Source organism: Amblyomma americanum, chromosome 1 (assembly GCF_052857255.1).
Source record: "Amblyomma americanum isolate KBUSLIRL-KWMA chromosome 1, ASM5285725v1, whole genome shotgun sequence".
NCBI classification, from domain to species: Eukaryota; Metazoa; Arthropoda; class Arachnida; order Ixodida; family Ixodidae; genus Amblyomma; species Amblyomma americanum.
In genome coordinates this window covers 33,897,657-33,968,019 of record NC_135497.1, presented here as the reverse complement: position 1 = coordinate 33,968,019, position 70,363 = coordinate 33,897,657, and the positions used below count along the sequence as shown (strand labels likewise).

Here is a 70,363-nt window from a genome sequence, read left to right as displayed (position 1 = left end):
AGAAGGCATTGACACGACACGAGCGCTGTGCCTCCTTCTGCGTCCTAGTTTTTTCGCGATCCGTTTCGGAAAATGCATATGCTCCAACTCACCCAGCTTAGCATACTTGTGTATAACACTAACACGTGACGTGACCTTCAGCTTAACCTTAAATAAAAAAGCTTTTTGAAATGTAACAATGACGATGGTTGAACGTACGATGTCATATACGGTATAACGCAATGAAAGTCGCTTGACTTAGCATGACGTCATTTGGCGAGATGAAAATTCGCGTGCCGAGCCTCCTCTAGCCACGGTCGGCGGCGACATGGGCGGAAATAAGGACGCAGTCGCTTCGCCGAGCTCCGGTATTGGTGGTTGTCCGACGCGCATTCAACATTGCAGACGCCAAGCCGCGTCTAGTTCCCTGATAAACCAGAGCTTTCGCTCTATAACTAGGTTCAACAGTATAGTTAAAGCACAGCTAACTTTTAATTCCGCTTATTTATTCAATTAGCTAAAATTATGCAAATCTTTTATTATTCACTTCAGGGTCACGGGCGTTCCTTTAAGCTGTAGAAGGGGTTCACTAAGAGCCGATCCAGTTTTTCTGTAGCAACGTGCCTCCTACGCGGTCCTTTTTGCCGGCAATTAAAGAAATCTCGCAAAATATGGGAAAAAAAAACACGTGACTGCACTCGTGCGCTACCGTATTCCGGTGCTCCCAACAGTGTTCTGAAGAAGGAAACGACAGTGCCCAAGTGAGCGGCTGCTTCATGATTGGACGGAAAGCAAAACGAAAATAATAAAAACAACAGAGTCTACCTTGAAATACGCGGCTTCACTGATTTCCCTTCCTTTTTTTCTTCCGTCTCTGCGATGTCTGTCGATGGCCTGCTTATCACTTATCGCAGATCACGGCGCGCGCTTTCCACATTCGGGGAGAATGGGTGGATGCAGTTTCACGACAACGCCGAGAGCGGCCACCCACTTCGAAATGGTGAGCGCGCGATCCTCGTTTACTCAGTACGCGCTCGGCAGCACTAAAATACGGTAGCGCAAATGCGCGACCACGTTTATTTTTTCTTTTCATATTTCCCGGGCTTTCCCTAAATGCTAGACAGAACGAACACGTAACTAAACTACTGAATCGGGTCTTTCGTAACCCTCTCAACGACTTAACGAAACACGTGTGAACATAAAATAAATATTACAAATTTTGCATAATTGATATACACGACGCGAAACAATGTCGTTGGTTTTGCCCAGCTCCGGTGCGCCACTTTTTGTCAATCCATGGTGCAAGTTACATGAAACACCCTGTATACTTTATTCTTCACTCTACTGTCATAATTGAATTTAATTTCAGTGTCCCTGTAAACGTCGTTTCTTCTTCCGCCACACTCTGCCACGAGCGCTGATGGCGAGCCAGGCTTCTTTTGATGACGGCGAACATGATGCGCATTTTTCGTCGGGAGCAAAGGGTGCTTCGGTGAGACTCCACTGCCGCGCCGCGTGGTATGCACCGCTTCTGCCCCCGGAAGCTCAACAGTAGTGTATGGTGCACAGTGCAGCTTTCGGTGGAGCACAGCTGACGAAGTGAGATGCCAGCGAGCTAAGACAACGAGAGCGCTAATTCACCGCTTCAGGCTGAGGGACATAGCTTAGCAGAGCAGTAATATTTTCTGCTGACATCGCATACGCTTCCCGGCGTTGCTGCTGTCAGGGAGCCGTATGGGTTACTCCGCCAGTGCGCGTGGAAGCTGCCTCCACTGCAGCGCCGAGCAGTTTTTATGAAGTCTATTCCACATGCGTAGTGTTGCCGTAATGACACGTGGTGGCTGATGTCCCCGGTGGCTTTCTTCAAATGCATGCCGCTCCATGTTCACTCCTGCATGGAACCACCACGCCGAAGCACAGCCGGAGTCGAAGCAGCGCACACTAGTGTCGCAGTCGGCCGCTAGGAGAGCGCCGCCTCTGCCCACGCCAGGTGCGGCTCAAGCCCATGGAAGCGCTGCGCACCTCCGCCGCAGGGCTCGGCTGCCACGCCCGCCAGCTGCCAGCGGTCTCCGTGCCAGCACATGAGTTGGCGGCCGGCCAGGGATTCGTGCTGCAAAGTGTGCAAAGACGTCTTGCAATGAATTTCTGCCGTTTGCCGCTGCGTCCCAGCATCGGACTATCTGAGTGGCCAGATGCGAGAACTTGATTTTTTTTGCACACAACAAATATTTTTACTATATGAATATATATATATATATATATATATATATATATATATATATATATATATATATATATATATATATATATATATATATATCAGACAAGGTACAGGAAATGAGGGACTCGTTTTGACAAACTTATGAAGGGAGCCAACAGTCACCGAAAGCAAGGTGCATAGGGGAATGTTTTTCTTTTAATTTTTTTAATGTGTAGTGCTAATAAGTGGGATAATAATACTTACATTAATCTATCGCCTAAAGAAGATTACTTATAAAGCAGCAGAAAAAACAACCATGCCGCCGGTGGGAACCAAACCCACGACCTCCGAATGTCGCGTCCGGTGCTCTTACCAACTGAGCTATGGCGACGGCTGTCCAATCTGCTGCTATCGTGGGTATTTATGTTTATTGGGTGTAAACAAACCTTGGGAGTGTTCACCAGCGCCACCCCCGTCCATAGCGGCGGACGAAGCACATCCTGTACTACCGCGAGTGTGACGTGGAACGGCATCTACCGGCGAGGGCGGAAACTGTGCGAGAGCCCTCTTATGCTACCTATGGCATCAAGACTGCCAGAACCGAGACCCTCGTTAAGCAATTAGCAGACAAGGTAAAGGAAATGAGGGACTCGTTTCGATAAACTTATGAAGGGAGCCAACAGGCGCCGAAACCAAGGTGCATAGGGGAATGTTTTTTCTTTTAATTTTTTTAACGTGCAGTGCTAATCAGTGGGATAATAATACATTAATCTATCGCCTAAAGAAGATTATATTTAAAGCATCAGAAATATATATATATATATATATATATATATATATATATATATATATATATATATATATATATATATATATATATATATATATATATAGTGGGGACCTGCCCTGCAGCCCAATGAGTGCTTTCCCGCGAGGCACCGTGCAGCGGCAGAGTCACCTCGAGGCTGAGCGCATTCTCTTCTCAGTTACATTAACTGGCAAGAGAGGGCGCCAGCATCGCTGCGCGAGAGACTGCCAAAGCCTGCGCGTGGGAGAAGGGGCTTCGGCTGGGATCGTCGGCGCGGGCGGACGTGTCGCTCGCGGCTCCGCTCTTCGCCGGCGGGGCGAGGAAGCGACGGGGAGACAGGCTCCCGTACTCGTCCCGTCCGGCCTTCGGAGTATATATCCCTTGCCCTAGCGCGGGCGAACATTCGCTAGGAACCTTGCTGGTGAGTCGGACGACCTTGATTCATTAGCATACCTTGTTGCTAGCTGGCGTTATTGTTTCTGTAACTATAAATGCCTGTTTGTGTCAGCCAATGTGTCGTTCCTTTGTTCCCCCAGAGCAAGGCCCGCCGTGGTCGGCGACAGCTCGGTAGCGTACGCGACCATGGGGTGGGGTCCGGGCGGCTTTGAACCCTGTCAGCCGCGATTGAGTGGGGAGAACGTACTTATCTCCCCATTCAACCCCACAATATATATATATATATATATATATATATATATATATATATATATATATATATATATATATATATATATATATATATATATATATATATATATATATATATATTAGCGGACAAGGCAAATGAAGTGAGGGGCTCGTTTGACAAACATATTAAGGAAGCCAACAGTCACCGAAATAAAGGTGCATAGGGGAATGTTTCTATTTTTTTAATATCTAGTGCCAATAAATTAGTTTTTTTTAAAGAAAATTACTTATAAAGCAGCAGAAAAACAACCATGCCGCCAGTGGGATCCGAACCCGCGACCTCCGAATATCGCGTCCGGTGCTCTTAGCAACTGAGCTACGGCGACGGCTGTGCAATCTGCTGCTTTCGTGGGTATTTATGTTTTGCGTGTAAGCGAACCTTGAGAGTGTTGTTTTTTTCTGCTGCTTTATAAGTAATTTTCTTTAAAAAAACTAATTGATTGGCACTAGATATTAAAAAAATAGAAACATTCCCCTAATCACCTTGATTTCGGTGACTGTTGGCTTCCTTAATATGTTTGTCAAACGAGCCCCTCACTTCATTTGCCTTGTCTGCTAATAGCTTAACGGGGGTCTCGGTTCTGGCAGTCTTGATGCCATAGGTAGCATAAGAGGGCTCTCGCACAGTTTCCGCCCTCGCCGATAGATGACGTTCTACGTAACACTCGCGATATTACAGGACGTGCTACGTCCACCGCTATGGACGAGGGTGGCGCTGTTGAACACTCTCAAGGTTCGCTTTCACGCAAAACATAAATAGCCACGAAAGCAGCAGATTGCACAGCCGTCGCCGTAGCTCAGTTGGTAAGAGCACCGGACGCGATATTCGGAGGTCGTGGGTTCGGATCCCACCGGCGGCATGGTTGTTTTTTCTGCTGCTTTGTAAGTAATTTTCTCTAAAGAAAACTAATTGATTGGCACTAGATAATTAAAAAAAATAGAAACATTCCCCTATGCACCTTGATTTCGGTGACTGTTGGCTTCCTTAATATATATATATATATATATATATATATATATATATATATATATATATTATAGTAGACAACGCAAGTTTAACGAGGATCTCGGTTCTGGCAGTCTTGATGCCATATAGGTAGCATAAGAGGGTTCTCGCAGAGTTTCCCCCCTTGCCGTTAGATGACGTTGCACGTCACAGCCGCGGTAATACACTTTAAAGGTTCGCTTGCACGCAAAACATATATATTCACGAAAGCAGCAGATTGGACAGCCGTCGCCGTAGCTCAGTTGGTAAGAGCACCGGACGCGATATTCGGAGCTCGTTGGTTCGGATCCTACCGGCGGCATGGTTGTTTTTTCTGCTGCTTGATAAGTAATTTTCTTTAGGCGACAGATTAAGTGACGTATTATTCTCCCATTGATTGGCACTACAAATTAAAACAAAAATATAAACATTCCTTCTGCACCTTGGTTTCGGTGATTGTTGGCTTCCTTCACACCCGCACGCGCACACGCGCGCGCGCGCACACACACACGCACACACCCGCACGCACGCGCGCGCGCGCACACACACACACACACACACACACACACACACACACACACACACACACACACACACACACACACACACACACACACACACACACACACACACACACACACACACACACACACACACACACACACACACACACACACACACAGTAACGGGCACTACTTTCTAGGTAGCTACCTTTCTCGACAACACGTGACTCGCGTACGTCCTGTTTTTGTTTTCTGCTTACGTATGCCTGCGTACTGTACTGTTTTGGGTTTTAGTTTCGCGCATTCTAATAAAACTTAACGCAGTGCTTGCCCTGTCAGAACATTGGCTACGCGAATATCGTGTACATACGTTTCTTTGGCACGTTATAAAAAAAGGCTAACCCTGAAGAACACTTATGTGGGTCTCGTTATTAAGCATCACATTTGAGCGCATCTTCTACGACAAATTCATGTGCCGCAGGATTCCATTTCGTCAAGGCGGCCATGATCCACTCTGGACTCACCACACAGGAAGCTTGCCGACCACAAAAGACAGCCGGGCCGCACTCGGACGCTTCCAGGTTCACTTGCTCCAACCGGTCTCCTGCGCAAAGGGACGTCCATCATAACTCGTGAAATTACTCCACTCGGCTGCTTATAGCTTGACACATCGACCGCACTTAGTGACCTCCATTCTTGTTCACCAGTAAGCCATTTTAGTGCCGCAGCATTGAAGAGCTGCAAAGTCGCGATATTATATGTTCTTCACCAATCGCCCACGTGCAACCCACCTCGCAAAACGTACTACGGAGCAGCGACTTCCTCGCATCAACGACAGGCTCTCATTGCCCTTCCGCCGCACCGCATCTGCTCACTCACCCTTGACACCGTAGGCGAGCGTGGCGCAGCGGCCCGCTTGTGGGGACGGCGTCCGGGGGAGGCAGGCCGGCCGCACGGCACGGCTCTGGGGCACGGCCGCGTCGAGCCGCAGTAGCGCCAGGGCACCATCGGCCGAGCGCAGCACCGCCGCGATGGCCGCCCTGACGTCGAAGGGCGACGCGGACTCTTTGCGCACGGAGCCCAGTCGGGCCTGCCACTCGCCGCCGGGGTCACGCCTGCGAGCAATGTCCCGTATCTGTTGAGCCGAATAAAACGAGCCTTCTCTAGCATGAAGCAGAGACTGCGGATTAGCAGCGCCACTTCCACGTGACAAAAAAGTTGAGGGAAGGCGCCCCCGCTAGGCGCGTGCAGTTTTCTTGGCCCTCAGTGTTTTCTGGCTGAGAAAGACATCCCCGGAGCCAACCGCAGGCAAATGTTTCTACGCAGAATAGACGTACGCACGTATGCACGTTGGTTGCGAAATGCGCACCGCGCAATGGAGCCAAACATTCCTGGCGACTATGCGGTACTCTTTACTACACAGAACGCTTATAAGTACACCAATATTCTAAAGAAATTGAACATTTTTTGCTCTACTTCGTGTACGCTTGAGCGAAAGTTGCAAGAAATATATCTGTATCTCACATGCTTCTTTTATCTTCAAATTAATATTTGCATATAATTGACTTTTATCGGAAAAGAGCCAACATTGCAAGGAGAGATTACAGCATTCCATTCCTACGTTGCAATTCAGAAGGCAGCCGCTGGTTACTAAATAATAATAATAATAATAATAATAATAATAATAATAATAATAATAATAATAATAATAATAATAATAATAATAATAATAATAATAATAATAATAATAATAATAATCAATCTTTATTTTTCGGTGCCCAAGAACAACCCAAAGGTCTTGGTGCTGGTACACCATTCACACGCACAAAAATGTAAATTTATTTCACCACAAAGGAAGACACTCAGGGGAGGTAATGCAGCAGACAAGGCGATAGAAAAAAGACATATAAACTTGGTGTGACAGCAAGCATGAAGCAACAAAGCGAAAACAAGAAAACAGTGAGAGCAGCGGTAAATGAAAACAGCTAGAACAGGCAACAGACATATAAATAACTAATGAAACAATAAACAAAGAGAATGAACATAAGAACGACCGATAACAGCCAAGTACAGCATATAGCAAAATACGAACAAGAAGAAAGCCAATACTAATATGAACGAATAAGAAACCTCTGAAATACAAGCTAGAAATACAATCATACACAATAAGATGTAAATAGTGAACGCGTTACAGACAATCAGGCGTGAGTACACAGTATTGAAGAAAGAATATTAATGAAAACAAGTAGACGTGATGAACAATTAAGGAGAAAAAAAACAATATGATACCGGTGCAAATGCACAAGTGTAGTAAAGACAAAATGCATGAAAGGGGAAGGTATGTAATAATAATAATAATAATAATAATAATATTAATAATAATAACAAAATTAATAATAATAATAATAATAATAATAATAATAATAATAATAATAATAATAATAATAATAATAATAATAATAATAATAATAATAATAATAATAATAAATCTTTTATTGCACATATCGTGTACAGGGCAATGAAACGGACCTGTCAAAGCCTCTAGTGGCTTGAGGGACTTGGCCCGGCAAAGTCGGCAGACGGACGTCCAATATAAACATAAAATATGAACATAATATCAACACAATACTAAAACAAATGAATAGTGACCAAGGTGCTAAAGGTTAGGAAAAATAACATGAACAAGTAATGAAAATAAACTGCAAGGAACCTAAGTTAAGACAACAGTAGTTTAACAATTCGTGACTGATCATGAACATTTTTCAGACATATAGAAATCGTGTTACAATGAGTGAACCATGATTTTTAGCACTTTTTTTGATGTTGCGGAAAACACTTCCTCTGGAAAGTCATTAAAAATTTGGGGAACATAAACACAACGCCTGGCTCCCCATACATTGTTGAGGAGCGCGGCACCTTAAAACGAATGGAACTACGCAGGCGTCGGGAAGCTGTATTTCGTGTTTTGAAATTGCTGTCCCAGAAATGTCCTACCACTACAGTCTGTAGAAAGAGTGTTCGAAAGCATGGAACACCAAGGGCTGTGAAAATATTATCAGACATAGAGAAGGGGGCGTTATAGGCTATGTTTTTTAGTATGTTTCTTAATAAAGTGTGAACTCTGTTTTGCCATCTGGCGGAAAAAGCGAAAACAGTAATGCCATATCGGAGAATGCTGTACACCAGAGCATGCGCAATATTTTTTTTTATGTGAAAATGAACAATGGATGTTATATGGAAAAACAACCAGGCCGCGCTCCGAAGCTTATCACAGACATGTGATAGCTGGCTGTGCCAAGACATATCACTGTCGAAGAAGACTCCCAAGTATTTTACTGAATTCACATAGGCGACCGGCACGCATCGACAGGGAAAACAGCCATGAACATGTAGAAAAACCGGCGCATCCATAGCTGTTAGTTTTAATGGGGATCTGAAGCAAACGAGTTTTGTTCTAGTCGGGTTAACCTCCAAGCAGTTATTAGTGAACCAAGTCATTGTTTTTTGTATATTATTCTGGAGATTTGTAATGGCCATGTTGTAAGAAAAGTGCTTGGAAAGCAAAACAGTGTCGTCGGCGTATTGAAATATTAGACCTTTGGAAATAACCTGAGATATGTCATTAACGAACAAATTGAACAGAAGAGGTGATAATATGGAGCCCTGTGGAACTCCGGCCTTCAATGGAAGTTGACTACTTACATTTGTCATCCCGTCTAAAACAACAACTTGTGAACGACCGGAAAGGTAATTCTTGAGCACATCGTAAAATGGACCTCTGAAGCCTATGGAGTATAGTTTATCGAAAAAAATGCCGTGATGAACTGTTTCAAAAGCTTTAGAAATGTCTAAAAATAAAGCAACACAAAACATATTTTGGTCGAAAGCTGAAAAAAGTTCATCGGAGAACTCTTCCAGAAGACCTACAGTATCACGACAGGGAACAAAACCAAACTGGCGGGTTGACAAAATGGAAACTTTTTCAACAAAGGATGATATGGATCTCAAAAGAAATTTCTCGATTATGTGGGAAAGTATAGGCAAGATCGAGATGGGTCGATAGTTTTTCATGTCGTCTTTTTGTCCTCCTTTAAATAGCGGTTTAACTAAAGCAGTTTTAAGGTCATCCGGGAAAAATGCAGTGCGCAGAAAACCATTCAGCATGAAAATGAGAACATCAGACAATGCCTCGAAATTTCTTTGGAGAAAATTTGCTGACAAGCCGTCAATACCAGGAGGTTTATTTCGCTTGAAGCTAAAGATTATATCACGAAGTTCTTGTTTTGTAATTCTAGCTAGAAAAGCGGACGCAGAGTTTGATTCTTTTAACGTGTATTGGTATGTCTGACTGGAAGATGCTTTCTCTGAGGCCAGTGCGAAAAAACGATTAAAACTATCGGCGACTTCGATGCAATCTCCCGGAAAGAAGGAAAGCGGGGACGTACGTGCAGAATTTTTGCGCCGAAGGTGGTTTATCAGTGACCACGTTTTAGTGGCATTACTTGACGACTGGCGAATTTTTTGAGAAAAGTACTGGCGCTTCGTGGATCTTAGCACAGCGACCACCCTATTTCTTGCGGCTTTATGCTCCAGCCGAAAGGCTTGAAAGGGTGCTGAGTTAGCGAATGCTTTCAACAACTACTTTATTTCTTTAACTGACTCATCAGATAGTGACCCAGATTTGTCCTATATCATTGACCAAAACTGTGAAGCAATATTTTCAGAACCGGTTACAATAAATGAAGTAGTTACAACATTCTTATCTCTGAATAAGAGTTAGGCTACAGACGCGTCAGGTTTGCAGATATATCCCATAAAGTTTGTCGATTTTCTTGCGCCTTGCCTTGCCCAGATCTTTAATCTGTGTTTGCTGTCTGGCATTTTTACGCGTCTTATGCCGACAGGGAAAGTTATAGCAGCGTTTAAAAAAGGAAACAGAAATGAATTGGGAAACTATCGTCCTATATCTATCTTGCCTGTTATTTCTAAACGCTTGGAAAAAGTTACTCTAAAACGGCTGTTGTCTTTCGCTGATATATATAACATTGTTACTACTGCTCAGTATGGCTTTTGCAAAAAGAAATCGAAATAATTAGCTCTTCTTGCTAAGAAATATTTCATACTGCAAAACTTTGAGTAAAAAAATCTGGTACTCGGATTATTTTTAGATTTCTGCAAAGCGTTTGATTGAGTTAATCATTCTATTTTGCTTGAAAAATTGGATCATTATGGCATTAGAGGCAAGGCCCACTTGTTAATTTTTTCGTATTTGCGACATAGGCCTCAGTTCGTTTTTATAGGAGGTGATTGTTCCCAGCTGAAACCGGTAGTTTCTGGCGTTCCACAAGAGAGTATTTTGGGCCCCTTTCTTTTAGTTCTCTATGTTAATGACATTGTGCACGTCGATAGAACTGCCAAGTACATAATTTATGCTGACGACACTAGTCTGTTTTTTTTCTGGTACTTCAACTGCTGACCTTGGCAACCGAGCAAACAAAACCTTGGGAGCAATAAATGCTTGGGCACTTAACAATCAGTTGCAAATTAATGTTAATAAAACTAAAGCGGTCATGTTTCACCCGCGGCGTAAAGACTTCGCGTTTCCTCTGATTGAATTAAACAATACCAGGATAGATTTCGTATAGTCTGTAAAAACATTGTGCGCTTACTTTGCAGACGATATGTCCTGGACTGACTACATTAGCTACATAGTTAACAAGCTTTCCAAAACAGTCGGTATCATGCGCCGTCATTGCTTTAATTTTCCTACAGCGGTTAATATGTTACTATACAACTCTTTATTCTCTACTCTACTTAACTACGGATGCCTCATGTGGGCAACAACAACAGCAGAAAATCTTAATAAAGAAATAAAACGTACGCATTCCAGGTAAAGTGCCATATTTTTTTCACGCCTAAAATCTTTTCCAAAAACACAACATTATACCAATAAAATGCATATATGACTATAGGCTGTGTCATAAATATACACTCGCAATAATGAAAAACGATGACGCGATGATTAATCTGACCGGTTTAGAGAAAAACTAAACGGTGTATGATATGCGCTGCATAGAGCCTTGGAATGTTGACATACCGTACCAATGATGGTCATCTGATGTTGGAATACACCTTACCTAATTTGTTAAACCAGCTGCACTGCCGTGATAATCTTGACTTGCCCGTCGTTTCTCTAAAGGAATTGCGACAAATATTCATGTAGGTTTATGTTGCTATTGTCGTGAGCACCACTCTTCCTCCCCCCCCCCCCTCCTGTAGCCTTTTGTTTTGTGCGTGCTGCATTCTGATATTTATTTTTTATTTAGGAGTACATATGTATTATATGATGCATATTCTTTCATGATGTTTCCATTTTTCCCTTTATCTGTTCTTTATTCTCGAGCTTCTGCCACCGTCAATGCTGCTGTGTAAAGGGGAAGTCAGGATCCCTCATGCTGCTTATACAGCTTTTTCCCTGGCCTTCCTCGCAACACTTTGTTCCAAAATAAACTTCAACTTCAAATTGAACCTCTCCCCCTATCCTCTCTTCCTGTCCCCTCACCTCTATCAGTTCATTTCTCCATTCTGCCTGCTATCCTTTATTTCCGCTGCCCCAGCTCAGGTGCTTCCGTATCGATGGCAGATGCCGGGGATAGAAAAAATCTTTTCCTTCCTTTTTATTATTATTTTAAAAAAAGCTACTTACTGCTACTACTACTACTACTGACTTTTTCTGCCCTTAACTATAGAGCAAATCTCGCCCTTTAGGACTCCTATTATTCCTGCAAAAATTGTGTGAGAATATTTAACCTTTCACTCCGCCCATTCCAACTCAACTGCGGCAGAGCATTTCCATGGAGGCGAAATCCAAAAACTGCTGGAGGTTTAGCTCTGGTTAACCCTGGTCGAAAGCGAAAAGCTGCATCTCCCCGGCTACGTTTGTGGTCGAGCGACGGGCAGTCTCCACGGCTGGCGTCCTCCTCTCCGCAGCGCGGTGACGGAGCGCACATCTGCCGCTCTCCACGGCAGGCGTCGTGTCGATCACACCTAGCGTTCCGCTGAACACATCAAAGGGCACCGGCGTTTTATTCAGAACCCACTTTCATCACCGGCGCATGCGATGCCGGCAGACGCTTTCCCGCTTGACCGAAGGTCAAGGTCAAAGGTGATAGTCGAGATAGTTGGTGTAACAGCCGCTGGTGTTGCTGCTGTAGCTGACATCCTGTGTCGAACCTGACACCCGCCAGTTATTGGTTTGACCTCTAGCTATATTCAAGGTCAAACATGCGGCCCCGATGACCTCTAGGTACATTCAAGATCAAGCTTGTGGCCCCGCTGACGGCTCCAAAAGCTGGCGTAGTGAAACTTTTCGCTTCAAAAGGGGTACGCTCGATGGCGGTTGAAGTAAGCGGTCGCGCGTCGCATGGGTACCGCAAATTTCGACCAATGTCGACACCAGCCAACTTTTTCTCGCCACCGGATTTTATTCGGAACGGAAGGATCGCAAGTGCTGGATCCCCTGATACCATATTTCACGCGGTGGGACCATTTTTCGGCTTTCTGCCGGACTTGAAATTTGGAAAGCTGGCACCGGCCCGCTAACGCTGACAGGGCGCCCAGCTCGACATCAGGAGAGCATGGGTCGCTAGGCCTATCGACGACGCCGACACCTAGCATCGACGCCGCTGCGAAGACGGATCATATGGCAGGGCCCAGCCAAGGAAGCGTCGCTCCAACCACCGAACGTTCTTCTCAACGAATTCCAAGAGATGGAAGAAGACGACTTAGGAGACGCCGACTCCGAAAGTGAAGACGGGATCCTGTCCGACTGCTCGTCGGAGCGAGCCGGGTACAACAATGATGCCAGCTGGGAGATTGCACAATGCAAGCTCCAGAGAAAACTTCAAAGGCGAGGACAATGGAAAGGCACGGGAACCGGCCCGGCCGACCAACCTCGCGATGGAAAATTACCAGGTGTTGCGACCGGCTGCAACAAGGCTCGACTAACACTGTAAAAAAATTCCGTACCTATAACGTAGACTATGTACGTTTTAAATACAGAACCACTTCTGCTTTCAATGAAACGTAGGGAATGACCGTATATTCAGTCCAGTATTGAAGGAAACGTCCGTGTTCCTCTGTAGTCGTTGCAGGGAAAAATACTAAACATTCAATTTAAGGGATCAAAACTTAACACGACAGGACGGTTGACCCCATCGACTATGTGTTGCACCAAATGCACTAATAACTTGCTTAAAGGCAGCAAAAACAGAAGATGCTTATGATGTGACGCCACTTTTACACGATGAACTGCTGGCCCGCGGACTATAGGCATCACATGACATCCGATTTTTTATTTGTCTGGTTTACTCTTAGCCAACAATGTCCGCAAACTAGCATGGCGAACGACCGTGAGCATGTCTAATGTGATTAACACAATGAAGAGCCGAGGAAGGGTGATAACGCATTACGTTGCTTCAAGGTTGAGTGATTTGTACAAATTGTGAGCAACGTTAAATAACAAAGGCCTTAATTTGCTATAATGTTAAAAGCTGACTTGATGAAAATATTTTTCGCTACATTGCTAGCCACATGATAGAGTAACATTTATTAAAAATGTTACTGCAACATTTGCTTCCTGTGAGAAATGCTGCGTAATGAGGTCAACTGTTAGAAAACATTTAGACACAGACAGTGGTTGGACAACTTCTCCAAAGTGAAACTGAACACCAGCTGAAAGTACATTGCAAACATGATGAAAGTGCACAATTTGAAAGCCGAATTTCCATCTGCCATTTGGTAAGGAAATAAACAACTGAGTAAACCAAAAGCATGGGCAAACAAATCTGTGAATGCAGTGCAATGTAGCAGTTACATCTTTGCTACACAACCATTAATCAAAAACACCAACTCCTTCATGGATAACAAAAGCACCGACACAACAACATATTGCTCAATGCAATGTTTAATTTAGTAGGTACCTATTGCCACCCATTCATGCCTGCTCTTCCTGCAGATAAATGAAATGCCACCAAAAAGCAGCGAGCAGCCATAATTGCTGCAGTGACAAGGAGGATGTGCACCATCGATGCTGTTCCCCCCTCCTGAGTAAGAAATAATAGCAGTTTTTTCTGGAAATACTCTGAAAGCCCGAATTTTCTATCCATCGTTTACTTAGCTTGCACTGACACGACCCATTGTGTACTCGGTACCTTTGACAAACAAGGGGCCAACCGATAGGCACACAAGACTGTAGAACCTTGCTGACTTGCAAAAAATCAATGCACAAAAAGAAAAAGCTGACAAAAAAAATGAGGAATTCCTTATTTGCACTTTTTATACAATACTAAGAATGTGGCTAAGATATGGCATGAACATTGTTTTTTTCTGTTCACTTAGAAACTTTCCAGCCTGTGCTAGCATATTACTGTGATGTAAATAATGAAGCATGCCAGCACTGTACAATATGCTGTAACACTTATGAAATACTCCCCTTCAAGGCTACCGCATGCCTCTTACATGCGGTAAAGTTTAAATCTGCCAAACTAGCTAGTCTGCAAGATGAGACGCCAAGCCTCTGACATCTGGCGATGTGTACCTCCCATGTAATTAGAGTGATTGGAGATGCTCCTTTTTGATGGCATTTCAGTTGCTGGGTGTGGAAGGACCAGATATGAAGGGCAACAACTAGACACCAACTTTTTAAGCAACATCACAATAAGCAATGTGCCTTAGCTTTCCTTCTGTCCAAAAAGGAGTTTCATTTTCTATGTTCTGTGTACACACAACTGCTTGCATGTGCACATTTTGGCTTGCTGGGAGGTGCTTTCCTCTGTTAAACTACAGTTTTAACTCTGGCCTCAGTCTTCTGCGCCTTCTTAATTTTTTGCTAGCGTTCACCTTAAGTCGCGTACAAACTCACGCAGATCTCCACTTTTCTACGTTTCCAGCTGTCACATCTTCTCTGCCTTCGTCATGTCCACAACTGCATCCAATGCCTTCAAGTCTGCTGTGTATAATCATTTTAATTAATCTGCCTAGACATGTATTTATGTTAGTTGCTCTCCTCTCTTCGATGCCAATTGGCCCTGAGAGTAAATAAGTGAAATGGTAGTCTAATCTAGGTCTGAGCAATCACGCATTATGTTGAGTTTATTTTACCACGTTGGCCAGTAGAGAGTGGAAGGAAAAAAAGCTGCTAAGTGGAGCTCGACATGCCTCTCGACCCCTACACTGGAAAGCAGCAGACACAAAGGCATACGTAATCACTAACGACAACAGAACATGACAAGTGTGAAGTAATTCAGTAACGTTCGTCGCATTTACCACTGTGCATACTCGCTGCTCAGTAATTTATTACCTCATTAGACATTCTTCAAAGAGAGTGTACAATTATGTGTTTTGTTTGAACATGGCACCACAGTACAATGACAACCTTGTGCCAACACAACATAAAATAAACTTCTGCCCAGTAAATGCATTGCTTACAGTGCCACCACGGCACCTGTTTAGAAAATAAGCTCAAAATATTAGTGACATTAAATTTGAGCAGACGGTAATTCCCCTACCCCCTCCCTAAAAAAATGAGAAAGGGTGCTCTTCCGACGGTACGTTTGTACGCTGTAATATCTGCGAGTCCAACTACGTGCGAAATTCAGATATAGATAATTAACGCCAAAGCATTCGGTTGAATGCGAGGCGCCAGGGCGCGGGCAAACAGTAATCGTCTTCAGGTATCCACTGGTGCCACGCCCTGAGGGCCACTGCTCGGCGAATACCATTCATGGCCACGTTCACATCCAACAAGCTTGTCACAAACATCACACAGGTGATGATGCAGCAGCAGTTCATCATTGCTGTTGGCCAGTGCTGAATTTTTTGGTGTGGTAAACGGAATCATCCACCGAAACGCGCGTGAACTGTAACTCGCCAGATTCTTGCAGTCCCACGAGGGAGAGCAGCTTTTCCGTCGGCTTCAAGTCTCCTCTTTCGTGCAGGGCCACTGGCATTGTAACGCACATTCTGCATTATCGTTTTACTACGCACCGATGCCGCACGGGACAGCGAGCTGTTGTATGTACACTCCAATGCAGCGTTCCGGCCACACACATACACACACAAACACATACTAAAGACACGCAACGCGCAGGACGCACGCAGCGAACACGGAAGAACAAAAACCCATTCCATAGCGCCTGTTCATTCAACTCCACACTGCGCTAACTGCGCACGTTTCCGACTGCGGGCTCGGCTAGCGCTTCGACTTCGCCATGGCTAGCCATGGCCAAGCTGCGCTGCCGCTGGTGGTAATAACGTTCATGCAACGAAAAGAAAAAACAATATATCAAACGATTCAGGTTGTCAGCTAAAAAAGCTACCGTAAAATTAAATACATGCGACATCAGCGACGTGAGCTTGAGCGCGAATACGCGAATGGCGCTATGAATTTCCCGTGTTGCTCCGTAAATTGCAAATGGCGCGGCTGCGCCGCTAACTTTTAGACATGCTTGCAGAGGTAGTCGGTGCGAACAGTTGGAAGTTCAGTCGACTGGAATTGCTCAAGGAAAGTCAGCGGCACTGCATTTTTATTGTTTCTGTGCATTGCGAGTGACTTTGGCGGCAGCCACTCGGCAACGTCTCCGGTTTGGCGAACTTGTGAGAAGGTGAGCCTTTTGTTCTCAAATTTTGAAAGCGGTTTTTTGTTTGTATTGTAACCCTGCGTCTCGTCGCATGTTATGTTCACGATAACATCAGTACAACGTGCATGCGCTTTCTGTCTCTATTTAGAGTAATATTGGTCGATCAGCGTAAACTTTTGGATTCAATTAAGCACGAACTGTCCATGTTGGTACTGCGTGTCGAATGTGTTTTGAGATGATTCTGAGCGGGAGATGGTGTTCTGATAATTTGTGTACTACCAGATATAGACTAGACATTTGAAACCATTTATCACACTGAAACAAAGTTGGAAAACTGTTTTGTGTTCATGCATCTGCTGTCCTTAAACTTGACTTTTCGGCAATCATTCGCATGGCTCCTTTGGATCTGGAAAATTGACTACTGTTGCCAGGGGTGCCTGGTAGCAGAGCTCCTGGGGACGCCCAGTGGGTCATTTGTTTGTCCAAGTGCCCAGTACCAAAGGTGCCATTCCTGACATTTTTTCCCAGTCCGTTAACCTCATATTCCTTGCAAAGATTACAGTATGTAATCAGGTAGTAAAAAAATTGGTAACTTCTGCATATTTCAGAACAGTTCAGAGAAATGCACATGCAGCATCAGTATTCTCTCGGTAGAATTTCTGAGACCTGGATTCATTTCTTCTAGGACTGTGGCAAGCAGTAGGTCAACTGTACATAAATTTATTTTCCTCTGGTGCAAAGTAAAGAGTGCAAACGTCATAAGATAAGTCTCTAGTCTGTTTCATTCTCACTGCATTTGGCCAAAGCATAATATGAAATGCTGTATGTTTTATGCCCTAGTTTCCTTTACATTGAGCAGTAGATATTGACAGTGAATAGCAAGGCAACTCCACTCGCTGACGGTATTGCCTTCGGCAGCAAAACAGGGAATACCTTACCCCATGTGTTATCTCGGCAGACTGAAAACTGCGATGGACAGCTGCGTCCACAGCTGCTATCACCTCCCAAGTGCATGCGCTCGTAAGACACATAATAACTCTGGATTGCCATTACCATAGCCTTGCTCATTGCAGTTGCCGATAAGCACCTCATAAGTGGTACTATTATGCACTCTTTTCTTTGGCACTATGTATGAGCTTCTGTTTTCGCGCTTTCTAGAAATAATGCATGCAGTTTTGAACTGCGAAAAGAGAATTTACGTTTAACTAAATTGTCATGTCAGTATGTTACAGCCAAATTGTACATTGATGTCAGTGCTGGTGGTTTCTTTTCATTATTTTAGGAGAATGTTATAATTTTACCTATAGCAAATAATAGCCCTCACTAATTAGCTGATTTTCTCATGTCCAGTATTCTGATATGCTAAGCCACCAAAGCATGATTCAGAATGTTGTCAGAACTAAGGGCACTGAGTCTTTCGTGTCAGTAAAAAATGTGCTTTATACCCCTGTCACATGGCATTCCTCGAAGGCCTTTCCAGCAAAGGCACCATTTTTCACCAAAGGAGCGAAAGCTTAAAAGAGCAGCGATGCAGCTACACGGTGCAGCCCAAAGGTGAAAGTCGTTCAGGCTTAGCACCCGCTGCTATACTCGAGGTGGCTGAAGTGAGTGTTCTAAAATTAAAGTGGTGTATTCTGTTCATTCGTTGAGCTTTGACAATTTTTTATTCTGATTGCTTCCTTAAAAGTACTGCAACAGCTACTCTCATCAGCAGGAGCAGGTTTTGTACGTGTATTGCCTTGGCCTCCATGGGCGCTCGGTGTTGCCGCAAGACTTTCACTGTCTTGAAATTTGAACATAAAACATAAACACCCGTACAAAAACCAAAGCCAGACACACCTTTTGTATTTGAAAAAAATGTTTTCAAACATTATTAGCTTATGTATTTTTTTTATTGCTTTTACTTTTTGACTTTGGATGGTACTGCGATCACAGCTTCTCAAATGCCGCGTCTTCGGGCTCCGAAGGTCTCGGTTGAGCGCCTTCGCCTCCAAGGCCCTTAGCGACAAAGGCGCAACATTTGTACCGGGTAGCTGCACTCCTTACGCCTTTGGATATGATTCTCAAAGGCCTTTGCGGTGCCCGTGTGACAGGGGTATTAGTGTGGTATGGCTGCTTGAACACCTGTCCCTGGTATCTCACAAACTGAATAAGGAAGGGAAAAGCCTCAGGGTGCTTGCCGACGTTTCGACAGGAGGACTTGTCTTTGTCTGGCAAAGTGTTCATCATTGGTGGGGTTTAAATAAGGTTTTCACTTCGAGGCGAAAGGCCTGTTGTGTGGGACGAGGGTGCGATATGGGAAGGGCGTTACGATGGGGAGCATGAACCTTGACCAGGCATGATAGCTGCTAAAGAAGATTAACCGGTTGACCTGCAAAACTGTGAAAACAAAAAAGCCCAATTCAGTAGAAACGAATCTCGGGGTATGGAGTGTGGATAGTGGGCTTGAATGGCTTTATGTCCAGCCACAACAGGTGGCTTGGTATGGCTGGCTGCCTTTTCCTGAAAAACTAGGATAAAGGAATTAAGGAGCATGGCAGAATAAAATACCAGGGGGGGGTGGGGGGGCAAAATAATTTGAAGTAAGAAGAGAAAATGAGGGCAGGTTCGGAGAAAAGGCAAAAAGAAGGGGGAGGGGGAGGAGTATGGCAGCCAAGGTTCCGAGAAGTGATGTCAGGAGGTGCAGGGCGTAAGGTTAAAGTATAATGATAAATTAAAGAAAGCAGGAAAGGAGGGGGAAAATGTGGGTTGAGAAACCTCTGACCATGTGCAAGGCCTTTTCAAATAATTATGCCAATTCCGGAATGTACAGAGCTGGCCACATTTAGTGCAAACATGTGAGCGCATGGCCGCACTCTTTAGAGGTCCACTGTGTGCGGCGCAGCCACTCATCGCTGCAAAATGGCGCAAGAGGAGATGCACCTGGATGTGGTGCTTCGTGTCATGTTACACTTCGATGTGTGGCAATGTCAGACACAGTGGCCCAAAGAGCACAGCCATGTGCTCGCGTGTTCGCACTAAGAGTGGACAACCCTGTACTTGATTCTAAGTTTCCTCTGTATATGTTGACCCCAGACGAAAACAAGTTGTCTTGTCGAAACGGCACGCACCCTGAGATTTTTCCTTCCCTTGTTCACTTTTTGAGTGTCAAGAAACCATCTGCCTACTCTCTCTGTACCATGCACTCCACATCTTGTACGGTTATCTTTGTATGTATACACCAGTGATAAATCATGAAGGAAATCAAGGGATTTGTATTTGTATTGCTTAACACTTACTTTAAAGCTATATCATGTGGGTATAGTTGAAAATGTGCTACGGGGGCTTGGTTGTGTGTCGTGACTGGTTTCTCTTTATCAGGGCTACTTGACAGCCACCATGAAACGCAGGCTTTTGAAAAGTCGTTCCTCATATAAAAGAGCGTTTCCACTGTTACAATGGAAATGTTATTTGCTAAAAACTTCAATCATTGCAGTTCAGGGATTGATATTTTTCAAATAACTAACCTGAAGTTCAAAACCTGCAGAAGGAACTATGTAACTTTTTTCCTGCCTTAAAAACCCAGTACTTATTTGCCAGTTTCAGCAAGCAGAGGTCTGTTTCATGGCACATACTTTCCACTACCTTGCATGAAAATTGTGCAGTACAGGCCCACCATAAAACTAGGGGCATAGTTACTGCTTGTATGCAACTACTTTGGCGTTAGACCATGCATAGCATGGTCTTAAAGTTATTCTTTTTATTTGCAACTGGTTCATAAAAGGCCTATTCTGGCAAAAGGCATTTAGCAAAATTATCTTCCTCTGAATGCTTCTAAGGATAACTTTAGTTCATTCAGGAAAATATATATTGACAATATCTCTTAAAGGCATGATTGTCCATGTTAGCTCTTGTTACCTCACAGTATTTAGTTTTGTGCCTCCAGCATCACTGACTTGCATCATATGTTAAATAGAGTAGTAAAAAGCTCGCTGTTAGTTTAAACCACAACTCATGATGGGGCTGTGCACTTTTTGTTGTGTTACATGAAATATACTTATGTACGAAACAATTTCTTTCAGCTGCACCTCACATGATTCAAATTCCATCAGAAGAAAGGCTGCAACACAACATTGCTCACCCTCTGTTGCTTTCCCAGCACATAACATGCCATAACAGCACATAGCAGGTAAGATGTGAACAAAAACAGTGCATGTATATGTTCCACACATACATTTTGTGTACTACCAACACTATGATATGATTAACTATGTCATGTAAGAGAGAGCACACAAATCATTTTTTGTATATATTGCAGCATGGTTATTTCAAGTTTTAAACTGGCCATTGAAACGACCCATTGTATCACCGCTGGTTACCCGATGGCACTGGGGATCGAACTCCGCACCTCCTGCTTGCGAGGCAGATGCTCGGACCACTAGGCCACTCCTGCAGTCCCCCCACTGATGTTGCTTACACCAGGTGCTGTTCAAGCCCCGGTATGTATGTTAAATGCATTTTAGAAAACCATTCACTTCCAAAGTACCATTTCATCTTTATAGCAAAACCACAGTTCGCCTAGCTAGACAAACCTGCTGCATACAAGCCAGCAGAAGGGTTGCACATACATGCTTCGTTAGGAAAACATAAAAATCAAGCAGAGCCTGCCCTTCATGGTGCATTATACCCTGATTTTGAGCAATGATCAAGATAGGCAGATGGTCATTTCATTGAACACTTGCATGATACATTCGTAGAATCGAAAAGACGTACTATTGCAAAATCTTCAAACAGTGTTTATTCTCAGAGAAAACATATCATGAAAAAAGTGTTGGATTAGTTATGGTGCACCTTGTATGGGGAAAGGGGCTCCCACTTTGTGAAAGGCTTAATTTTGGAATAACGACAGCGTTTAAACTAGTTGGGTTACCATGTTTAGATAGTGGATGTGCTCAAAAAGACACTGGAAGTAAGCGCACTGTGTGGAAATCTCTTTCTGTATCCTTGTCTTTTCGAGCGCTTTCACGATCTAAACTTAATTTTGCAAGAGAGCAAGGAAAACAAATATTTAAATTCTGATAATTAAGGATAAAAGATCATGTTTCATTGTGTTGCTTAAAGCGTACATTGTATCACTATTGCTGTATTGCAGCACTTCTGTCGTGGCCTTGCATTGCAGCCTCTTGACTTTTGTTTATATAATAGGCAGTCCTTTTTTTCATTCGATTGCAACACTTTAGGAGTTACTACAGAGTTGCGTGGTAGCGAACTCTCAGATTAACGGTTTGCATTTTACGCCCGCATAACTTGCTAAGTGTTTCACTGCAGTCTTGTTACTAGAACAGCCTCTTGAAAGTATTCAGCCTGGTGGTCATTGAGGGTTACTGTTCACATATCAAAATGCCGGATCAGCTGTATACTCTTTACAGCTACCAGAACTATGGTACATTTCATGACATGATGGCTGAAGAGTGCTGGAGCACCAGACTGGGGATTTGGATGAAACAATTTTCAAATGTGTGCTCGGTATCACGCTGTTTTGTTCCAGTTGTGGAGAGGTTTTCTTTTCATATTTGTTCTGTCAAACATTTAAATTTTGGGCAATATGTTGTTGCCTTTATCTTGTGTTCTCTTTGTTGTTGAGGTTTAGTATTTTTGGCACAAGCACTCCACTCTATTACTTTTCAGTATAATTGAAAATTTGTAGGGCACGTCATGAAGAATAATACTTCTACTTGAATAATCTGCATGTGTTTATGTTCTCATTGTTGATATAAAAACTTAGTTGAGACAGCTTGTATTTTAGCTGTGGCTAGAATTTTTAGGAGAGCCTCAGTAACATAATCACATGACCAACACAAACTTGGTATTATTGTTTGTGCAATGAAAAACAGTTTTAAAATAGTTATTAACAGCTGTCAGTGTAGGACTGGCCTAAAATGTTTTGTGCTCTATGTAGCTCTTCTCTGAGGCAGGATTAATTCATCTGCACCTGCAGCCTGATACCGCCAAGATACCAATTCTTGGGTGAACTTATGATTTTTTTTCACTGAGAAAACTTGCATCATCTTGAAGCATGGAACTTGAGCTGATTCTTAACAGCTCTAGTGTAGCGAATTTCATTATCCTCATTGCTTAGTTTACATTCACCTCAGGACAATGGCCTTTTCCAGTTTAATTATCTGTGTCTTGCACCAGCTACATGCCACACTATCAGAAATCACCTAATCTTATCTAGTGAGCTTATAATAAGCTATCTCCTGCTATATTTTCCTTAGGGTGAAATTCATTTTGTTGCGATACAATGCACAAGCTGTTTCCTGGCGTGGTGCTCAGCTTATCTGAAATGAAATGCTTGGGAAATGGGTCTCTGATTTCACCTTGAGTAGACGAAATTAACTTGTGCTAAGGCACTCTTTGGCCACAGATGCCCTTGTGCCATTAAAATCCATCAAATTCATTATGTTGCCCTAAGATACCATTGGTGATTCATTCTCTGCATTGTATGCCCTGGCCAGATCCATTTTCTTCTTTTAATTTCTGCCAGAATATTAACAACTTCCTTGTTCATCCCTGTTATGGTTTCACTCGGTCAGTTGTTCTATTAATAATTATAATCACTTTATTGAAAACATATTTTGGGCTAAATGGCATCAAGTTTGCCACTCTGCATAATGATATATATGTTTGGTCTTGTATGTCTTTACTTGTGTGGTAATTTTTATTTTGTGCTCACTGTCTAAACAACCTTATTTGCCTATGATATCCTAAGCCCTTCTATACCTATTTTCCTTCCCCCTGGCTCTTTTTCTTTTCAGTCATTCCTCCTCTTTCCTTTACACCGGCCATTGGTCACAAGGCTGCTGTGGGAACGACAGTCAGCACTGGGCCCTTTTTTTCCATGGAACCTGCACTGCTACTATTAGCACATAGTACATTATCAGTATTTTTGTGATACTGCATTTATTGTTATTTATGAAGTAGTTGGCTAAGGCAATGGTAGCAGTGTTGGATATTGCAATATATTAAGCATATATCTCACTTGCAATATATCAGTGTGTTCACTATTACACTACCCTCTATTTCTTTCAGTTCAGTTATTTGGCTATAGATATATTGTGCTGCTTTCCTAGTTTAGTCCACTCAAACTAAAACTTTGCTCTTTGTGTCACAGGTAGAATCTACAATGATTGCTGCTCTGTGTCTTGTAAGCAGGAGGCAGTGTTCAATGGAGCCATGAACTTTCCTTGGAATTGAAAAGCCTTTGCCATATTATGCGCTGAACCACGAGTGTGAAGAGGAAAATGTCATGCCTTGGATTTCTGCAGAGGTGAGCCATTGCGGTGAATCCACCAGCGCGAAAGACAGGGATGCGAAAGGAGACAAGACAGGTGCTGACTCGCGACTATAGTTTATTGGCGTGAACAGGGAATATATAAAAAGCCAAGCAATACCATAAACCATGTAGTTACAGATAAGCATACAGGACAACATGAGTCAAAAATCGCCCTCAACATTTCCCTGATCGAGGTAGTCCAACTCATTGTGTGTTAACACGATAGTCAAAACACACATTCTTCACAAAGTCATAAGATGTGTCTAGCCTCGATAATCTCCCATTTAATCTTTGAATTTACTGCCAAAATGCGTGTTGCCAAAAGGAAAGGGTAGCAGACTTCACATCCCGTGCAGTGTACAGCAGAGTTACCCCAACCACCTAGCCAAGCCCCTACCCTCTTGTGTTTCTGTAGTCTTACATTCATACACCTTCCAGTTGCACCTACGTAAACCAGACTACAAGATAATAATATTTGATACCACATTCATTTTACAAGGTACATATACATTTCACTCTACACGTGTACTTTTCTCGAGCCACATTCACAGAATTATTCTTAAAATTTTACATGCTTTAGACAATGTATTAGGGGCCGAGAAAGCCACTTTTACATCATACCTTCTGGCCACATTTTTCAAATTTTGCGACAATTTATGTAGATACGGTATCACAACTGGTCTTTTGGCATCTCGCTGGCTGGCCCCAGCCAGATTGTGCCGGTCGCCGCAAAACTGTCTCAGCTTCTTTAACAATTTATCATATGCTCTTGCAGTAACAAGGTTTGGAAATCCTGCGTTCGTTAACCTTAAAATCTGCTCTTGGAAACTAGTCGTCATGCTGTGAAAGCATAATTTCATCAATTCTGAGCCCGCGCTAGAAAGTGCAATGCTATCTTTCACTAGCTTGGAATGGTCGACATGTAGCCAGGTAGCAGCTTAACACTCGCCAGCACACATGAAGTGTGCTGAACATCAAGGTAAGGTCCAGAAACCACAGCTCTTTTTCTTGGGACATTTGCTCCAAGGTAAACCTGAGATAAAGGCCTTGCTCCTTAAACAACTTGAGAAGATGTACAGGTCCCGAACTATCACAACCTTTATAAAAGACCAGAAAATCATCGACATAGCAAAAGATTTTTCCCCCAGCCCATGCACATTCTAGACAATTATTCTATCCACCCTACTCAAGAAAATATTGCTTAGCACAAGGTCAACCTTTGAACCACTACATATTCGAGACTTTAGAACACATACCGCACTGCACTGCTCTACAAACATGCTCTTCAAATAAATGCTATTCAATAACATGCTCTTCAGATAAATTTCAGAAAAGGATTCATGCAAAATTATCTCTGGTTATTTCCAAAAGCATCTGTCTACTTCGCATCTTGAAGATCCATTTCTTGTACTCAATTCGCAGTGTGGTTGAGTATCTTAAGAATGACAATCCAGCGGATTGTCTTGTGATTAGTGTCGATGTAGAACTATTTTATTCTATTCCGTATGAAGATCTTGTGAAAAGCTTATGAATGTGTATATCGGAGCACAACGATGAGCTCGTGTTTAGGAATGGGTGTGTAACATAAGTCTTTTTTGGCACTTCCTCCTTTTATTTGAAGTGAAGAGCATGTTTGTGGAATATGGCAGTGCGGCATATGTTCAAAAGTCTGCTAAATGTATCGATTCGAAGGTTGCCCCTGTGCTAAGCAATATTCTCTTAAGCAGGGTGGAAGGAATGATTGCCAAGAAATTGCATGGGCTGGGGGGAATCTTTCGCTACGTCTATGATTTTCTGGTCTTTTACAAAGGTTGTGATAGTGTGGGACCTGTACATATTGTGAACTTGTTTAAGGAGCAAGGCCTTTGTCTTAAGTTTACCTTGGAGAAAATGTCCCAACAAAAAGAGCTGCGGTTTCTGAACCTTACCTTGATGTCCTGCACACGCCATGTGTGCTAGCGATATTCACCCAGGAGTGTTAAGCAGCTACTTGACTGTTGGTCGAACGATTCTAAGCTAGTGAAAGATAGCATTGCGTTGTCAAGTCTAGGCTCGGTATTGGTGAAGCCATGCTTTTACAGCGTGACAACTGGTTTCCAAGAGAAGATTTTAAGGCTAATGAAAGCATGATTTCCCAACCATGCTATTGCAGAAGCGTGCGATAAATTGGTAAAGCTGAGCATATAAGATTGGGCAAGTTGGTCTAACATGCTAAAGGTAAGAATGGCGCAGCATCAAGTAACGAGGACAACAGGAGAGCACACCCACGCACAAGTGCCATCCTTGGAGCGGATGCAAAATCTAAGAGCGTGTACTTGACATTCAGCGTTGGCAGCCAAGGATCGGGCTCGTTCAACCTTTAGCGTTCAAATCCGTGTTTCCTCGTTTCCTTGACTGTCAACGCTGAATGTCAAGCACGCGCTCTTGGATTTTGTATCTGCTCCAGGGTTGGCACTTGTGTGTGGGTGTGCTGTCCTGCTTTCCTCGTTACTTGATGCTGTGCCATTCTTCCCTTTAGCATGTTAAAAGCTGAAACCCCTTCGCAGGGACTGGCATGATCAGGCTGGGGCCAGCCAGTGAGATGCCAAAAGACTGACTGTGTTGTTGCAGATTGTTGCAAAATTTGAAAACTGTGGCCAGAAGGTATGACGTAAAAATGGTGTGTTCGGCCCCTAATAAGTTGTCTACAATCTGTAAAATTGTTAATAATTTTGTGAGTTTCGTTAGGGAAAAGCACATGTGTCGAGTGAAACGTGGCAACATATATGTGCCTTGCAACCATTGCATGCATTGCATACCATTATCATGTGGTTGGGTTTATGTTGGTGAAACTGGAATGTGTATCAATGTAAGACTACAGGAGCATGAGAGGTATTTGGATATTGGTAGGGGTTGTAACTTATCTGCATATTACAAGGGATGTGAAGGCTGCTAGCCATTCCTTTCGGCAACACGCATTTTGGCACTACGTTCACAGCAGATTAACCAGAAAATTATCGAGGCTAGACACATCTTATGACTCGGTGACGAATGTGTGAGTGTGCTGCCCATAGCGTTAACATGCAGCGGGTTGGACTGTCTAGATGAGAGGAATGTTAAGGGCAATCTTTTACTTATGTTGTGATGTAGCTTATGTGTAATTGTGTAGTTTGTGGCATGTGGCTTTTCTGTATATACTCTGTTCACTTCAATAAACTTCAGTTGCGAGTCAGTGCCTGTTTTGTTTCTTTTCTCGTCCCTGTCTCGTGCTGATAGATTCAAGTACTTGTAGAGTAGATTCACTGAATTGTGTACTTGCAGAGGCTTGTGAGAAAACGAGAGGAATTTTCTTTCCTTTATGCGGAATGGAAGGTTGAAATTTTTCTACTTAAATGTTTGCAGCATTAAATTCTATTCGGAAAGGTAAAACCGACTTTATTGTACATTTTGTGTGCAATGGTGCCGGTGGCTGCATGCAACTGAAAACATTCGTCCAGGTTATCTAGCTAGCGTCCTTCTTCCTTGTGCCACATTTTCTGAGATAATATTTTGTCAGATTTATTTCAATCAGGATTTCTAAGAACATATTGGTGATCACATATGACATAATTCAAAGCGTGATCATTGGTATTTTTTAGTCTGGGGCAGTACAATGAGAAGTACATAGTATATAGTAAAATTAAATATGACCAGTCTAACATAAACAAAACTACTTTTTTTTAAAGGAACATTTTGCTACTGAAGTGCTGGAGTGACATGGCATTATGAAGACGTGGACAGTGTGCTGTATTCATGATGGCACGAGAACTTGCGTACAGTGCTTCAGGTAACTGGTGAGTACCTTGGTGCTGTGCTTCTGCTAATGTAGCCAAATTATGTTTTTAATCTAAGAGCGTATCTGAAAACTTAAGCAAAAATTGAGTAGTATTTAGATATTCTTGCACCAGATACCACTGTGAGAATTAGTTATTAATGATGTGTCTCACATGTACCCTTGTCTGCTGAATATAGTAAGCATGGCTTTCGAGCTGAGTGCCTCCGACGTATGAAAAAAAAAATGGCCACTGGGCTGCTCCACAATGCGTGGAGCAGCCCAGTGTAGCACATTCAGGCTTCATGGAGTGGAGAATGAAGGCAGTAAATAATTTAAGAGTAGAAAACACAGCACAAACCACAGGACCAGGAAACTGACAGGACACACCGATCCTGATGACACTCTTTGCATGAAGGGTGTTATAAAGTTGCCTGTCATGTAGAGCAAGATGGAGGTCGCACAGGACGGGTGTTAAATATGAGTTGATGCAGACACCTGTCATTACGTAGTACTCACTGTAGAACTCGAGCAAGAAGCAAAGGTAACAGCTGAGCATGGCCACTCTTGTGCTTTCCTCCGCAAGCAATCTAGAATTGCACTTAGAAATCTTTTATGCTTTCTCTTGACATATACATCATTGCTGCATGTGGCGAGGAAAAGTACATACCCTTGATGTCAAGTGACAGTGAACTCACAGGGCTGGTAACAGCTCACTGAGGTGTTGTGGTATATCTACAGGGCCCCTCATGAGAACAAAGAGCCCTTGAAGGAATTCTCTCAAAATTTGTTGCCACATGGACCTCTTCGTAATCAATGACTCTAAAAGGCAAGCCTTCCTTTAGTGTCACAAAAAAAGGCCTAGGACATGGGTCTTTTTGCTTCTCCATTAGTGCCAAAATGTTTGCTAGCGAGATCTTTCGCAGATATATAATTATTTCACAAAATGTCAAGAAGGAGACTGAAGCTGCACCAAGCAGTACCAGTAAAAAACTTATCACAGCTGTTCAAAAAGCAGAAAGACTCATGCCTTCATCCATATTTTGCATCAGACACATGAGGACACTTCGTCTTTCTGGGTCATCATTTTGAAAAGGTTCACATGGCAACGGCCTTTGGTTAAATTTCTGCCAAGAGCCCTTTTTTTGAAACTTGAGCATCCGTTCCTTGTGAGGCGCACTGCAGAGATATTGGAATGCCATAATAAAAAGCGTCATAATCTGCCGCAACGGGCATGCCCGGGGACTTTCACTTCGTCTTGTCTTGCCTATAACAAATTGGATGGACGATAAATTCGGCAAGCGTCTCCCACCTTTTTCAGATGTTACCAATGTTCCTTGCTCGCTAAGTTGTGCATTTAGTACTATGTACAGAAAGGCACCTGCATTGAATTGCATCTGGCCCCCATCCTGAGCTACTTTGTATTTGCACAAAATGATAAGCAACTGTAAAGACTTTCATGCACACAGTGCCGCCCGGGAAAGCGCATTTTGTCTGCTTCTTTCTGGACCTGTGGTTTTTACTGTTTACTGTTATGAGAAATGAATTTTGGGCACTAAATTATAACGGGTTGGTTCTTGGTGAATGGCTTTTGAAAGCTTCTACGAAAGCCGATTGTTCAATAGCGGATGGTTGAAATGTATTTGTGAAATTTATATTTGGTGTTGTGTGACCACTAAATGAGGATTTTTTTATGCTTTTCAGATGGATCCGACAGCAATGTGCAGATGTACAATGTGTGTAGTTTGCCATGAAAATAAAACGTATGTACTTGTACTCACCCAAACACTTACCACTCTTTCACTCTAAGCTGCATTCTTTGTACGTATGCACTACATAATATGCATAAAGGAAAGCCTTGTACATAATACTTATTTCTTCGGCACCTGGACGGCTATATCTGCAGTGAACATTGCGGGCAGAAGCTATACGAAGACGCATGTTCATGTACTACAGAAAGTACATAATTACAATACAGATAATTTCCGCTCTAGATGAAATGACTTCCGAGTAAACGGAGGACGTATGCATACACATTGCGGAAACTTCAATAAGAACAAAACATAAGCATTCGTTGTGAAAAAACGATTTCGGTCTCGTGCATAGCATGGCGTAACTTTTCGTTACCAAGAATGTGACAGTCGTCATACGGAGTCTTTGTTTCTGACATTTAGTCCGTACCTCATGTTGCGGAAAACCCTCCGGCAACGCATTACCAGCGGGTTTCTCTGTACTGCGGAGCATTTTTTTTACAATGAAGGGAGCAGAGTAGGCCTAGGCGAAGAATGCCGCCGCTCCCCAGAGGCGACTTCAAAATCATTATTCGAGCTAAGAAAGGACTCATGGTCAAATCACTCACCACCCACCAAGTAGCGCGCGTCATTGTCATGGCGTGCAACCAACAATGCAAGGACGAGGACCAATTTGTTAATCTTCGCACCGGATCCAACATTATTATCGTTAGCACACCGCACGAGCAAACGGCTCAGCTAGTGCGGCACATTACCAGTCTCAAGTTCGCCAGGCAGGTTTACGGTGTAAACGCTTACGTGGCAGCTCCGGAAGACGTCGTCGGCGGCGTAATCCACGGTGTAGACCCAGGTACGTCGTCTCCCGAAGAGCTCAAAGCACACCTACGAGTCAGAACTGAAGGAGTGACCATACTCCAGGCAAGGATGCTCGGAAAATACAAGACGGCAGGGATCACGTTCGACGCCCCCATCTTGCCGAAATTCGCCGTAGACTACGGAGGTGAAGTGCCATGCTACCAGTACCGCCCCACGAGGCAAGTGTGCTACGTCTGCTTCCAGCAAGGACACCGCTCCGACGTGTGCCCCACACCCAACGCTACTGCGTGAGGACTATGCGGAGGGAAAAACCCACGCGACGAACACGTGTGCGAGCCGAATTGCGTAATATGCGGTGAGGCACACCGCACCGGATCTGGAAATGGTAGTAACAGAAACCACATAAGCAACACAGGTAATCGCGTCATGGAACCGAAAGACGCGAATAGGGATGCGTTCAGACGTGAGATAGAATTCGCTGGAATCAGACAAAACGAGCTCGGAAGCAAAGTTGAGGAACTCTCAAAAACATTTCAGGAACAACAGTGGGAACTCGAAGCAACTAGAACCCTTCCAAAAAGACAACCACAGGCATCCAACGAGGGAGACCTTGAAACACGAATGCAACAGGTGATGCAGAAAATGATGCAGAGTATGATGCAGCAAATCCAATCGCAAATGAAACAGATGCAAGCACAGTTCCAAGGGCAGATCTCAGAGATAAAAAGCGTTGTTCGAGAACAAAGACATGCCAAAAAAATGGGGAAAGAGCGCACAACCGTCCTGCGCTAACGGATTTCGCCAGAGAACAAGGCAACAGTAGCAACGCGTAAACATGATCAACCCGCGTCAGCAAGAACAGGAATACTGAGATATTTGCCACTGGAACGGCAGAGGCTACCACAAAAAGCAGGGCCCCATAAAACAATATACCGGGTGTCCCACCTAAATTAAGCCAAAGGTTAAAAAATTAATTATTAGACACAGCCGAGAAACCAGCTGCATGTTGGTGACAGGTATCTTGTGCACCACAGGCAATTTTTGTTTCGATATTAATTATTGGTCTAATTAAGTATATATATATATATATATATATATATATATATATATATATATATATATATATATATAAGACAGCGCTCCGACTACCGCACAACACGTCTACAGAAACACTCATGTACCTGGCATTGCAAAACACCATCGAGGAGCTGCGGGAGGCGCAGCTTGAGTCGCAGAGCCTCAGGCTTCTGCAGACAAATACCGCAAGAGCGCTCTTACAGAGAATCGGATGCCGCGGGCAGATGCAAGAAATGACGAGGACGGAAAGGATCCCCGACGAGCTTCGCAAGTCCCTCGAGGTAGTGCCAATACGAAGAAACATGGACTCCAATCTCCACCGAGAGACAAGAGAAGCGAGGGCCGAATTGATCAATAATGTATACGCTGCTCATGACACGACCGTGTATGCAGACGCTTCCTCGAGAGGAGGGTACACCAAAATTGCACTGGCCGCGGTGGTCGGTTTGTCTCTGCGCGAAATAACCAGCGCGTCTATGCGAGACTGCACGTTAGCAGAGGCCGAGGAAGTAGCCGTTGCTCTAGGGGTGGCGGATGGCTATAGATACGAGCGGTCGCTAACAATACTCACGGACTCTCAAGCAGCCTGCCGAAATTACATGAATGGCAGGATAGATCGTCACGCGCTCCGTATGCTCCTCGCAGTGAGCGACAGCATTAAAAAAAACACGACGAAGTACACAAGACCACACACAAAATTGTGTGGGTACCGGGACACACGAGGGTGGCAGAGAACCAAGAGGCTGACAGGATAGCTCGAGGATACAATACTTTCCGAGCATTTGAAGAGAACGCGGAACTCGTGCCAGCACCCCAGGGATGCTCCCCCATACTACAAAACTACAGATGCAGAAGAATCCGATATCCTCCGCCACACAAATCTATCAACAGAGAGGAAGCTGTCAATTGGAGACAATTACAGACAGGTTCTTGCCTAAACCTACACACGCTAAACAAAACACACCTTATGATATACGCGGACAAATGTCCCTGGTGCGACGAAAAACCCACACTGTATCACATCACATGGGCCTGTCAAAACATTGACGTGGTCCCCAAAATACAAAACCGGATAGTGGAGCAATGGGAGACACTGCTGTCCAGCCAGCGCTGGATAAAAGGGGGGGGGGGGGGCTAAGGGGACTAAGGGGCTGCAGCCCAGGGCCTCACCTGAGACAGTAGAAGAGGGCCCATTTATTCTAACCTGCCTAGTATATGAAACCATTGGCAACGCAACTTCGAGCGACATGCATGAAGCGGGAAGACCAGAACGAGTAGACGGGGCCCCCCGCCTAATGTAACAGCATGCGTTTATCCTGATCATTTGGGGAGAGCTTGTCGAGCTGCAAAAACAGGAATCGCCCGCCACCCCGGCGGGGCCCTCTTTCACACGAAGCGAGGTGCGTTTGCTTGGGAGAGTTTTCGTGGTGGTGGTTGTTGCTATGAAGGGGGAGGGGGATACTGGTCCCGACGTATGTTGGCCCTTTGTGCATCACTCTTGGGGACCAGGGGAGGGGGGAGGGGATGTAGGGGGGGCTTTCGTGGTTTCCTGTCAGTCCGTCTGTCCAGTGCTATCTGGAGAGGAAGGGCAAGGGGAAACACCTAAAACATGTAATGTGGGATGAGGACCTAAATATCCCTTTCCCCTCGTCACCAGCACGCCACCCTCCACCTCTCAAATAGTTCCGCCACTGTACATCTCATAAAAAGGATGTGCTGCAGTACCCAACTGTGGAGTTCGTTGACCATTCCGCGAACTCGTTGGTCTTGTGTTCGCAAGGAAGGCCGCTCCAGCAGGGTCGGAAGTCCCAAACAAAAGGGCCCGTCCCGTCCCTGCCTCCCCTTTGTGCAGCGGACGTCCTCGTTTACGCCGCGCCGTCACGGGGATGACCAGCCGGGAAAAACGCGAACCAAGTACAGCTGACGACATGTGGTTGTAAGGGGTGGACGAGGTATCGGGGGCGCACGAGATACGGCTGAGTATTAGCCAAGTGACCGGAAACCTACTATTCCTGTAACGACTGTCTACTTCCCTTAACGACTGTGTTCTCTTTGTTGCTGTCAACAACCTGAGTCATCGCCTCGTCGGCACATGTTTCTAGCGTCTGTGCTGCCGTGGGTGGCGTGGGGAACGGAAGTCGCATTTGTGTTGTTTGTCTATTTGATTGCAACCTCTCCTTTTCCAAATGTTTAATCAGTACTTTTTCCCCAATCTCTGATCAGTGGGCGGACCTTGTTTTCCTTTCCCTAACCACTGATTGGCGAGATGGGTCGTTTGTTATCTTATTGGTTGCTGTCCCCGCTAAGGGCGGAAACAGAGGGTTTAAAACCAAGCGCTCTGGGTTGAGCGGGGGCTGAATTTGTTTGATCCACGATTTAGTCACGTAAATAGTTTTCTCCTTGCTTTGTTTCTTCTCGTTTTTTTACCTATGTTGTAAATAAATAGTTAACCTTCTTTCCTTGAGTAATGTGAATGTTTGCGAGTAGAACCACCGGGTCATCAAGAAACCCCGATTTCATCTTCAAGTAGTTTCCTCTCATCGCCACCGGGAAGGGGAAACTCAACTCCAACAGTGCCTCCCATTTTACTTTTCTTTACCGTGATGGTAATTTGGGGCGGGAGGATGAGACCGATAGCAGATGATGATGAGTCTGATGGCAGAGTCTAGGCAGAAAAGGAAAGAAGGCGTCACACGTGCTTTTGTCCGCTTGCCGTGGGGCATGGAATGTTCACTGTTCGGGCTAAGGTTGTGGAAGAGTGAAGGGGGAAGCTGGACACAAAGGCCTGTCTCCAGGGCCCATTCCCGCCTAGTGGCTGTGCGCCCTCGCGCTCGCTCGACGGAAAAAGTTGGTCAGACTGGCCGCCGAACTTTACAGAAAGAAGTAGAAAAAATGGCCTGGCTTAGCTTATGGTTAAGCCTAGGATGCGAAGCATACGTCGCTTGGCAAGCCGTACTTCTCGTTCTTCTCCCGTTTCCGTGGCTCTTTGTAACTTGTGCTTTGCGGTCTGGCGAGCCGCCCTCCCCCTGGCCGACATCTCGCTGCTCAACTGACTCAACGAGTGCGTCGCCTTTTATACAATTGCGTGACGTCAGCATCTCCTAGCGGTAGGAGCGGGAGTTAGGCCGCCGGCGGAGGCTGCGCTATGGTGGCTGGAAGGGGGCAGTGTGACGGGCAGGAGCCGGCGGGGCGCCCAGAGGAGCGATGAAAGTTGTAGATGGCGCTACCTGCAGCTGGTGTGCAGCCATCGCGCCTGTTTCAGGGGGCGGCGCTGGGCAGCTTGGACGCTCTTCTAGCTAGCGTCGCGTTTTTTTAATAGTCGCTTAAGAACAAATGATGCGCGGCGCAAGTACTACAAGCTGTTTTCTGCTCAGATTCATTAATAAGAAGAGTGAAGCTTCTTTGGAGAGCAAAGAATAAAACGAGGCGTAATTTGCTTCATCGTAACGTGCAGCAGGAGCTTAGATGTGCGACTTAAAAAAAAGGATTATATTTTTCACTTGAACGCAAAGTAGAACCTTGACTTGCTGGACGCCTTGGTTTCCAAGAAAAGACATTGTGTTAACCCAAGCGAACACGGACAGCAAACACGAACGACTCGGAACGCTTTTCAGCTTTGTCATTCACACATCCGCCGTAATATAGTCAGTGGCCACAGAAAAAAAAATACGCACAAGGAAACAGGCAAATACTACGTTGTGGCCGCGTGCAATAAAACTCGGCGACATCACCAAATCTTCGTTCTGTTCTGTCCGCGTAAGCATTCGTCAGCACCAGAAGCTTTAGCTTTGTGAAAACAAAAAAAAATTAGGTGCTTATGTGGATGCAGAGGCAAACTTCAATATGCAGTAAATATTTTCCGTCACTGCTTTTGTTGTACAGGTCCACAAGGCCAGAGGAAACAGTTCAATGTCCACAAGAGAATAAATGATTTTTATTTAACAGTGCAGCAAACCATATAACCATATGCACACATCAGACCGAGTGGAGCAGTGTGCTCTGCTTCACTCTTCTTAACTTCAAATGTTTCTGGCGCTCCCTCTGAACAGCCTTGACCTTATTTAAGGATTTTGTAAAAAAATGCAGCCTAGTTAGCACCACAAACTGAATAATTCTGGCAGTAAGTTCTTTGCGATGAAGCTCGCATCCTACTTGGTGGAGCGTCAGACTGCTCAGAAATTGCATAAAATCATGCACACTGAAAGCATAAAGCTTCTCTGTTGAGAAAAACAATGTGAATGCACCCTCTAGCACTTTAATAAGCGTGGCCAACTCATCGCCAGGGTACCACAGGCCTCCCCTATCAAATTGTTGAGTGAACACACTGTCTGCATTACATTCAGCTGCTTCTCTGGTGACCGTGAGGCCAGAAGCAACGTTGGCAAGAAATTTTGCCACTAAACTTCCTGGCCACATATCCCGCCATGTAAAAGACAAGCCGGCTATCACTTGTCTCAACCACATAGCTGTTGTGGTTCGAACTGAGGCACTGCTGAATCACAGAGCCAGCATCATCAATGTTGCCAACCTCCAGCATGTCCTCAATTATGTCCTGCATGCTAAATGTATACTTATTTTCACCACTTGGTGAACTAAGGAGGGCATTAACAAGCTGGGCTGGACTGTTTCCTGACTTGGGCGGACGAGCAAGGTTATAGAAACTGAGGCAATTCACAGTTACGTGAAACTGTGCAGGGCTTGGATGATCATTTGTCCCCGAGTGCTGCCTGATAATACCGAACAAGTTTTTCAACTTGTCCTGACTTAGCCTTGACGTCAATACCTATTTGAAACCTAAAGACGCTAGGTAAGTCAAAAGTGACAGTGTGCTTCGAATTGTAACACGCAGTCCTTCAGCAGTGCTCTTGCTAAGAAAGCCACCTCCAACCCTCTTTGCCACATCTTCCCATTTATCTAAATAGTCCAGAAAAGCCGCCAGGTCGGCAACACCCTGAGAGGATGGTCGTAGTCCACTGCGTGGAAACCTTGACGTGAGAAGGGATATGAGGCCACTCATGCCCTTCACAAGCTTTTCTGTCGGCGTAATTGAATCATAAGAGTGCTTTAGGTGTGCTTTAAGTATAAAGAGGCCTTTTATCACTTCTTCGCTAAAGAGTGTGAAGGCTAAATTTACTTTCATTTTTTCGAACGAGTTGGGTCTGATGTGTGCACTGGTTATATGTGGCATTGCCTTCAGCGTTAAATGGCTTTTGTCCTTTTCCCATGCTAGTTCTATATGCTCTACACATGCTCGGCCATCTGGAGTTAAGAAACCAGGGGTTACAAATGCGTTTCTAACACATTTCACTAAATGCGGAAAATCTGAGCAGAAATGAAGGTCTCTTGTAGAGTCTACAGGATGTCGTTTCTTGAATGTGACATGGCTTGAGGATGCTGAAAGAGAAATGGAGGTATTTAGAGCCAACTCTTGTCGTACGTCCTCTAGATGTTTAGATCAAGATGTGTTCTCCAGATTACTGAACTCCAGCCTTGGAGTGCCATGCCAAATAAATCGAACACCAAGTGGTTTCTTACCACCAATTCCAAATGATCTCCACATGCTGCGGTTCCATGATGCTCCGTCACAAGTCAAAAAGTCAACAAACAGTCCAGCCCGTTCAGCCAGCACTATTGCTTGCAGCAAAAGCTTTGCAAGCATTTCGCCCTTGATGTTCCCTCTTGACGCAAAGACACCAAGTATTTGGGTCCAGTCACCTGCACAAAAATAAAAAAACCCACATAGGCAGCATGCATAACTTATTCTAGGAACACTGCTTGTATATTCAGTCAGCAGCACAGAATGTTTATTGAATCAACCATAATGGAAACCTTGTCTCTGCTTAGTGCTTATTTTGTGTGTGTAGCTGGGGCTAACACTCCTTACTACAACAAGGCTGCAGTAAATGAAGACTTAGAAACCACTTCTCTTTGTGCGCAACAAAACGGAGTGGCACACAAGGCCTATAAGCACATACAAGTCAAAATAAGCAGCATTACAAACCTTGAAATGGTTGGAAGAGCATCACCATTCCGTGACCTGCTGGAACAGTTCTTTCTTCTTGGGGTGTATGTCTTCCGAGGTCTACGAAACCTTGTACTGCACCTGAAATTATAAAATTTCATGACTACACAGTGCTGCATGACATATTTAATTACAATGCTACCATGCTAGAGATACCAACTGTCATGGGAGAGGTAGTTGCAGTGGCTGTGCTTACCTGCAATGTTGACACTGAAGTGCTCGCACAACTTCATTTCGTTGAACACTATGTCACCATGTCGTGCATTCGTGTCCATATGCTCAGTTTTCAGAGCGATGACCTCAAATACATTTTCACTAAAGCCAAAGCCACTTTTAAAGTTTTGAACATAGCGCTGTAGGCAGGTCGGGCTGGGTAGGATCAGGATCTTCTGTTTTCGAAGGTATTCATAAAGTTTAGGGCTTCTCATACGTAAGAGTACGCATTCAAGAATCCATTCTTTCTCATAATACATGCCAGACGTCGACTTTCTTGTTGCTGCTTTGAAGCAGGTCTTAATGGCCATTTGTTGTTTAAGAGGCAATGCTTTGATGCGGTCGCTGAGCACTTCATCCCCCATTTGCTCATTTGCCTGCCTCATAGCCTCTAGCAACCTTGCTGTGTTGCGCAGTTTCCTGCGCGGCATGCAAGCGACGGCGTGTATTTGCGTGCTCTTTTAGCCGACTTATTGCCGCACGCGGCCGTTTTATCCGTGACTGCTGGTTTTGAATCAGCTTCCTTAAATATTTACAGTGGATACAGGGTTTCGGCACTTCGCATGTGAGAAAGCATTTGGAGGAAAAGTGGGCGCCAGCAAACGATGCATACTTGCTTGATTTTTCGGGGGTAAGTCCGCAACCTGTGCACATCACAAGCAAGTGAGTAGCGTCGAGGACTGCTTGAGCTTCAACAGAGGATTTAACGATGCGCTCCGAGTGCTTTACACCTCTCACATAGACATAGCACAGAATTGATCCCAGCTGGTTGTTGTCTTCTTGAAACTTGATCGCTTTTGGCAGCCGCATGCGACATATCTCATCTCCGTCTCGCTCGCAAACGCCGAAGAACGCAACGTGCGGTTCGGCTGCGAATCTCAGTTTGCTCCAGGCAGCTGAAGGTTTTGGAAAATGCTCTCTACAGTTGCCTCGTTCTTGTCCTGTGCTGGTGACTGGCCCGGTGACAAGACGGCTATGTCGAGCGGATCCGATGACTGCGCCAACTGCGCGTCGTTGGCCGTGCCTATCCTTTTGCGTTTTGAACATTTTATGTCTTGGTTGCACAAATTCCTCTCCTTCCGTTTGACGGGTGCTTTCTTGGTGAAGTATTTGGGTGCATCCGGAAAGACAGTAGGGATAGCGTCGTCAGACAGCTGTGGCCGATCACGTGGAATATCGACTACGTCCCCATTTATCACATGCCGAAAGGCCCTTTCGATGTACTTCACTTCGAAGTGGTTTTCACAAACGACACACTCTGTTGTTAGCTCCTTGTCAGCACGTTTGAAATTTCGCGACCACAGTTCGCGTCGAGCTGCATCTTTAGGCGGTCTGAAGAGGGAGGCCTTGTCTTTGCACGTTCTGTATCCGCTTCTGCAGCCAGGCACAAAACATAATCGCGCTTTTGACGCCATGAGTGCACGCAGCGTTATCTATCACATAGCGCAGGAATAGCACTATATCACGCACTACACATCTTCAAATAATCACAGTGGCACATATGCAGAGCTTTCCAGCTCTAAAGTGAACGCGACCAATCGGTAAACACGCACCTGCGGCCTCTGGTATGGAGCGGCAGCAACGGCTTGCACACCAGCGCGCTTCAGCGCCCCTAGCGGCGCGGGAAACTTTCATCGCACATCGCGCCTCTCCCTCCCATGGCGCGCATAGGGCGCCCGTCACACTGCCCCCTTCCAGCCACCATAGCTGCGCGTCCGCAAGCGAGCGCACGAGTTGAGCCTCAGCTTTCACAGCTGTTGTGACGTCATATCACGTGGTGCGCCGATGTAGGTCAAGTGGTAGCTACGCGGCCGCGCGCGGCGCAGCAAGGAAGCGCTCGATTGTGCGGCTAGTATGCTTCGCATAAAAGATGACTCAGAGACGACGGAGGGCGCGTAACTTCGCCCGCGCTAGGAGTCGCCCTCTCCCCTTCGTTCTCGCGCTCGGCGTCGACGGGGCGAAAGGAAAATCGAGAACCTTCCAGAAAAGACGATTGCTCCTAGCCAATAGGAAGACGAGACCGGAACGGGAGGAGTGAGTTTGTACGGAGAAGGAGGGAATTTGTACAAGGAACTCTATGCGTATGTGAACGCCTGCTTTGGTGTTAGTAACCGACAGACGCGGCGCACCTCTGTGAAAGGACGTTGATCGCGGGCTGCGATTCAGCCCCGAGCCGCCGGTCAAGTTTGCATAAGCCCGCCCCCTGAGGAGCTCCCGGGGGACACACCGCTCTAGGCCAGCCACGGACCATCCAGGCAGCGTGCGCTAGTCATCGGGACGGCGACCGTTGGACACCTGCTGTCGCATCGGACTGACGAAGTGCCCGGCGGTGCGGGGAACAATTAGCATCCATTCATGCGAGAATGCTCGGTCGTAAGCATCAGAGTGGTGCGCCTAAACGAAAGGCGAAGTTAGAAAGAGCAGAGGTGGTGGTGGTGAAAAGCAGTTATTAGGCTATATGTACAGAGAGTTGCTCGGGGAGAGGCCCATAGTGGGCATCGCCCCTTACAATAGAAGGCGGAGTCCCTCATTCCGGGACCCCGTTGGTCCTGACCGCTGCGCAGGTCCGCCGAACCAGGGCCTGTTGAGCCGATAGTTCCTTGCAGCCGAGCAGAGCCGCCTCCCGGTCCTCTCGGGTAGGGGAAGGGGCGATGGGGGGCAGAGAAGGATTTTGCCTGCATGCCCAAACCATGTGAAAGGTATCTGCCACCTCCCCACAGAATGAGCAGCGGCCGTCAATAGAAGAGTCAAAGTGCTTGAGAACCGCCGGGCACAGCAGGGTGTTTGTAAAGAGCCTAAGGAGTGTTCGTTCGCCAGCTTTACCCAGTCCCTGCATAGGAACCGGGTAGCGCCGGTGTTCGGCACGATAGTGCTCTGTGATATCTTTAAAAGAAAGAAGAGGGATTTGATCCGGGTTAAGGTCCTCCCAAAGAACGCCTGGTGCCCGGTAAGTGAGTGCGCGGGCTGCCTCATGGGCGGCTTCGTTACCTGGCATGCCATTGGTGGCCGGGGACCCATATGATTGAGCGGTGAGTTGGATCGCAGTCGCGAGTACGTTGATGATGAATTTGGTGAGCAAGTGGAGTGATCCAACCGGACTCAAAGTTACGACAGGCTCCGCGAGAGTCTGTGAGGATGAATTTAGAGTCGGGATGGGAGGCTGCGAGGGCGATCGCTACCTTCTCCGCATGAGTTGAGCTGGGCGCCCTGAACGAGAGGCCGTCCACCTGTCTTCCCTCGTGTACGACTGCAGCCGTGTACAATCCCCCCTGGAGTGGTGGTAGGGGCCTGCAATGTCGACGTAGAAGACGTGTTTCTTTGAGCCATAGTGGCGGTGCAGGGCATCCGCTCGCGCCTGGCGCCGGCCATTATGGTCCTCCTTGTTCATCTTAGTCGGAAGGGGTCGAACGTAGAGGGCGCGTCTCCACAGTTCGGGCCCTCGAACCCGTTCCATTGTATGATGGTCATGTTTGATGTGTAACCGGTCCAAGAGGCGGCGACCGGACACGGTCTGACGAGACGCTTGTATTGGTTAACGAGATGCGCCTCGCGAAGTTCCCTATAGGTCATCACCATCCCCAACGCGAGCAGTCGCGCGTTGGAAGTGGAGATCGGGAGGTCGAGGGCTCTCTTGAAAATTTTGCGGACAACCTCCAAGCAATCTTCGTCATGTTTCCGTAAGCGGAGGTATGGAGTCTAGTACAGTACTCGACTAGTTACGAAGGCATGGGTGAGCCGCACCGCATCCTTACTTCGCAACCCTCCTCGCTTGTTGGAAACGCGGCGAACCATTCGGCGCACCTGGTCGCCGACTCTGCGGAGTTTGGCAAGGGTCGTGTCTACCTTGCGATGCTGATTAATGAAGAGACCGAGTATTCGCAGCTCCTGCGTTTCACGGATGGGGCCGCTGGCGAGAGAGAGCTGAACGGTAGTGGTTTTATTAAAAATAAAGGAAGCAAAAGATTTTTGCTGGCCCCGGCATCTGCCATCGATACTGAAGCACCTGAGCTGGGGCAGCGGAAATAAAGGAAAGCAGGCAGGATGGAGAAATGAAATGAAAGAGGTGAGGGGACAGGAAGAGAGGATAGGGGAGAAGTAATATATACAAACTATTTACACAATAAGAAATGTGTCCAGGTTGTGCGCGTGATTAGTTCATTTTAGAAGAATTAAATCACACACGTGCACAGCACTGTGTTGATTACAACTGGAGTGGGGCGTCCAGTTATTAATCGTTCAAGGTAGAACTCGCGGAGCGTTCGATCACTGCGTGTAACTACCTGACGGAGAACAGACGGGACGTCAAGCCCGTGTGTTCGAGGAATGCACAGAGGCTCACCAAAGCTCGCTCACGAGTGCGCGCACTGCCCTGCGGCCACAATAGCGTCTTGATGGAGTCTGGTAGTATGCCTTGCGCCCTATAGGCCGCGAGCATATCGCGACGAGCATCGGCGAACGCGGTACAGTGAAGGAGCAGGTGTTCTAGTTTTTCCACTGCACCGCATCCGTCACACACATCCCTCGTCGCGAATCCGTGACGCACCCGTCGTTCCCCGGGCCACACGCAGCCAATGCGCGCGCGGAGGATCATTGCACGTTGTGACCGTGTAAGTGCGCGACAGCGGGTGACACTGTCGATGCGCTCACCTCCCGCGATGCGTGGGTCGGGGTGCTGCTTTCGGAGATGGTCGTGGATGGCCGCACGCACGTCCTCCAGCGCAATGGGCAGATCGCTGGCAGGTAGTTCGTGTGCAGCGGTCGCGAGGTCGTCAGCTTCTTCGTTGCCTGCGATGCCGCAGTGACCGGGCACCCACTGTGCACGCACGGAACAACCTCTCTGCGCGAGGCGCTCGATGCGAGAGCGAATTTCCCGCACTAGTGGGGTACCGCGGCCGTTAGATTGCAGGCGGCTGTGGTCGGCGCGGGAGTCACACAGCAGAGCACTCCTAGGCTGAACGGAGATTTTGTATTTCGGAGAATGTCGAATATGCACAAATTCGGACTTGGACGGGGAGCACTGGAGGCCGCAGTACGTAGCATAGTGGTCTACTGTGCGCGCCGCTGCTTGCAGGCATTCCTCCATCTCTCCTATGTTTCCCGTAGTAGCCCAGATTGTGATGTCATCGGCGTACAGTGCATGCTGAACACCGCCGACACCCGCCAGCTGCGCTGGGAGGTGCATCATGGCAATATTAATGAAAAGCGGGGACAACACAGCGCCTTGTGGTGTGCCCCGCGTTCCCATCTCAAACGGGCCGTACTCGGTCTCTTGTATGCGTATATAGGCCAAGCGGTCTGTTAAGAAATGTTTGATGTAGTTGAATGTACGAGGACCGCAGTTGGTCTCGCTAATATGTTTTAATATGACGCTGTGTTTAACGTTGTCAAACGCAGCCTTCAGATCGAGTGCTAGGACTATCTTGTCATTGTGTGGGTGTTCTATGGGTTCGAGAACCTCGCGATGAAGCTGTAAAGGTATATCTTGTGCGGACTTATGAGGTCGGAAGCCGAACATGGTGTCGGCGAAGGTGTTCTTGTTCTCGAGATATTACGAGAGGCGGTCACGGACCATCGTTTCCATAAGTTTCCCTACGCATGAAGCGAGGGAGATGGGCCGGAGGTTGTCTGTGTTTACCGGTTTCCCCGCCTTCGGGATAAAGGTTACCAATGATGTCTTCCAATCATGTGGCAACGAAGTGTCCCCGGTCCAAATGTTGTTGATATATTCAAGTAGGGTTTCGTATGCCCGATCGGGGAGGTTTGCCAACAGTTTGACTGTGACCTTATCCCTCCCGGGCGCCGTCCCCCTGCGCATTTTGGCAAGAGCCGCGCGAAGGTCGTGAAGCTGGAAAAGCTGATCCAGTTCCGGATTATCGTTTTCTGCATACGAATAATCCTGCCCGCGCGGATCTTGATCCTGACTGAGGTATTTTGAGCGTAAGACATTCGCTAGCTCCTCTGTGTTTCCTTGGAAATTTTGTAGTGCGCGAGTGAGGTGTTTCTGGGTTTCAGAGCGTGTTTGTGTGGGGTCTATGAGGCTCTTAAAGAGCCGCCAAGTGTTGCGGCTTGACATCTGTCTTGCTGCGCTGTTGCATCTATCTACCCAGTTACTGTCAGCGAGCTGGCCATCATACTCGGAAGCTTGCTGGGTGCGGTCAGAGATGCGAGCGCGGAGCTTACGATTGTGTTTTTGCCACCGCCATCGTTTAGTGAGGCTGCGGCGAGCTTCCCAGAGGTGTATCAGGTGGTTATCCACGTCCGATACACGCTCCGTAAGCTGGATCTGCTTTTCGTGTGAACGGAGTGTTTGCATGAGTCCGTGTGCCCAAGTTGAGTAGTGTTGGTCCGAGAGAGAAGTTTCTGGGAGGGCCTGGCGGAGAGCATTCCAGTCGGGAAGTTTGGCTGTTGCAAAGGGGCGATGTAAGGGTCGAGTGTAAATTACAGTGTTCAGTATGCAGTGGTCGCTACCAAGGGTGTCCTCAGTGTTGATCCACTCTGCGTGTCGGATGTGTTTCGTGAGGGTAAGGTCGGGGCAGGTGTCCCGAGTGACGGAATTCCCTACACGTGTCGGGTGAGCAGGGTCGGTTAGAAGAGTGATGCCCTGCGTAGATATAAGCTCCGCCAACTTACGACCACGCGGCTCTTCCTTGCGATAGCCCCACAATGGACAGGGAGCGTTAAAATCGCCCACTATTATGAGGCGGTCGCGACCCGCGATCCTTAGCGCTGCGCTAAAGATGTTAGAAAAACTGATATTTTTGAGTTTCGCGGGGCAGTAGATATTAAGGATGTGTGCGGAACTATCTGTTCGCCGTAGAGGAAGGACAGAAACCATCACGTACGAATATTCCAGATTTAGGTCGAGATTAACCTCCTGCGCTGTGTAGGCGTTATGGACTAGGAGACAGGTGAACGGGTCTCATTGGAAAGTACTATAGCCCGAGAGCTTGACCGCATTCCCGGTTTCTTGCAACGCAAGGACTGCGGCGGGTGTTCAAGGTTGTCAATGTACGCCCTTAAGTTGGCGCGTTTGGTCGTCTTTGAAACCCCGACAGTTCCACTGTACTAGGGAAAGAGCTTGCTGTCTTTGCAGGGGGCGGCGCCCTCTAGGGGGTTGGTTGGGAGGGGATGCAGCCATGCCGATTTGAAGAGAGACTGCCTTGGAGAGGCGGAACGTGTTCCGCCACCTGCAGCGGAAGCGGTTCCGGCTCCTCCGAGAGTTCGGTTAGATCAATGGGCCGACTGAATTTTGGCGAGTGGTTCGCGTCTTTGAGGGGTCCCATTCGGCGGAGAAGCCGAGGGTTTGACTCTAGCCACGTCTTAATGTTTGCTGTCACGGAGGCCGTAACTGTTGCCGTGACTGCCTTGAGCAGGTTGTCTTGGATTTGGCCAAAATTGGACATCTGAGTCGTTAATTGGGCGAGGGCATTTTCGAGGGCGGTGAAACGCACGTCAAAGCTAGAGGGTGTCGGATTCACCGGCACTTCTTGCATCGGTTCCGGAGCCACCTGGGCAGTGGGCGGGGAGGACCGAGCCATTTCTAGCGCGTGAATTTTGGCGTGGAGTTGAGCATCCTGTGCCCGGAGGGTCTCGAGCTCGCGGCGGAGGTCCGCGACATCAGAGTTAAGGGGGGGAGGAGGAGGAAGATTTGGTGGAGGAGAAGGTAGGGGAGTATGGGGAGGCGGAGTAGGCCCATCTTGGCTGCCTACCTTGGGCTGTGATGTCTTCTTTGGCGCGCTAAGCGGAGGGCCCACGAGAGGCGGAGAATCCCCGTTTTGGAAAGCGGGGGCACCTTAATCAAGGGACGCGTTCGTAGTTGGTCGAGGAGGCTTGGGGGCACGCCCGGGTAAGGGACCCGCCGGTGGAGCTTGTCCGATTTTGGCTTGCACTATCTTGTTGCTACGTCCTCATAGAAGCTTTCAACGGTCTGGTCACCATGGCTGGATGTGGGTGCGTAGGTCTGCACCACTTTCAGCTTGTACCTCCTATTCAGCCTAATTACTATTGCTGCTACCCTCTCGTTAATACTGTAGAATTCCTCTACGTTGCCAGCTATATCCTTATTAATGAGGAAACCTACACCTAGTTCTCGTCTATCCTTTAACCCGCGATAGCACAGTATGTGTCCGTCCTTTAGTACTGTATACGCCTCACCTGTCCTCCTAACTTCGCTAAGCCCTATCACATCCCATTTAATTCCCGCTAGTTCCTCGAACAGCACTGCTAGGCTAGCCTCACTAGCTAAAGTTCTAGCGTTAAACGTTGCCAGGTTCAGATTCCAATCAGCAATGAATAGAATCAGCAATGAATAGAGTAAAATCGCAGTACACTGTACTGATGGGCGACTTCAATGCGAAGGTGGGCAAGAAGCAGGCTGACGACCACGCGGTAGGTGACTATGGGATTGGCTCTAGAAATAGCAGGGGAGAGTTATTAGTCGAATTCGCAGATAGAAATAATTTACGGATCATGAATACCTTCTTCCGCAAACGAGAAAACAGGAAGTGGACCTGGAAGAGCCCCAATGGTGAGATTAAAAATGAAATCGACTTCATACTATGCGCTAAACCTGGCATCATACAGGATGTGGCCGTCCTCGGAAGGGCGCGTTGCAGCGACCATAGAATGGTAAGGTCTAGAATTAGCTTAGGCTTGAAGAGGGAACGGAAGAAGCTAGCGAAGAAGACCATTAACGAGTTAGCCGTAAGAGGGAAAGCACAAGAGTTTAGGATAGCGCTGCAAAACAGATACTCGGCTTTAACTGAGGAAGATGATCTTGATGTTCATTCAATGCACGATAACCTGACATCAATAATTACGGAGTGCGCAGTAGAGTAGGCGGTAGGACAGTTCGAAAAGATACCGGGAAGCTATCTCAGGTGACGAAAGATCTGATTAAGAAGCGCCAAAACATGAAGGCATCTAACACTACCGATAGAATAGAACTAACTGAGCTATCAAAGTTAATAAATAAGCTCAAGGTAGCCGACATAAGGAAGTTTAATATGGAGAGAATCGAGCATGCTATAAAGAACGGAGGTAGCCTAAAAACAGTGAAGAGGAAACTAGGCATAGGTAAAAACCAGATGTATGCATTAAGAGACAAGCAGGGCAATGTCATTAGCAATATGGATAAGATAGTTAACGTAGCCGAAGAGTTCTACACAGACCTGTACAGTAGCAAATGTAATCAGAGCGCTAATGAGAAAGACAGCAGTGCACAGCAATGCGTCATCCTGCCAGTAACGAAAGATGAAGTAAAGAAAGCCTTAGAAGCAATGAAAAGGGAAAAAGCAGCTGGGGAGGATCAGGTAACAGCAGATCTGTTGAAGGATGGAGGGGATATCGTGCTAGAAAAACTAGCCACCCTGTATACGCAATGCCTTATGATCTCGACTGTACCAGAAGCTTGGAAGAATGCAAACATTATCTTAACTCATAAGAAGGGAGACGCCAAGGACTTGAAAAATTACAGGCCGATCAGCTTACTATCCGTTGCCTACAAAGTATTTACTAAGGTAATCGCTAATAGTGTCAGGGCAGCGTTAGACTTTAATCAACCAAATGATCAGGCAGGCTTTCGTAAAGGATATTCCACAATAGATCATATTCACACTACCAATCAGGTGATAGAGAAATGCGCAGAATATAACCAACCTCTATATATAGCTTTCATTGATTACGAGAAAGCATTCGACTCAGTGGAAACCTCAGCAGTCATACAGGCATTGCGTAATCAGGGGGTAGAAGAGCCTTATGTCAAAATACTGGAAGATATATATAGCAACTGCACAGCTACTATAGTCCTCCATAAAGACAGCAATAAAATTCCAATAAGGAAGGGCGCCAGGCAAGGAGACACGATCTCGCCAATGCTATATGGTAAAAGAATGCAGCGCGAAAAAAAACAAGGACGAACAGAAGTGGACAGGACAGGGCGCTTGTTTTTTTTCGCGCTGCATTCTTTTACCATGTTCACTGACCAACAAGCCCAAACAGCCGCTTTAGTTCGCCAATGCTGTTCTCCGCATGTTTACAGGAGGTATTTCGAGGCCTGAATTGGGAACAGTTGGGAAAAAGAATAAATGGAGAATACCTAAATAATCTGCGATTTGCTGATGACATTGCCTTGCTGAGTCACTCAGGAGGTGAACTCCAAATCATGATCAACGAGTTAGACAGGCAGAGCAGATCGATGGGTCTAAAAATTAACATGCAGAAAACCAAGGTAATGTTCAACAGTCTAGCAAGGGAACAACAGTTCACAATTGGCAGCGAAAGCCTAGAAATTGTGCCGGAATACGTCTACTTAGGGCAGGTAGTGACCGCTGATCCGGATCATGAGAGGGAGATAACTAGAAGGATAAGAATGGGGTGGAGCGCATATGGCAAATTCTCGCAGATCATGAGTGGCAGTTTACCAATTTCCCTCAAGAGGAAAGTGTACAACAGCATAATCTTACCGGTACTCACCTACGGGGCAGAAACGTGGAGGCTAACGAAAAGAGTTCAGCTTAAGTTAAGGACAACGCAGCGAGCCATGGAAAGAAAAATGATAGGTGTAACGTTAAGAGATCGGAAGCGGGCAGAGGGGGTGAGGGAACAAACACGGGTTAATGACATCCTAGTCGAAATCAAGAGAAAGAAATGGGCTTGGGCAGGGCATGTAATGCGAAGGCAAGATAACCGCTGGTCTTTAAGCGTAACGGAGTGGGTTCCAAGAGAAAGTAAGCGTAGCAGTGGGCGGCAGAAGGTTAGATGGGCGGATGAGATTAAGAAGTTTGCAGGCAAAGGGTGGATGCAGCTGGCAAAGGATAGGGTTAATTGGAGAGACATGGGAGAGGCCTTTGCCCTGCAGTGGGTGTAGTAAGGGTGATGATGATGATGATGATGATGATGATGATGATGATGATGATCTTGTTGCTAGGAGGGGGGACTTTCGGACTGTGCCAGGACCCGGGGCCACAGCACTCTGAGGTTGTTTTCTATGACCGGTAGTGTTGCCCGGTTGTTGCAGCCGCCGGAATTTGGCTTTGCAGTCTTGCGAGCCCGTAAGATGGGCGCCGCCGCAGACGATGCAGGAGGGATTGCACTCGTGGGACGCCATGTTGCCGTCTTCGAGGACTGCGACCGTTTGGCTGCAGTGTCCGTAGCGATTGTCTTGAGGATTCGGGCATAATTCCACGCGGTTACCGATGGTGCCGCATCGAAAACACGCGGTAATAGTCCGCTTATATTCGCGCACCACAGTCACCACACTGCTATAGTGCACGTAACGAGGTACTCTACGCCCGACGAAGGTGAGCAGGGCAATCGTCGACAGAGCAAGCGTGAAAAGAAGATACCAGAGATGACAAAGTACCTACTGAATACAGCTTCCGCGGAGCAGTATGATCGCTCTACCCAGAGTCCGTATCAAACTCCCAATAGTATCGACTGTGCTTCTGTGGAGGACTTGCCAACTCCATCACCACGGTTTCCTGGCAAGAACCAAGGTTTGACTCATATTGGTTGTCTGGTTCCTGTGAAAACGGTGCCAACCTCGGTGTCGTTCATATTTCTGAGGAGCCGACGCTAACCGAGCCCTGTCCTGTTCCTGAGTCAGCAACGTCTATGTTACTCGGCCGGCCCACTGCCACAGAGCTCCAGGTGTCCGGCCCGCCACGCCCGATTTCTACTACTGCTGATCAACAGGTGCCAAACCTGTCTGATGAGCCTCCTTCTACTGACGAGCGCCAAGAAACAACACTCCAAGAACCGACTCACTTCTTTCCTGTTTGGCTTCAAATAATAATGTTCCCACCCAAAGACTTTGCCTCGAGAGGACGGATGAGACGAATTCTCGTTGCGGCAACAGAGAAGTACAGGCACCCCCGCAGCAAGAGGTACGTTGCGAGATTCTCCGAAGTGACCCGACCCTGCAAAGTGGTCGGACAATATTACTGACAGCTTTCGGAGTGTATGCGTTCAGAAAGGGCCATTCTATTTTCAAAATCGGGCCGAAAATTTTCCGTCTTCCGAAAGGCAATACAAAACTCAGAAACGCTATATGTCACCTCATCTTTTCGTGCGAAAGGGTGTAAATGGGGAGGCGTACGCGCGACACTGGTTAATGTACTCGGAGTCCAAAGGTTCCATTTATTGTTTCATGTGCAAGCTATTTTCGATTTCAAGCAACCCCAGTGCTTTCACCACGCACGGCTTTTCTGATTGGAAAAGAGCAGAAGAAAAGGTTTGCGCAAATTATAATAGCGTCGAGAACCGGAAATGCGTGACAGCATGGCTCGCCCGCTCTAACTCGAGCAGCACAATTGACAAGGAGCTGGTTAAGCATCTTGTCACTGAGACCGCTTACTGTACAGAGGTGTTGAAGCGCGTAGTCGTTGTAGTTAAGCTTCTAGGTGAGCGCAACCTAGCGTTTAGGAGCAGTGAGGAGATTTTTGGTTCACGGAGAAACGGCAATTATATGGGAGTGCTTGAGGCCACTGCCAAGTTTGATTCCTTTCTAGAGGAGCACAACAAACTCTTCGGAAACAAAGGAAAAGGTCACCTATCGTATCTGTCAAAAACCATTTGTGATGAATTTATCGAGCATATGTCAAAGGCTGTCAAGGAACGTCTCGTTGACGATGTGAAACGCGCAAAATACTTCTCTTTAATTGTTGATTCGACTCTAGACCTTACTTACGTTGATCAGCTGTCAGTTGTTTTACGATACTATTTAAATGGCAAAGTGTACGAACGCTTTCTTGGATTTGTTCCAATCGAGTCGCATACCGACTTGTATCTTTTCAATAGCGTTATGTCCCTCTTGACGACCAATGGCATCTCAATTGATGACTGTAGGGGCCAAGCTTATGATAATGCGAGTTATATGTCAGGAAAATAGAAAGGACTGCAAGCTCAAACCAAACACCTGAACAAATTGGCTGTGTACGTCCCGTGTGCTGGTCATTTACTGAAATTAGTTGGCGCGTGTAACGTTGACAGTTGCCTTGAGGCAGTCAAATTTTTCACTGTAATTCAGAGACTGTATGTGTTCTTTGCTGCCTCACCTAAGCGATGTAGGTATCTGTCGGACAGTATGGGCGGAACTGGCCAGCAGCTTGTTTTGAAAAGTCTCTCTGAGACCACGTGGTCAAGACACGCTGAATCATGTAAGGCCATTTTGAAAAATTTCATTGCAGTCCTGTGTTGCTTTGAAGCTATATCAAAGAGCGAGGAAAAAAACGGTGACAATAGGAACGAAGCGCACTCTCTCTTCAAGAAAATGACAAAACTAGAGACTGCATTCATGGCGATTTTCTGGAGTGAAATCTTTGAGCGCTGTGACAAAACCAGCACAGCACTTCAGAAACCAGGCCTAGACATTTCAACCGCTGTAGACCTGCTGAGCTCTCTAGAAGGCTTTGTTAATTTTTTCCGACCTCTCTTTTATACCTTCGAAGAGAGCGCACGCACGATACGTACCAATCAACGTTATCAGGATGACTGCAAACGCATCGTTTTGAGTAAGCACCCGGACTGAAAAAGCGATAGTGCGCAACAAGGTAGAAAAAAGTTTGTCGTAGACACCCACAATGTTGTACTTGACAGTCTAGGTTCTGCTTTGCGAGTGCGAAAGGCTGCCTACACTCAACTCTGTGAAAGGTTCCGATTCTTCAAATTGCTGACAGAAGTTTGGAGCGAGGCCTTTCTGGCACAGCAGGCTGAGAAGCTGGTGAAAACCTACAAAAATGATTCGGAGCCAGAATTTTCTGCTGAAATCGTTCAGTTTGCGAACTTTCTGCACAATAATGAAGTTGCTGCATGAAAGAAAGCTTATTGATGTGTTTCGGAACCTTTCTATTGCTTTGCGAATTTATTTAAGCACACCCGTGGCAAACTATGGGGCTGAAAGATTGTTTTCCAACTTGTTGCAGATAAAAAATCACCTTCGTTCAAGCCTCCTTGACGGCAAGGTGCTATCATGTCCATTGAAAGCGACCTCCTCCGCGATTTATCCTTCGAACAGACTATATCTGATTTCGCCAAAGCGAAAGCGCAAACGATGCCATTTTAAAAGAGGACGGTTTGCACTATTTATTTATTTATTTATTTATTTATTTATTTATTTATTTAATTATTGTTCCCTCAGGGCCCGAAGGCATTACAGAGGGGAGTGGGAATACATAAAAATTCAGCCTAAACAGCAACAACAAGGAGGGAAAACAAAAATAAACCAGGAATACATATGAAGTGAAAACACAGGAAGGCAATAAGATTAGAATGCAGTGGGGATATATTAAAACAGTGTGTAGACAGTAAAAAGGCAATTTTTATACAGTAATAAACGACACATACTCAGAAGGAAACATTAAGGACTTTACGAAATGCATTTTTATCGGAAATACCTGCGATGTCGTGGGGAAGGTGATTCCAGCTGACACAAGTTCGGGGTATGAATGAGTCATGAAAACATTTGGTGTGACAAGATGGGATTCCAACTTTATGACGGTGATCAACGCGTGCTGATATGTAACATGGTCTAGACAGTAACTTAGGATTGAGAAGGCTATTGTGGTAAATTTTATGAAAGAGACACAATGAGGCTATTGATCTGCGGTGGGAAAGAAGTGGTAGGGACAAACTTGATTTCATGGCGGTTACACTGCTTGTTCGGTGATAATTAGAAAGAATGAAACGGCATGCGCGGTTCTGTACAGCTTCCAAATCTGAAACGAGTGAATCGATGCCAGGACTCCAGACAGATGCAACATATTCTAACTTGGACCGAACCAATGTTTTATAAAGTAATAATTTTATTGAAGTAGATGAACGTGAGAAATTTCTGCGAAGGTACCCAAGCATGCGATCAGCGTTATTTATTATGTATTCAACGTGAGTTTTTCAAGACAGGTTACAAGAAACGTAAACACCCAGATATTTATAACATGACACGGTTTCTAGAGACACGTTGTTAATGTGATAAGAAGAAGGGGCATTAGAGAGACGAGAAATGCGTACATGTTTACACTTATTAATGTTTAGTAGCATGTTCCAAGTAAAACACCAGTCAAGAACCTTGTTAATATCGGATGGAAGACAAGAGACATCATTACCATCTTTAATTTCGCGGTAAATAACACAATCATCGGCAAAAAGATTAATTGAAGAAGAAATGTTAGCCGGTAAGTCATTTATATAGATGAGAAAAAGGAGGGGCCCAAGAACTGACCCCTGAGGCACGCCGGAACGGACAGGCAAAGAATGAGAGTTTATATTGTTCGCTGTTACGAATTGTGAACGGTTAGAAAGAAAGCATTGTAGCCATGCAAGGACATTAGGGTCTATGTTAAGATTGCTTAATTTAAGAAAGAGAAGCTCATGTGAAACAGTGTCAAACGCTTTCGAGAAGTCCAAAAATATGCAATCTGCCTGAGACCCGTGGTCAAGGATGCAATGAAGGTCATGTGTGAAACATATAAGCTGAGTTTCGCATGAAAAAGACTTACGAAAGCCATGCTGGGCAATGCTGAAAAAGGAGTTAGATTCTAAAAAAGAGATGAGATGAGAATATATGACGTGTTCCATGATCTTGCACGGAATACTAGTGAGTGATATAGGTCTAAAGTTATCAGGAGAATGTTTACTTCCGGACTTATGCAGTGGAATCACCTTCCCAATTTTCCAATCATTGGGAATACAACCTGTTGCAAGAGACTGCTCAAACAATTTAGTAAGAATTATGAAACAATAGTACTTTGTATTAATTAAAAACTTCGAATTAATGTTGTCAACACCGCAGGAAGAGGAAACCTTTAGATTTTCTATGATGCACTGGATGCCTGACGCGTCGAATATAACTGGATCCATAGGAAGAGCATCAAAAACAGTGCACACGCGATGAACAAGAGAAACGTTGGTAGAAAATGCCGCAGCAAATATATTGTTTAGAACAGAAGCACATTCGTATGGAGGAAAGGCAACACCATCAGAAGAAGTAAGTAGTATTGTGGAAGGGTCTTTCTTGTTAACTACATTCCAAAATTGTTTTGGATTATTGACCAGCATAGCAGGCAGTGTGTGGTTAAGAAATGTGTCCTTTGCGTTTTTTAGCGCACCTTTGTACTCTGCAGCTGCGGAAAAGTAGGCCTCCCATCGTTGTTTAGAATTCAACAACTTCGCAGAGCGGAACAAGCGCTTCTTTTTATTGGAGAGTCTTTTTAAAACATTAATAAACCAAGGTGATTCCCGATCGCACTTCAAAGATCTTAATGGTACAAAAGTGTTAATGAGATGTTCAACGATATCCTTGAACAAATCCCAGTGAGCGTAAAGAGAACGCTGTGAAAAGCCTGGTAAGTAATCATCCAAAAAACCAGCTAGTTCGCAGTTAATAGCATTAAAGTCAGCCCGTTTATAATCTCTAATGTGTTTAGTCTGACTAACTCGGATAGATACAGGAATTTGTACATCAAAATGCAGCAAAGAATGATCACTGAGACCAGGTAGGTAAAAAATCGAAGGGATATGATCAGGCACGTTAGTTAGAACAAGATCTAAAACATTCGATGAGGATAAAGTAGTTCGAGTAGGTTTAGAGACTAACTGCGAAAGATTGAAATCCATACAAGTTGACAAAAACTTTTTACACTCAGTAGAAAAAGAGCTGAGATAAGGTGATTGTTACGTCTCGCCTACGACGCGCGGTATAGCCGGCGCGGATGCAGCGGACGCCGCGGCTTCGTTCATCGCGGCCGCAACGCCTCCCGCCAAGCGCGTCCAGGCAGGTTTCAGTGCCACGTGTCGTCGTGCGTGCGTGTGTGTGTGTGTGCATGTTTTGCCCACGCTTGTCAAAGCGCGGCAGCCAGGGAGAGGAGCTCCCCAACTGGGAGGCGAGGAGGTCTGACCGGCGCCGGCCTGGCGGACGCGCCCGTCACGCCTGAACATGTTCAAGCGTCGCCGTATTGGATGACTCTTCCCAAGCCGTTCCTTCTTGCCCTCGACTCCGTGGGTATAAAGGGGGCTGCCCCGGACGCCAACGGGAGACTTCGATTCCTTCCTTCGAGTAACGTGGTCGCCCTGACCGGCTGCTCTTTTGCGATGCCAGAATAAACAAGTTGTTCTGTTGCCAGTCGACTCATCCTTTGCCGGGACCTTCGGATGTTTCCAGCTTTGCCCCAGGCCGCCAGGCCAACGCTACCCTTGGGGCTTGCAACCCAAATGCAACAACTGGTTGCCAGCGGTGGGATCCCGACAACGGAGGTCAGCAGCGAAGATATGCGGTCAACTGTATGCTGAGCAGCACAACGACCATCCGGGAGCAGTGCAACGAGCCCTGTGTGATGACTGGTTGCCTGCAGCGGAACGACTGCGCTGAATTCTTGGCTGCAAGGTTTGGTGAGTGCGGGACTTTCTTCTTCTGAGTTTTGCCAGGCTTTTGTTAGTGTCAGAAACAGAGCTGGTAATTGTGGTTGTCGTTGCTGCCGGGTTAGTTTGCGGCAAGACAATAGTAGGCAGTAGAGAAAGCAGCATTCGGAGCAGCCATGGATTTGAAGTCGTTGCGCAAACCGAAATTGCTGGAGCTTGCAAGAGAGTTGGGTCTGGATGTCTCAGACAAACTCAGAAAACCAGAACTGCTAAGGGCTATTCTTGAGTTGGAGGCTGAGGATGACGAGCTGTCGGAATGCCTTGAGACCATTGAGGAGAGGGAACAAAAAGAGAAAGAGGAGCGCGAACGTAAAGAGCAAAAAGAGAAAGACGAGCGCGAACGTAAAGAACAAAAAGAGAAAGAGGAGCGAGAACGTAAAGAACAAAAAGAGAAAGACGAGCGCGAACGTAAAGAACAAAAAGAGAAAGAGGAGCGCGAACGTAAAGAGCAAAAAGAGAAAGAAGAGCGCGACCGTCAACACGCTTTGGAAATGAAGCGTCTCGAGGTAGAGATGGAACGCGCTCGTAATGGAAGTCAGGCACACGGTGCAGGAGAACGGGTATCGTTCAAAATGACTGACCTGATGCGGCCGTTTAAGCTTGGAGAGGACATTGGTTTGTTCCTGGTTAACTTTGAGCGAACGTGCGAGAAGCAGGGGTTCTCGGGAAACGTGGCCACAGCGCTTGCTCACTTTGTTACCCGGCGAGGCGGCCGACGTAGTCGCTCGCTTGAAGAGAGAGGAGGCAGAGGATTTCGACCAAGTGAAATCGAGTCTGCTAAAAAAGTACAGGCTGTCAGCGGAGGCGTTCCGTCGGAAGTTTCGGGAAAATGAAAAAGGCAGAAATGAGTCATATACAGAGTTTGCCTACAGGCTTATGTCAAACATGCAGGAGTGGCTCAAAGAAGAGAAAGCGTTTGGTGACCACGAGAAAATTCTGCAGTGTTTCGGGCTGGAACAGTTTTATAGTCGGTTACCTGAGAACGTGCGGTATTGGGTCTTGGATAGGCCAGACGTTAGTACAGTGGCTAAAGCCGCCGAGCTAGCCGAGGAGTTTGTGACGCGTCGGGCTCGCGGAGCTAAGGACGGTCAAAAGGGTGAATTTGGCTCCAAGTCTGAGAGGCCGAAGTTCACACCCATGAGAGCAAGGGGGGACACACGTAGTGCGGATGCGAGTGAAAGCAGTCCGACCGAACGTAAGGAGACGGCGGCAGCCGAAGCCGAACGCAGAAAGCGGTTCGAGAGGAGGCAAGCGCGCGTGTGTTATACGTGCCAGAAGCCGGGTCACTTTTCGGCGCAGTGTCCAGAAACAAAAAGAGAAGTCGTGTGTTTGTCATTATGTAGCACTGACGAGAACATGAAGCTTCTCGAGCCTTACATGCGAGACTTCCTCGTGAACGGGAAAGAGTGCCGAGTGCTTCGTGATTCCGCAGCTACAATGGATGTAGTTCACCCCTCTTACGTAGAACCCGATATGTTCACGGGCGAGTGCGCATGGATCAAGCAAGCCGTGGAAGCTCACAGCGTGTGTCTGCCCGTAGCAAAAGTGCTTATTGAAGGACCTTTCGGAGCACTTGAGACGGAGGCCGTAGTGTCATCTAGGCTGCCCCCCCAGTACCCGTACCTATTTTCGAACAGGTCCGATCACCTCCTGCGCGAGAAGGGGCTTTTGTTTGGTGAGGCTAGCGTTCAGGCCTTAACCAGACCGAGAGTTCGGGAGCTCGCTGCAAAGGCGGTAGTTGCGGGGCCGACGTTGTCGAACAATGAAAAAGGGTCGGAGGCGCAGCAAGCTGATATTCCGAGCACGTCAGAACTGGATAAAATTGAGCCTGTAGCGTTGAAGGCACCAGGTACTGGAGAGGAAATGCCTGACAAGGGAAAGTTAGAAGAGCTTCCGGTCGAGCTTCCGGGACTAGGCTCAGTGACGAACAGGGAAGACACTGATCAGGTCATTAGTGACTTAATCATTAATGCACCGCTGTCAGCTGAGCAGAAAACCGAACTACACCAACTCTTACAAGAGTTTCAAGGTCAGTTCTCTGAGAGGCCTGGTAGGACTTCTGTCCTTACTCATGATATAGAACTTACCTCCCCAGAGCCAGTACGATCCAAGGCGTACCGGGTGTCACCCCGCCAGCGCGATATTATGGAGGCTGAGGTAAAGAAAATGCTACATCTCGGTGTTATTGAGGCGGGTGAGAGTGATTATACCTCCCCTTTGATTTTAGTTGAGGTGCCGGGCAAGGAACCTCGTCCTTGCGTCGACTACCGCAGGCTTAATTCCATCACTAAGGATCAAATTTATCCGATCCCTAACATCGAGGAGCGCCTTGAGAAAGTTAGTAGCGCTCAGTTTATTTCCACCCTAGATCTTGTCAGGGGTTATTGGCAGGTTCCACTTACAGAAGAGGCTAGTAGGTATGCGGCGTTCATTTCACCAATGGGAACATTCCGTCCTAAAGTTTTGAGTTTTGGTTTGAAGAACGCGCCATACTGCTTTTCAAGCCTCATGGACAAAGTGTTGCGGGGACAGGAAGAATTCGCTTTACCGTATTTAGACGACGTAGCGATATTCTCCGCATCCTGGTCTGAGCATATGGCACACTTGCGGGCAGTGCTAACCCTCCTGCGCGAAGCGGGCTTGACAGTCAAGGCTCCCAAGTGCCAATTAGCACAGGCCGAGGTTGTATACCTCGGTCACGTGATTGGACAGGGTCGTCGCCGCCCCTCTGAAATAAAGGTGGCCGCTGTGCGAGACTTCCCGCAACCGCGCACGAAGACCGATATTCGGTCGTTCTTAGGTGTCGCCGGCTACTATCAGAGGTACATCCCCAGGTACTCCGATATCGCGGCTCCACTGACGGATGCTCTAAGAAAAACAGAGCCCCAAACAGTCGTCTGGAGCGAGACCAAGGAAAGAGCTTTCAGCGCCCTAAAGAGCGCCCTAACAAGCCAGCCTGTGCTACGATCGCCAGACTACACAAAAGGGTTCGTTGTTCAGTGCGATGCTAGTGAGCGAGGCATGGGCGTTGTACTGTGCCAAAGGGACAATGGAGAAGTGGAACACCCCGTCCTGTATGCTAGTCGTAAGCTGACCTGTCGTGAGCAGGCATACAGCGCCACCGAGAAAGAGTGTGCGTGTCTCGTGTGGGCCGTTCAGAAATTGTCATGCTACCTAGCCGGCTCGAGGTTTATCATTGAGACGGATCACTGCCCTCTCCAATGGCTGCAGACCATATCTCCCAAAAATGGCCGCCTCCTGCGCTGGAGCCTCGCTTTGCAACAATATTCCTTTGAGGTGCGTTACAAAAAGGGGAGTCTCAACGGTAACGCCGATGGCTTAAGTCGAAGCCCCTAACGTAGGAATCCGCCTCAAAGTTGTTGGTTACTGATGTTTTCTTCCTGAGGCAGGATTTTTAACATATTGCTTTTGTTTAGTGTTTCAAAGTGATTATGTGCTTTCTAGTGCAATTTTCCAATTTGTGGACGCGTTCTGAGTGCTGCTTGACTACTGTAAGGAACTAGGCAGTAGTATAAAAGGGGAAAGAGCCTGGCAGAGCTTAGTGAGGGTTGTCTCGTGCTTGCTGACTGAGCGGTTGCGTTTCGGCGTAGTTCTAACGCTTGCTGGGAACGAGCACAAAAATGGCAACTCTCCCGAAGTGACTTTGCAGTGTCCTATGTGATCCTGAACCCGAGAACGAGGCCTTCTCTGTGCGCTGCGCTCAAGCAACGTCGAGGGACGATCGGTTTCGATTACGAGCATCATCGAGCGACATCCCTCTGGGCAGCGGATGCAGTCCCCTGACCATCGGGATCTCCTTCTCCCGGCGGGGCGGTCTGTTACGTCTCGCCTACGACGCGCGGTATAGCCGGCGCGGATGCAGCGGACGCCGCGGCTTCGTTCATCGCGGCCGCAACGCCTCCCGCCAAGCGCGTCCAGGCAGGTTTCAGTGCCACGTGTCGTCGTGCGTGCGTGTGTGTGTGTGTGCATGTTTTGCCCACGCTTGTCAAAGCGCGGCAGCCGGGGAGAGGAGCTCCCCAACTGGGAGGCGAGGAGGTCTGACCGGCGCCGGCCTGGCGGACGCGCCCGTCACGCCTGAACATGTTCAAGCGTCGCCGTATCGGATGACTCTTCCCAAGCCGTTCCTTCTTGCCCTCGACTCCGTGGGTATAAAGGGGGCTGCCCCGGACGCCAACGGGAGACTTCGATTCCTTCCTTCGAGTAACGTGGTCGCCCTGACCGGCTGCTCTTTTGCGATGCCAGAATAAACAAGTTGTTCTGTTGCCACTCGACTCATCCTTTGCCGGGACCTTCGGATGTTTCCAGCTTTGCCCCAGGCCGCCAGGCCAACGCTACCCTTGGGGCTTGCAACCCATTTGCAACATGATGTACTAGTCCACACGATACTAGGGTAGTTAAAGTCACCAGCTAAGACAATAGGTGTACTCGGAAATCGTACAGTGATCATGTTAAGGGAATCATGCAATTCATCAACGAATGTATGGCTCGAGGACGGGGGACGGTAACATATACCCAAAATCATTCTCTTAAAACGTACACTAAGTTCCACCCAAACCAGTTCCAGGCTAGTTGGAATATTAATAGGCGATGCTACAAAATTATCCGCGACAGCTATTAAAACACCTCCTCCAGATCTCTCACTTCTGTCAGATCTAAACACGTTATAGCGTTTTTTGCAGTCAAATAGTTCAATGTCCGCTATCTTGGAAGAAAGCCATGTTTCGGTTAGTAAGACGAGATCAGCATCACACGAATCAATGATAGGATTAAGTTCATCGCGCTTGGGTAGTAAGCTTCGTATGTTAGAAAAAAGAAAAGAAAGCGAGTTGCCAGTATCGGACACCGGCCCACTGCCCCTCACGCAGCCCTACGGCGCGTAGGTCGAGCCAGAGGTACCGTCATTTGACTGCTGATTGTGGACTGGCGAAGGAGACAATCGATCAGTCGGCTCAGCATGTGATGAAGCAGCAATACCGTGACTTGAGTTACTATCAAGAGAAGTTGCTGATGCCCGAAGATTAGCCTCCATGAAAACGCAGTCGCGAGCAGGGTTATAACTGTAGCATTTGTTCTTTATGTACAGTTTGTTGTGCCTAAGCTTGTAAAATGAGTCCTGACCCTTAGCGAATTGAAGCAGCTTTTTCCTGGCCTGACGCGTTTCCAACGAGTAATCTTCACTTACGGTGATACCTTCATCTTTAAGTTTCGCTGACTGGGATAGAATTTGTTGCTTTGTTTTAAAGGAGGCGAACTTCACGATGACCGGGCGGCATTTATCATCCTGTTACGTCTCGCCTACAACGCGCGGTATAGCCGGCGCGGATGCAACGGACGCCGCGGCTTCGTTCATCGCGGCCGCAACGCCTCCCGCCAAGCGCGTCCAGGCAGGTTTCAGTGCCACGTGTCGTCGTGCGTGCGTGTGTGTGTGTGTGCATGTTTTGCCCACGCTTGTCAAAGCGCGGCAGCCGGGGAGAGGAGCTCCCCAACTGGGAGGCGAGGAGGTCTGACCGGCGCCGGCCTGGCGGACGCGCCCGTCACGTCTGGACATGTCGAAGCGACGCCGTATCGGATGACTCTTCCCAAGCCGTTCCCTCTTGCCCTCGACTCCGATGGTATAAAACGCCGCTGCCCCGGACGCCGAGGGAGACTTCGATTCCTTCCTTCGAGTAACGTGGTCGCCCTGACCGGCTGCTCTTTTGCGATGCCAGAATAAACAAGTTGTTCTGTTGCCAGTCGACTCATCCTTTGCCGGCACCTTCGGATGTTTCCAGCTTTGCCCCAGGCCGCCAGGCCAACGCTACCCTTGGGGCTTGCAACCCAAATGCAACAACTGGTTGCCAGCGGTGAGATCCCGACAACGGAGGCCAGCAGCGAAGATATGCGTTCAACTGTATGCTGAGCAGCACAACGACCATCCGGGAGCAGTGCAACGAGCCCTGTGTGATGACTGGTTGCCTGCAGCGGAACGACTGCGCTGAATTCTTGGCTGCGAGGTTTGGTGAGTGCGGGAGTTTCTTCTTCTGAGTTTTGCCAGGCTTTTGTTAGTGTCAGAAACAGAGCTGGTAATTGTGTTGTCGTTGCTGCCGGGTTAGTTTGCGGCAAGACAATAGTAGGCAGTAGAGAAAGCAGCATTCGGAGCAGCCATGGATTTGAAGTCGTTGCGCAAACCGAAATTGCTGGAGCTTGCAAGAGAGTTGGGTCTGGATGTCTCAGACAAACTCAGAAAACCAGAACTGCTAAGTGCTATTCTTGAGTTGGAGGCTGAGGATGACGAGCTGTCGGAATGCCTTGAGACGATTGAGGAGAGGGAACAAAAAGAAAAAGAGAAAAACGAGCGCGAACGTAAAGAACAAAAAGAGAAAGAGGAGCGCGAACGTAAAGAGCAAAAAGATAAAGAGAAAGAAGAGCGCGACCGTCAACACGCTTTGGAAATGAAGCGTCTCGAGGTAGAGATGGAACGCGCTCGTAATGGAAGTCAGGCACACGGTGCAGGAGAACGGGTATCGTTCAAAATGACTGACCTGATGCGGCCGTTTAAGCTTGGAGATGACATTGGTTTGTTCCTGGTTAACTTTGAGCGAACGTGCGAGAAGCAGGGGTTCTCTCGGGAAACGTGGCCACAGCGCTTGCTCACTTTGTTACCCGGCGAGGCGGCCGACGTAGTCGCTCGCTTGAAGAGAGAGGAGGCAGAGGATTTCGACCAAGTGAAATCGAGTCTGCTAAAAAAGTACAGGCTGTCAGCGGAGGCGTTCCGTCGGAAGTTTCGGGAAAATGAAAAAGGCAGAAATGAGTCATATACAGAGTTTGCCTACAGGCTTATGTCAAACATGCAGGAGTGGCTCAAAGAAGAGAAAGCGTTTGGTGACCGCGAGAAAATTCTGCAGTGTTTCGGGCTAGAACAGTTTTATAGTCGGTTACCTGAGAACGTGCGGTACTGGGTCTTGGATAGGCCAGACGTTAGTACAGTGGCTAAAGCCGCCGAGCTAGCCGAGGAGTTTGTGACGCGTCGGGCTCGCGGAGCTAAGGACGGTCAAAAGGGTGAATTTGGCTCCAAGTCTGAGAGGCCGAAGTTCACACCCATGAGGGCAAGGGGGGACACGCGTAGTGCGGATGCGAGTGAAAGCAGTCCGACCGAACGTAAGGAGACGGCGGCAGCCGAAGCCGAACGCAGAAAGCGGTTCGAGAGGAGGCAAGCGCGCGTGTGTTATACGTGCCAGAAGCCGGGTCACTTTTCGGCGCAGTGTCCAGAAACAAAAAGAGAAGTCGTGTGTTTGTCATTATGTAGCACTGACGAGAACATGAAGCTTCTCGAGCCTTACATGCGAGACTTCCTCGTGAACGGGAAAGAGTGCCGAGTGTTTCGTGATTCCGCAGCTACAATGGATGTAGTTCACTCCTCTTACGTAGAACCCGATAGTTTCACGGGCGAGTGCGCATGGATCAAGCAAGCCGTGGAAGCTCACAGCGTGTGTCTGCCCGTAGCAAAAGTGCTTATTGAAGGACCTTTCGGAGCACTTGAGACGGAGGCCGTAGTGTCATCTATGCTGCCCCCCCAGTACCCGTACCTATTTTCGAACAGGTCCGATCACCTCCTGCGCGAGAAGGGGCTTTTGTTTGGTGAGGCTAGCGTTCAGGCCTTAACCAGATCGAGAGTTCGGGAGCTCGCTGAAAAGGCGGTAGTTGCGGGGCCGACGTTGTCGAACAATGAAAAAGGGTCGGAGGCGCAGCAAGCTGATATTCAGAGCACGTCCGATCTGAATAAAATTGAGCCTGTAGCATTGAAGGCACCAGGTACTGGAGAGGAAATGCCCGACACGGGCAAGTTAGAAGAGCTTCCGGTCGAGCTTCCGGGACTAGGCGCAGTGACGAACAGGGAAGACACTGATCAGGTCATTAGTGACTTACTCAGTAAAGCACAGCTGTCGCCTGAGCAGAAAACCGAACTACACCAACTCTTACAAGAGTTTCAAGGTCAGTTCTCTGAGAGGCCTGGTAGGACTTCTGTCCTTACTCATGATATAGAACTTACCTCCCCAGAGCCAGTACGATCCAAGGCGTACCGGGTGTCACCCCGCCAGCGCGATATTATGGAGGCTGAGGTAAAGAAAATGCTACAGCTGGGTGTTATTGAGGCGGGTGAGAGTGATTATACCTCCCCTTTGATTTTAGTTGAGGTACCGGGCAAGGAACCTCGTCCTTGCGTCGACTACCGCAGGCTTAATTCCATTACTAAGGATCAAATTTATCCGATCCCTAACATCGAGGAGCGCCTTGAGAAAGTTAGTAGCGCTCAGTTTATTTCCACCCTAGATCTTGTCAGGGGTTATTGGCAGGTTCCACTTACAGAAGAGGCTAGTAGGTATGCGGCGTTCATTTCACCAATGGGAACATTCCGTCCTAAAGTTTTGAGTTTTGGTTTGAAGAACGCGCCATACTGCTTTTCAAGTCTCATGGACAAAGTGTTGCGGGGACAGGAAGAATTCGCTTTACCGTATTTAGACGACGTAGCGATATTCTCCGCATCCTGGTCTGAGCATATGGCACACTTGCGGGCAGTGCTAACCCGCCTGCGCGAAGCGGGCTTGACAATCAAGGCTCCCAAGTGCCAATTAGCACAGGCCGAGGTTGTCTACCTCGGTCACGTGATTGGACAGGGTCGTCGCCGCCCCTCTGAAATAAAGGTGGCCGCTGTGCGAGACTTCCCGCAACCGCGCACGAAGACCGATATTCGGTCGTTCTTAGGTGTCGCCGGCTACTATCAGAGGTACATCCCCAGGTACTCCGATATCGCGGCTCCCCTGACGGATGCTCTAAGAAAAACAGAGCCCCAAACAGTCGTCTGGAGCGAGACAAAGGAAAGAGCTTTTAGCGCCCTAAAGAGCGCCCTAACAAGCCAGCCTGTGCTACGATCGCCAGACTACACAAAAGGGTTCGTTGTTCAGTGCGATGCTAGTGAGCGAGGCATGGGCGTTGTACTGTGCCAAAGGGACAATGGAGAAGTGGAACACCCCGTCCTGTATGCTAGTCGTAAGCTGACCTGTCGTGAGCAGGCGTACAGCGCCACCGAGAAAGAGTGTGCGTGTCTCGTGTGGGCCGTTCAGAAATTGTCATGCTACCTAGCCGGCTCGAGGTTTATCATTGAGACGGATCACTGCCCTCTCCAATGGCTGCAGACCATATCTCCCAAAAATGGCCGCCTCCTGCGCTGGAGCCTCGCTTTGCAACAATATTCCTTTGAGGTGCGTTACAAAAAGGGGAGTCTCAACGGTAACGCCGATGGCTTAAGTCGAAGCCCCTAACGTAGGAATCCGCCTCAAAGTTGTTGGTTACTGATGTTTTCTTCCTGAGGCAGGATTTTTAACATATTGCTTTTGTTTAGTGTTTCAAAGTGATTATGTGCTTTCTAGTGCAATTTTCCAATTTGTGGACGCGTTCTGAGTGCTGCTTGACTACTGTAAGGAACTAGGCAGTAGTATAAAAGGGGAAAGAGCCTGGCAGAGCTTAGTGAGGGTTGTCTCGTGCTTGCTGACTGAGCGGTTGCGTTTCGGCGTAGTTCTAACGCTTGCTGGGAACGAGCACAAAAATGGCAACTCTCCCGAAGTGACTTCGCAGTGTCCTATGTGATCCTGAACCCGAGAACGAGGCCTTCTCTGTGCGCTGCGCTCAAGCAACGTCGAGGGACGATCGGTTTCGATTACGAGCATCATCGAGCGACATCCCTCTGGACAGCGGATGCAGTCCCCTGACCATCGGGATCTCCTTCTCCCGGCGGGGCGGTCTGTTACGTCTCGCCTACAACGCGCGGTATAGCCGGCGCGGATGCAACGGACGCCGCGGCTTCGTTCATCGCGGCCGCAACGCCTCCCGCCAAGCGCGTCCAGGCAGGTTTCAGTGCCACGTGTCGTCGTGCGTGCGTGTGTGTGTGTGTGCATGTTTTGCCCACGCTTGTCAAAGCGCGGCAGCCGGGGAGAGGAGCTCCCCAACTGGGAGGCGAGGAGGTCTGACCGGCGCCGGCCTGGCGGACGCGCCCGTCACGTCTGGACATGTCGAAGCGACGCCGTATCGGATGACTCTTCCCAAGCCGTTCCCTCTTGCCCTCGACTCCGATGGTATAAAACGCCGCTGCCCCGGACGCCGAGGGAGACTTCGATTCCTTCCTTCGAGTAACGTGGTCGCCCTGACCAGCTGCTCTTTTGCGATGCCAGAATAAACAAGTTGTTCTGTTGCCAGTCGACTCATCCTTTGCCGGCACCTTCGGATGTTTCCAGCTTTGCCCCAGGCCGCCAGGCCAACGCTACCCTTGGGGCTTGCAACCCAAATGCAACAATCCGTAAATGTACCAATCCTATGGGTACGTTCAAACGCATCCTTCATAAGCGCCGGACTGAAGCAGTTAGAGATAACGCTCAAAAGCTTGTCTTCCGTTCCTTCCCATGTTTCCGTTGGACTGTCACGTAAGCCAAAAAACAATAGATTGTCTCCTCGCTGCCTGTCTTCAAGCTGTGACTGACTAAGCCGCAATTTGGCATTCTCGCTAATCAGGTTATCAGCGAGTTCGCGCAGGGTCAGCAGCTCTTGTTGAGCTGCGTCAGAAGCAGAAGCTTGAAGTTCAACTGCCGACAGCCTCGCATCGATATCGGAGATATTCTTTTACATAGATTCCTGATTTTTCTTCATTTCAGATATGGAAGCAATTAAGCGTAACTATTCGGTTTCCATTCTAGCAGTGCGTGAGTTAACGTTCTGTAATAAAGTTAACACGTCATTAAGCTTTTCCTGTACAGAGTCATCCGTTTCACTGTTCTTAGAACGCGTACCATGGCCAGGGTTAAGTTCGACATCACCCGACTGCAGAACCAGCTGAGCACACACATCAAATGACTGCACAAGCAAACCTAATAGCACTTGTGGGCGTGGGAACAGCCCAGGACAAACATTGCTAGATTTCTTTGCAAACATAGGAACGTCATTACTAACCTGCATGAACAAACGCATGCTGTCAAGCAACCGTGCCACGATGCTGTTCACACGCCCACTAGTTCCAATAAGTTCGTTCCAATAAGTTCGTTGTGTCGCCTCCCAGCCTCCACGTTGCCAATGAAACGCTGAGATGTGTAATCCAAGATATGCAATCTTCGTTGTTCGCCTAATGTTTGTTCTTCTTGTGATAATTAGCATGCTTATAAAGAACTGTATTTTGTTGTTTTTGATAGTGCTACGTTTATATGGTGTCGTCCTTGCTTGTCCTACCTTTATCTAAAATATTTTCAAATAAAGTTTTGTAAATACAGTTGGTAATGTTCATCCGTATTATAGTGCATTTTTATGGTGTTTGTATTGCCTTAAGTATTGTATATATCTAATGCATATTTATAGAGTACCGTGTATAACGATTACTGCAGCCTGATGGTTGAATTTTAATAGTGTTTTGGATACAACCATGCGTCTCCTCACGAGATTAAACTTTATGATGAAAACAAAGCATAGCTGCAGAAGGATCGATATCTGAGCTGTGTTGTCTTTTCTACGTTCTTGTTCGTCTTGAGTGCACTAAACTTTTCCTTAAAGCGTAGCTTTTGCTGAAAACAATGCAGATTAATCACAAAGTGAAAATATGTGTTGGTGTTTACAACAGCATGCGTTTCAAGCAAGTTTTGTTGTTTTCCTTATAACAATAATAATCCCGTAAATCGCACTTCGTTCTTTTTAATTGGGTGGAATTAAAATGAAACGGCATATTTCCACAAGCTTAGCAGGCGACAAGGGGGGGGGGGGGGGGGTTCAGTATGGGAAAAGGGGGCTTGCGTGCGCATCAGCCCAGGGCCCTCATTTTTCTTAATCCGGCCCTGTGTCCAACGACCGCTATGAAGACCAACATGGTCTTGTACAATGAACTCAACAGGAGACAGTGGCCAGCAGAACCCTGGACTGAGGGCAACCGACCATTGAATGAATACAATTGAACGAGCTGGAAAAGATTGCCGGGGATACAACCAAGGAGAGAATATTTCTGAAGATGCCTCAAAACTGCAGAGTAGAATAAAGTTTTCTCTTCCTCCTCCTCGCTTCAAAAGGCGCCCGTGTGATGTGCGATGTCAGTGCGCGTTACAGATACTACTACTACTACTACTACTACTACTACTACTACTACTACTACTACTACTACTACTACTACTACTACTACTAATAATAATAATAATAATAATAAAGGCCCCCCGGTGGTCGAAATTATTGCAGAGCCATTCACTACGACACCTCGTCTTCCTTTTTTCCTTCACTACTCGCAGAGAGGTTGTGCCGTGCGTGCACAGTGGGTGCCCGGTCACTGCGGCATCGCCAGCAACGAAGAAGCTGACGACCTCGCGACCGCTGCACACCAACTACCTGCCAGCGATCTGCCCCTTGCGCTGGAGGACGTGCGTGCGGCCATCCACGACCATCTCCGAAAGCAGCACCCCGACCCACGCATCGCGTGAGGTGAGCACATCGACAGTGTCACCGGCTGTCGCGCACTTACAAGGTCACAACGTGCAATGATCCTCCGCGCGCGCATGGCTGCGTGTGGCCCGGTGAACGACGGGTGCGTCACGGAATCGCGACAAGTGATGTGTGTGACGAATGCGGTGCAGTGGAAACACTAGAACACCTGCTCCTTCGCTGTGCCGCGTTCGCCGATGCTCGTCGCGACATGCTCGCGGCCTATAGGGCGCAAGGCATACTACCAGACTCCATCAAGACGCTATTGTGGCCGCAGGGCAGTGTGCGCACTCGTGAGCGAACTTTGGTGAGCTTCTGTGCATTCCTCGAACAGACGGGCTTGACGTCCCGTCTGTTCTCCGTCAGGTAGTTACACGCAGTGACCGAACGCTCCGCGAGTTCTACCTTGAACGATTAATAACTGAACGGCCCACTCCAGTTGTAACCATCACAGTGCTGTGCGCGTGTGATTTAATTCCTCTAAAATGAACTAATCACGCGCACAACCTGGACACATTTCTTATTGGGTAAATAGTTTGTACATATTACATCTCCCTTATCCTCTCTTCCTGTCCCCTCACCTCTTTCATTTCATTTGTCCTTTCTGCCTGCTATCCTTTATTTCCGCTGCCCCAGCTCAGGTGCTTCAGTATCGATGGCAGATGCCGGGGATAGCAAAAATCTTTTCCTTCCTTTTTACTATTATTTATAATAAAACCACTACCACCACCTTCACTCCTTCATTTATCCTTTTCCTTATTGACCCGCCGCGGTGGCTCAGTGGTTAGGGCGCTCGACTACTGGTGCGGAGTTCCCGGGCTCGACCCGACCGCGGCGGCTGCGTTTTTATGGAGGAAAAACGCTAAGGCGCCCGTGTGCTGTGCGATGTCAGTGCACGTTAAAGATCCCCAGGTGGTCGAAATTATACCGGAGCCCTCCACTACGGCACCTCTCTATTCTTCATTTCTTCTTTCACTCCCTCCTTTATCCCTTCCCTTACGGCGCGGTTCAGGTGTCCAACGACATGAGACAGACACTGCGTCATTTCCTTCTCCAAAAACCAATTATTATTATTGTTTCCCTTACGACGCGGTTAGGGTGTCCACCGAGATATGTGAGACAGTTACTGCGACATTTCCTTCCTCAAGACGAATTTCCATTTCTTTACTCCCCTGCACTGAGCTTAGGAATGCTGCTGCTGCTGCTGCTATTGCTGATAGGAAGAAAAGGAAAGTGCACGGGCCTGCCTACTAGCTCAAGTCGAACCACGCTCGCTCCCGCGTGCTGAAAGTAGGAGAATTAAAAGATAGGAGAGAAAAAATACAAAGAAAAAATTAATGTGGATTAGCTCAGCTAATCGAGGATATACAAAGCGAAAGATGTCGGCGTTCACTGAGTTCGTTGGCGTTGACAATGTTCTAGACGGCGATTGCTTTGAGGAAAGGAAGGGTGCATAACTGGCTCCCTGTATATGCGGACGCCTCATTCGTGCTTTGATACATGTGGCGCTGGTGAGAAAGTCATGTGGCCTTAATGCATTAGCGGTGACAGCGTTGTGGCTGACATGCGGCACTGCAGCATTAGCTAGGCCGCAGCATTCATTTAGTGATCAAACTCTCGCGATCAGCCGTTAACTGCATGCCACCATCCAGGGTGGAAGGGAGCGCGCGCTGCCTATCCGGTGTGCGGAACGCAATCAATGCTGGCTTTTGCAGTTGGACACCAACGCCATGTACATGAAAGCGAGATTGATGTCTCCACTGACCCACGGAGCTGGTTGTGCGCCTTTCCTTTCGTGAAATGAACGGCCTTTGCAAAGCAGTCAACGCCAATGAACTCTATGAACGCCGTTGGTTCACTTGCTTTGTTTGGTTATTGAGGAAAGGAAATTGCGCAGTAGCAGTCTCACATATCTCGACGGACAACCAAACCGCGCTGTAAAGGAAGGAATAAAGAAGAGGAAAAAGAAGAAAGAGAAAACTGAAAATTGAAGTGAAAGAAGAAAGGAAGAAAGATGTGCCGTAGTGGAGGGCTCCGGAATAATTTCGACCACTCGGGGATCTTTAACATGCTCTGACATCGCACTGCACACGGGCGGTAAGGAATAATTTCGACCACCTGGGGATCTTCAACGTGCACTGACATCGCACAGCACACGGGCGCTTAGCAGGGGATCTTTAACGGGCACTGACATCGCACAGCACACACGCCCCTGTGCTGTGCGATGTCAGTGCACGTTTAAGATCCCCAGGTGGTCTAAATTATTCTGGAGCCCTCCACTACGGCACCTCTTACCCCCTTTCTTCTTACACTCCCTCCTTTATCCCTTCCCTTACAGCGCGGTTCAGGTGTCCAACGATATCAGACAGATACTGCGCCTTTTCCTTTTACCAAAAAACATTTATTAATTATTATTATTATTATTATTAATATTATTATTATTATTATTATTATTATTATTATTATTATTATTATTATTATTATTATTATTATTATTATTATTATTATTATTATTATTATTATTTATGAAAGCCGCGGCGCTGCGCAGCGGCGGAACACCTGTGGCTCGATGCTCCTTGTGGCGCATGCGCAGTAGTGACTAGGGAGCATGAGAGAGAAATATCCGTGGCGAGACGCACGTTGCGACGTCATGTGCCTGCTCGGAGCA

At 47.0% G+C, this 70,363-nt stretch overlaps 1 long non-coding RNA gene and 1 pseudogene across 1 annotated transcript; one reads left to right on the top strand and one right to left on the bottom strand.

Moving 5' to 3' along the window:
• Window positions 1-16,569: 16,569 nt before the first annotated feature.
• LOC144132104 (uncharacterized) lies at window positions 16,570-22,003 on the top strand. The gene is made up of 4 exons (XR_013314721.1): window positions 16,570-16,825; window positions 17,233-17,303; window positions 20,863-20,969; window positions 21,099-22,003. It is a non-coding gene; the product is annotated as an uncharacterized LOC144132104 (long non-coding RNA).
• An 11,099-nt stretch (window positions 22,004-33,102) lies between these two features.
• On the bottom strand, window positions 33,103-38,595 carry LOC144126126 (uncharacterized; annotated as a pseudogene).
• Window positions 38,596-70,363: the final 31,768 nt, after the last annotated feature.